The sequence below is a fragment of the Culex quinquefasciatus genome, chromosome 2 (genome assembly GCF_015732765.1).
Source record: "Culex quinquefasciatus strain JHB chromosome 2, VPISU_Cqui_1.0_pri_paternal, whole genome shotgun sequence".
NCBI lineage: Eukaryota > Metazoa > Arthropoda > Insecta > Diptera > Culicidae > Culex > Culex quinquefasciatus.
Window position 1 is genome coordinate 59,832,099 of NC_051862.1, and position 71,937 is coordinate 59,904,035.

A 71,937-nucleotide genomic window follows, 5' to 3' on the forward strand; every position below is an offset into this window, starting at 1 on the left:
ACAACGGCAGCCTGTCGATCACGACGTTCAACGACGCGTCGCACGTCATCTATCTGGCCAACATGCATACAAGTGAGTTTTATTCCGAGCAGCGATGCTATGATTTGGGCTAATTTTAACACGTGATTCTTGCTTATATTCCAGGAGAGCTTCTCAACCTGGCGCCGTTGGATCGGGACGGTCGTTTGAAGACGAAACGATTCTCGCTGCGTAACGAAGGCAGCCGTACCATCAGAGCGTAAGTCTGGGACTTTCGGCTTCCCTGAATTATCACTAATTAATTGCAATTTTACACAGTAGCACCGATCGCCGCTCGAAGCTGATCTCGGCTCCGACCAACTTCAACCACATTTCCCACATGGGCCCCGGAGACGGTATCCAGAAGCAGCGATTGCTCGACCTGCCGACCACGATCGAAACCGCCGACCAGACGAACCAGCACAGGGTAAGTTTAAAAAGCTTCTGGAGCAATTCACTGCGTTTAGAATTTTAGAATTTTAGAATTTTAGAATTTTAGAATTTTAGAATTTTAGAATTTTAGAATTTTAGAATTTTAGAATTTTAGAATTTTAGAATTTTAGAATTTTAGAATTTTAGAATTTTAGAATTTTAGAATTTTAGAATTTTAGAATTTTAGAATTTTAGAATTTTAGAATTTTAGAATTTTAGAATTTTAGAATTTTAGAATTTTAGATTTTAGAATTTTAGAATTTTAGAATTTTAGAATTTTAGAATTTTAGAATTTTAGAATTTTAAATTTTAGAATTTTAGAATTTTAGAATTTTAGAATTTTAGAATTTTAGAATTTTAGAATTTTAAATTTTAGAATTTTAGAATTTTAGAATTTTAGAATTTTAGAATTTTAATTTTAGAATTTTAATTTTAGAATTTTAGAATTTTAGAATTTTAGAATTTTAAATTTTAAATTTTAGAATTTTAGAATTTTAGAATTTTAGAATTTTAAATTTTAGAATTTTAGAATTTTAGAATTTTAGAATTTTAGAATTTTAGAATTTTAGAATTTCAGAATTTTAGAATTTTAGAATTTTAGAATTTTAGAATTTTAGAATTTTAGAATTTTAGAATTTTAGAATTTTAGAATTTTAGAATTTTAGAATTTTAGAATTTTAGAATTTTAGAATTTTAGAATTTTAGAATTTTAGAATTTTAGAATTTTAGAATTTTAGAATTTTAGAATTTTAGAATTTTAAAATTTTAGAATTTTAGAATTTTAGAATTTTAGAATTTTAGAATTTTAGAATTTTAGAATTTTAGAATTTTAGAATTTTAGAATTTTAGAATTTTAGAATTTTAGAATTTTAGAATTTTAGAATTTTAGAATTTTAGAATTTTAGAATTTTAGAATATGTTACGTCCGCGGAAAAGCCCTTTCGGAGGGGTCATTAATAAACACACAAACGAGTAACACGGAACATAATAAACTATTTATTTACAACAACAATACAACAGATTAAAATGTGTGTTCTCGCGGGAGAAGTCGTGAACCATCTAACAGCTGCATTGGCGTCGACGAGATGATACACCAATATCACTCGTGAGCCCAGCTGTAGTGGTGTTGTCTGTGGATAGGGATCCTCACAATCCCATATCCAACATCTCCCCCTCTGAATTGGTGTTAGCGGGCCGTACGACGATCTTCACTGAATGAAGGACGAAGAGGCGATGACAACGTTTGTCATCAGGAAACCAATTCCGGAGGATGAGCGAGAAGGTAACGGTGCCCTCTCGTGGGGCGACGATCACCGTCCGTGATCGTGCGGCACTTCCCAGTCCGACTCGGCCAGGTTAACGGATGCGGTACCCGTCCGGCTGCGCCTTCGATGTCGCGTACCTGGAGGTGCTTGGGACGCTGCTCCGTCCGGTTGTAGATGCGCCGTCGTATGTGGCCATCCACTGCGCTGCTGGCATAAACCGGACAGCATGTCGGCAGACATCGAGTCTGCTACGGTGTTGAGGTGCTGCCGTTTTGAACACCCTCGGCTGCGGGAGATCACTCGCTGCGGGTGGAGTTGATTCCCGGTGAGTGCTGCTGCTGAAGTGTCGTCGAGGGAAATACGGTCGACCTCGAGACGACTTGCTGACGACCCAGCCGGAATGGCCCACCCCAAACAGTTGTTGATGCTGCTGTTGATGGCGGCGGCGCCATTGCTGGTCGATGATGCAGCACGGTTGAGATGGTTGCTGCTGCTGCCCTGCCGGGTGGAATCGGCTCCACTGCGTCGGCACTTGTTGGCAGCGATGCTGAGGCGGTTGCTCCCCGGTGTGCGCACGGCCGGCAGCAGGTGCGCTCGGTGGACCTGGCGGCCGCTGGACCGGATCCTGGCTCGAATCCGCCATCTTCTCCCTCCTCCAACTTCTTGGCTTATCCTTCGCGCGGGTTACTGGAATTGGCCAACTACGGCGGCCAATTCTCCACTTCTCGTCGCCACTGTTACGTCCGCGGAAAAGCCCTTTCGGAGGGGTCATTAATAAACACACAAACGAGTAACACGGAACATAATAAACTATTTATTTACAACAACAATACAACAGATTAAAATGTGTGTTCTCGCGGGAGAAGTCGTGAACCATCTAACAGCTGCATTGGCGTCGACGAGATGATACACCAATATCACTCGTGAGCCCAGCTGTAGTGGTGTTGTCTGTGGATAGGGATCCTCACAATCCCATATCCAACAGAATATTAGATATTTTTTTTGAGAATTTGCGAGAAAAATTTGGGAAAAATCAAGAATTTTGAAAAATTTGAGTTTTAAAGATTTTTTGAGAATTGCAATTTTAATGTGTTTCTTTTCCAGGTTTCCACGATGCGTCACGCCCCTCCACCGCCACGTGCCCCGCCCCGCCCGATGATGCACCCGCACAACGGTAAGTTTTTTGTTTTCTTGCCAGAGCAGCTTTGCATGTCCCCCATTAAAAGAAGGTTCGAATAATTCCTTCCCAGGCGCCAAACGGACCGCTCCGGCCAGACCGCGCGATCAGCCGCCCTCGTTACCACGTTCTCCTAGTCCGTTGGGCAGCATGTCCTCGCTGCACGATGTACTCAAGGTAGGTCGAGCGCACCTGCTGAAGATCGTCCCTCTGATTAATCGTTTCATATTTGCTAGCAGGTCGCCGACATGCAGTCGGAATCGCGGCAGAGTGTGGCCAGCAACAACTCCAGTTCGGTGTCCACTCCGCCGTCCCCGACGAACGATCGGCTCAGCTCCAGCTACGACTCATAGTGGTAAGAGAAATGCTCACAGCGATTGTGAGCAACGTCCCAAAACCATTCGATCGCATCACGCTCTCACAGATAACGTTCAGTTTTTAGCTGATCCGCAATGATTCTAAATCACTTAAGTTACTTACGTGAGTCCTTTATCCCAGACTAGTTGGAAATTAAAACAGAAGAAAAAATACTCGTAACTAATATGAACTCCATTCTGCTTAGTTCTTTATTTATTTACTTTCCCCTACAAACATTTCCGACTAAATAATAAAGATTTTGTTAGTGCAAATGCGAGCTTCGAAACCCTATTGATCTCTCTGACATGATATGACAAACCTAACTGTACTGAACACTAAAGCGGTTGTGTTGTCCCGCCGCCCTAGAAGGCGGGCACAATCAGACGCGAGCCGCGAGTCTCTCGTCCTAAATTGCAATAATTTTTAAACCTCTACTGATATAAATTTAAAAAAGAAACATCCTATTACTGCTACGCCACTGTTCTAGAATTTTCAGCGGAGTGTTGTTGTGCAATATCAAATAGAATGGAATTAGGCAAAGGGGAGGTATCGTTGATGCCGGATCGATTAGTCGGCCGGCATTCAGGGGGAGGGATAGAACGACCTTCAATTTTCACTAGTAGGTAAACATAGAAACAATTATCACGTTAGCAAACATTTCCTGGTCGCAAGCCAACTTTTAACCATTTCAATTTAAAGCAAAGCAAATAAAAAAAAAACACATCAACTAACATCTTAATCCTAAACAACGAGTTCGTGAACAACGGATAAACTGAAGAAACCAGAAATGTCTTATCACTCCTTCTTTCCTATATCGTTCACAAATTGTACACGAATATCATGTAATAATAACCATGTTGATCGCAAATACCATAGTTGAAGTCCTGGCGTAGTTCTATCTGTCTATTCATCGGTTAAACCAACACATTACGGTAAGATAACACACACTTCCCGCGACTTTCCAGGGTGGTTTCAGTTTTCAACTAGCCATTCCCACAATTAACACCCCTTAAAAATAACAACAAAAAAGTTAGCATTGCTAAACACCCCTTCTGTGTGTAAACTCTCAAATTATGTGAGACAAATCACACGCCAATGGAGCGAGAAAAACAAAGTCAATAAAAAAGAAAATTTAATCAAATTTACTACTACCTACTCTCACGCAACACTACTCTCGTAAAAAAAGTCGTTCATCAACCATCCAGGTTCACCGGAACGTTCTTTAAGACGGAAAGAGCCAACATCGCTTAAAGGGAGAAATTAGAAAGAAGAAGAAGAAGAAGAAAAAACTGATGACAATATTTAGTATTTCCGATGCAGATTTACTGTATTTGTTGATAATATATACAAATAGTAAGGAAGTACGCATAGCAGAAAGGAAAAAAAACGGATAAAAACTCTCATGAACGCAAACTACAACAAAAAACTTGAACCATGTAAAATAACACAACTAATTTATATAAAAAAAACAACCTTGCGTTAGGTTTCTGTTGTAAAAAGAACTCATCGATGCTTCACACTGTATAAACATCAATTTACCAATCGGTTTAAGTAAACAAACACTCACACACACACACACTCACTCACTAAGCACGTAACTTAACATAAAATCATCGTACGCGAACAAAAACAACAACACAACTCAAATGACACACTTAGTAAAAGTATTTATTTACAAACTTTCTGCATAATTTATTTCTCCCACGAGTGGATTTTACCAACCATTCAGTTCGTATTTTACAAACGTTTTACTGATTTCAACACAAGCTCACCATTTTTTTCACGTTTCGTTTTTACCATTATTCGTTTTTAACAAAAAAAAAGTCTCTTAAACGTGCTGGTTTTAACTGCTGTGCCACCGCTTGTTGTGCGTTTGAGTTTAGTATATGAGTAAAACTGACAAATTACAATAAACAGGAGTAAAAAAAAAAAGAAAACAAACGTAACGAACGAAACTAAGCGAAATCATTTGCTGCTATGAAGACAAAAGTTGACGGAGAAAAAACAAAAACAAAAATCATGGAAAACATAATACTTCACTAAGTTTAAGTTAGCGGTATGTATAGTATATATATCGAAAGTCTAGTGTTTTATAAAATTATATTAATTGTAAAATTACCACGACAAAATATATTAATATACAAGCATTGAAACATGGAAAAAGCATCGCATGTTAGGGGTCTTTTGCTGGCAGATAGTGGATATCACACTGACCTTTAAAACTTCTACGTCAAATTTACAAATAAGTAGAATTTTTATTAATTAAAAACTATTTCCGAAAAAATATCTCTGTGAGAAAACAAACAAACAATCTCTCAAATTTAACCAGTTTAATTTTTCGCGTAAAATCCTATATTAAAATAATTAAAACATTACCTCAGAAGACGGATTGTAAAGTTTTTTTTTATGGTTAAATTATTCTATTAAAAAATAATTTTTACTTAAATCGATCAGGCAATTCCTTTAGATGACACAGATTTTCAATCATTTACATAGTTTTTTTAGGATTGCATGGATACTTACATGGATAACACCGACCTACAAAATTGACAAAAATGACTGCGCAGGCTTAATTCGAGGGGAAGCATGATGTTTTGGATCCCCAGAAACATGTTCACTTTGAAATTTTCGAAAATATTTAGACAGGGCCGAATGGTTTTTCTCCAAAGTTTGCATGGAAAATTAGTGCTTTTCGCTACTCCCACCTATTGTCTACAATTTTTGCTTGTATGCAAAAGCGACGAACCGCCCTAATTCTCCAAACAAACTTTGGAGGCCCTGTCTAAATATTTTTGAAAAATTCAAAGTGCACGTGTTTCTGGGGACCCCAAAATTCATACTGGGTCGAGTTGAGTCTGATTCATGAGGGGTCGAGTTGAGTCTGCGCAGAAATTTCGTTGATCGGTGTAATGAAATATGGCCTAGAAAATGGTTCCTTTGGTCATATATCAAAAGCGTATGTAAAGCCTAAAACCAAAGAAAAAAAAATATCACAAGGAATTTTCAGTTCAAAGATCAGATATCACTCTCTAATCGCAGAACGAATCTAAGCCGACTGAAGCGCGCAAAAATTTGTGAGTGAACACAACTCGCTTGAAATAAATACCTACTTTGTGAATTTCTTTGTCCGTCCGTCTCCCGAGTCACAAACGAATATGTTCAGAGAAGAGAGAATCTAACAAAATACCAGTGAGACGCTCACTTGGGCTGCACTACCACAATTTGCCGTCAATTTATATTTGCCATGGTGGAAATTGCTATCAATTGTGTATTTGATGATGTGTTCTGCCGTTCTACGCATAATTGTCCTATGTCATTTTTGGATGATTTTGACTTTTTGACATTTTTAAGTTTAGTTTATCGTGTACTTTTAGAAAAACAAATAAAATCTAGTACTTTGTTCGGAAACTCATCAAAAACAACACCAAGTCTGTTTGTCCCATCGTTGCACTTCTACGCATAATTGTCCCGCCAAGTATTTTCTCTCATAGAATCATTAGTTTAACGAAGCATTATGTCTTGTTTACCTATTGTATAGCAAGAGGATCATAAATAAGAATGATAAACTACTAACTGGGGCGATTAGGGACACATAGGGTGGATAGGAACCAACGGGACAATTATGCGTAGAAACGCAAAAATCGGTCGAAAAATTTCAATAGCGTTTTTCTCAGTTGCACTTTTTTGAACATGGGACAATTATGCGTAGAACGGCAGTGTTATCAACAGAATTGCAAAACATTTTTGATAACATTGATTTTAAGCAGTTGTGTATTTCGAAATTACCGAATTGATTTTAAGCAGTTGATGATCAAAACAAATCCGATCGACTATTCCGAGTCAGTTTTGAGCGACATAGCACAATCAGCCTCTCTGAGCCATTCGCTGTATGGAACGATTGGAGTGAGCGAGCAAAGAGAGAGTATTCAGTAGCGATTGATGTGGAAGTGACAAACGGTAGGGAACGGTCAGAGCAGTTTTTAGTCGCGTTCGATTTATAATCGCGAGTGAATGAGTCTTTTTGGAGCAATCAGGACCCTCGATTTATCATTTGCCGAAATATAAGAGTGTTTCCGTTGTTTTGTTTTATCTTTTTAAAATTTTCATATATTGCTAACAAAGTTCCTGTAAAATTTAATGAATACTAAATAAAAAAAAATCGAATATTTAATCTAATGTTAACCTAGCGCAGCCATTCTTCCGGAAGCATCCTAGAAAATGTCGGGGCGATTACTTCCAACATCCTTCTTTTCTGAACGGCCAGACCAACTGTTTGAAGTTATCCTCAAAGATGATTCGTTAACATTTACAGTCCAGACTCGATTATCCGAAGGCCTCGGAAAAATTTCACTCCAAATGATCGATTTTTTCATTCTCCTATTTTTGATGGTCGATGGACTATTCTAAAATGAGTTAGAATTTTTAAATCCAACATGGCGGCCGAATTGGCGCTAATAATATATTAAAAAATGCATATTTTATTAATTTAAAAAGCAATAAAATATTAAAATTTGACTAAAAAAGGGTCCCTGAACACGAATTTGATGTTAAAAGTAAGAAAACAAAAAACAAGATTTTTTTATCGTGACTCGATTATCCGAAGTCCCATACAAACCTTCAAATAATCGAGATAGACTACTCCCTCACTTTAATGCCCGTATTGGGTCCTAAAATGAAGCTTAGATTGCTGATATTATTGTTTACAGCGATAAAGCTTATTTTTCTGAGTACAATGACCCTACAACCACAAAAAGTTTAAAATGGATTTTTAAATCAATTTTGAAAAATTAACCTTGCGTTCCTTCTTGACAGAAAAGCTCCTACTTGACAGCTCGTTCCAAGGGGACCATAGTTGATCCATCGAAAAAATGTTGTCTTGTCAAAAAAAAATGTTGCATTAAAATGAAAAAAAAAAAACGTAACTTGATCCACCTTCAGGTGGTTGATGCCTTCCTCTCATTTATAGAGTGATTACAATCCCCTAAAGTGTCCACATGGTTTATGGTTCTCCCCTAACGTGATCGCAGCACCTAAGAGGTCCTAATAAAAATAAGTGACGAGTAAAAAAAAAAACAGACTTCCTACTTAACATAACTTTTTAAATACGTGAGAAAACTGCATGAATTTAAATAGCAACTTAGAGGACGTTAAGACGGATCGATTAAAACCATTCCGGCCAATATCGGTTGAGCCTGTGACAAGATATTCCAGTGACATTGATTTGGTACACATGTCTACATACAGCCAAACACACAGACATTTGCTCAGCTGGTGATTCTGAGTCGATATGTACAAATGAAGGTAGGTCTAGGAGGTCTAACTAAAAAGTTCGTTTTTCGAGTGATTTTATAGCCTTTCCTCAGTAAAGTGAGGAAGGCAAAAAGTGATCAGAAATGGGTTTTAATCGTGTTTTTTACCGTTGTACATAAAAATTGACATAGGGCTTTAGTACCCAATTGCACTGCTTCCCTTTTTTCGTAGAGGGCCCCTATTTGGCATGAGTTCATCTCACAAACAAACGCTGAAAGTTTCATCCAAATCGTGGCTCCTCGATACAACCTCTAGAACAAACCGAGCAAAATCTACAAAAACTGCCTCTTAATCATTGAATTTCTTGGTACCCCACATTGCGCACGCACATGCCAGCCGAGAAATGTCATCTCTGACATCACCTCCACTCACACAACTTCTCATCACGCACACACCAGCTTGTTTTCAAATCCAGGGATTGTAAACCCAAGTAAAATCATTCCAAATCGTAGCAATCCATAGAGTTATCTACGTGCGCATGTATTGCGTGTACGTACACGAAAAAGATTGAGGTTAAATTTTGTACCACCTAGCAAAACAAATGGTGTGCTAGTGTGCGTGAGCTCGGCCTTAGATAACTCTATACACAAGTTACGCTGCTCCCTAGTATGCGTGACTGAATGGAGGTGTGGATGCAAGTGTGTTCGCGAGGCACACCACATGCTCATTTATTGCATTTCACATGTGCTTGTAGTGCCCGCTACTTGGCGAGTTCTTTAGCTCTTTTCACAGTGTTCAGAGTTATTTCAACCAACGTGGTTTAGAGTGCGGCGACTGAATCACGATTAGCGGTCCGAATTTGTCAGTGCCCAGGAAGGAAAAAAACAACACCAAAAAAAGTGAGTTGTTCAGACAAGTTTTAGTCGTGGGAAGGACATCCAAGAATAAACAGTGCGTTGATCGTAGCAGGCCCACTCATCTTCTAAAATACGCATTCATTTTCGCGATTTTTTGCAGACTTTCAAAAGCTTCTTTTGGAATTCCATTCGTCGTCTGAAAGTCACCGCTATCTAAGATTGGAAAAACCGCAAAGCGAAAGCGATTTTTTCGACAAAAGTGTGACATTTGTGACTTTGCTTCCTGCTTCCTGGAACTGCCTTGTGACGCGAAGACTGGTTCCGGATGAAGATGACCAAGTTGTTGCGGGCGAAACGGTGCCTGGAGGCGGTGGCGGCGTTCGGTGGCGCCGGTAGAACGGCACTGATTACACAATACGCCCGGGCGTTGTCAACCCAGGCCGGCAAGATTATCCAGAATCCTCCGCAGTCGATTCCGCTCGACCCGGAGCTGGTTCACGCTGACCTTCACCGACGACTGGCCGGTCTGTACGAGGAAGAAGTGCAGAAGAAGCTGGTGGTTCCGCCGTTCAAGCGGGCTCTGCTGCACGGCCAGAAGTCGGCCATCCGGGACCAGACCGGAGATTACAGCTTCATCCAGCTGTACGAGGCCGTGAAGCGACTGGCGATCCAGATCTCCAGCTGCTGTGGTGAGTTATTTAAAGAACCATTTTCTTCCCAGCACATAGGTAGTCTAACATCCTCCCGCTGATGATGCAACTGCGTTGCAAGAGCATAAGAGCTTGCTAAAAGAGCGAAAATGATGGACATCTGGGTCCTTGGACGGGGCCAGTGACTGCAGAGCGATGCGTCGTTCTGCCATGTTTTTTTCAAAAATTGGCTTCTGGCTGAACCCAGATTATCGCCGTCTCGTCACCACTTGTTTTTCCGCAGATTCTATTTTCGCTAATTGTCTCCCCAAACAAGCGTCTATTTCAAGTCAGTGTACAAATTTGTGTATTATTTCTCCGATCGGTTTGTCTGTCCGCCTGACGACGATGACTACGCCGTAGGTTCGACAGGCGCCGTGCGGGGACAGTCACATTGTCGCATTGGTGCGGCGAATTTATTTTGTTTTCACCAAACGCCCGTACGTCACTGTATTTTGCGTTGTTGCAGATTGTGTGTTGATTCTAATTATAGGAGAAATCCGCGGCCGTTCGCCGTGAATGTGTTTACGGCTCTTGAGCCGGTTATCAGCGTACGGCTGTTTACAAACGAATTTTCCTCTCGCTCTATCACATTGCGCCCTCACTAATTTGAGCTTTAATCTTTGTCTTGTTACTTTGAAAACTGGCTAAAACATCTCATAGAATTAATGGATCATTTCATACAGATTTTCTTAATTTTTGGTCTATCTCTCCAATACCTCGGCGCACATCAACCAGAGCTTTCAGCACTTAGATTTTGTTACAAAAATTGTTAGTATCTTCATAACTAAAGGAGCTATCGATATATTTGTTGATTCAATCTCTGCAGTAGATACTGTCTACACAACACTTTACGAGCAATTCCAGCTCAAATCAGGAATATTTCTGTTACTTTTGTACCCGACCCTCTCCGATTTCAATGAAACTTTTTAGACATGTTATCCTAGGCCTATATAAGCAATTTTTGTGTACATGGAGCCAGTTGCACTCGAAAATGACATTTAAGAAGGGTGTAAATAATTTAAATATTTTGTATCTTGTAATTTAAAAATTACTGTAACTCAAAGCCGTTGCATCGTATCAAAAAGTGGTCAAAGACAAACTTGTAGGAAATTGGACGTGCTTCTGAAAAAATACACTGAAAGAAAAATACAAGCTTAAAAGTCAAATTTAAAGGTGATGTCACGATTTTTTTTCGTTCAGATTTTTTTGAGGAGATAGCCTGAAATGTAATAAAAATGTAAAAAAATTTAAAAAAACATTTACTAAAACTGTCTAAACGTCAACATTTTCAAAAACCGATCGTGGGAATCGATTCCTCAGACAATTTTACATAAAAGTCTCCATATTGACGATTGTTCTATGTCCAATCCAATACAGCGGTTTTATAAATAAGAATGTTGAAAAATTAGGATTTTTGATGGTTTTTTGCAATTTCTAAATGACAGACTTGATTTTTCTGTCTCGAAAATACTTTTACCGGAAAGCTCGTCCAATTTCCTATAAGTTTGCCTTTGACTCGTCTTAATATTTACGTAAGCTTATTTACTATCCAGGTTTCTACCACACTGAAAAAAATACTATTCTCAGTTATGAGCAATGTAATTAAGGTCATTTCTGTGAGCCCATACATCCAATTCAAATGCTGTTTAAGGCAAACTTATAGGAAATTGGAGTTTCATTGAAATCGGAGAGGGTTGGGTACAAAAGTACCAGAAAAATTACTGATTTGGGCTGGAATTGCTCTTACAACAATGTTGGACTATTTTTACAATCAGACTGTTGCAGGATTGGGTTCTTAAATTTGGGCGATGTTTAAATAAGACAACAACTTACTTGGTTGATGTGTACCCTGAAACATTGATTGTTTTGCAGTTTTCAAATTTGGAGATACTTTTCAGTCAAACCTGTTTCGATTCACAGCCTTCCTTTTTCCAGCTTCCCATGGGCAGGTTTCAACACTCTCTTCCTCTGCGGGTAGATTTCGCATAAACATGTCGTTTTGTGTTTTTTTCCTTCTTGCGAGCGACATCGCGACCGCCAGATGAAAATTATACCAATTTATTTCGCTCGGTTTGGATTTCATGGTCTGGTTGGTCGTCTTTTTTTTCGCTTGCATCGTTTTTGCATCAATTTTAACCCGACTTGTGATTGTCTTCCTAAACGGTGTGGCGACGTCGCCGCGCCGCAGGATTGAATGCTCCGCTGGGTTGTGCAGTTTCGCCAGGTTTAAGTTTCAGCGTGACCTTTGGATCACATTCGCACGAGGCTCAAGAGCGGTGATTTTTTTTTTATTTTTGGTTAGCGGTTTAGGACAGAAACTTTTAATTTGAGAGCATAAGGCAGTTTGAGGATTTGATGCATTTTTTATTATCAAAAGAAATTAATTTTATTTATCTATCTATTTGATATGTTGTGTGATTTGCTCACATGATATGTATCATTCTAATCTAATTTTATTTTGTTTATCTTGACAGGTAGCGCATCTCAGTCGCGCGTGGCGTTCATCTGTCCCAACGATGCAACTTACGTTATCAGCCAGTGGGCGTGCTGGTTCTCGGGACAAATTGGTAAAGCGCAATACCTACAATGCTTAAGTCTCACAATTTAACGATTGCATTCTTCCTATTCCCAGCTGTTCCGTTGAATCCAAAATACCCACAAAACCTTCTGGAATACTACATCAAGGACTCTGACGCATCGCTTCTCATTGCCACGCCGGAATTCCAGAACGTCGCCCAACCCTTGGCTACCAAACTTGACAAAAAGTTGCTCCTTGTGCACCATGATTTGCTAAAGGCAGAAAATAATGGAACCCAACCAGACGAAGAAACATCATATCTCGATCCGAAACGCGAAAACTTGCTCCAACTGAACGACACGCTTGTGGTTGAAGGTTGCTTGAACGGTGAATTCTACCGTGATGCAAATGCACTCATTCTTTACACTTCTGGCACAACCGGCAATCCCAAGGGCGTGGTGCTGAGCTATGCCAATTTGGATGCCCAATTCCATGCGTTGACGCAAGCTTGGAAGGTAACAAACGCCGATTCCGTACTGCACGCTCTTCCACTGAACCACGTCCACGGAACGATCAACGCTCTGAATCTGCCACTGACACTCGGTGCAAAGTGTGTCATGCTGCCCAAATTCGACAGCAGCATGGTATGGAGCTACCTGCTGAACGTCAATATGACCACAAAGGAGCGTGTCAACATGTTTATGGGAGTGCCGACGATGTACAGCTTGCTGATTAAGGAGTACGACAACGTGTTCGGCAAAAACGCCAGAATGTGCGACTACGTCAAGACACACTGCAAGAACAAGATTAGACTGATGATTTCCGGATCGGCTCCGTTGCCAGGCACGGTCTTCAAGAGATGGCACGACATTAGCGGTCACAACTTGCTGGAACGATACGGAATGACCGAAATCGGAATGGCCATTTCAAACCCACTCATTCAGGATGGAACTCGATCACGTAAACAGGGCTGTGTCGGAATGCCACTGCCGGGAGTTGACGCAAAAATTGTCGACAAAGAGAACAACAAGGAGCTGATTCTGCAAGGTGCAGCAAATGAAGGATACTGGAACGGCGCCCCCGATGCTTGCATTCCCGATCCGACAAACGGCCAGCCCATTACCGGACACCTTTACATCCGAGGTCGATCAGTTTTCCGCGAATACTGGCAGAAACCGGAGGAAACCAAGTCGGAATTCGAGGATGGCTGGTTCAAGACGGGCGACGCAGCTGAATATTCCAACGGCACGGTCAAACTGCTCGGCCGAACCTCGGTGGACATTATCAAGTGTGGCGGCTTCAAGCTGTCGGCGCTCGAGATTGAAACCGTACTGCACGAACATGCCGACACGACCGATGTCGCAGTGATTGGCATCCCCGACGAAACCTGGGGCTCCAAGCTGGTCGCCGTTGTCAGCGTGAAGGACGCCGAAACGTTCAGCATTCCACGGCTGCTGTTGTGGCTGGAACAGAAGCTGCCCAAGCACGCGATACCCAAGGAGGTCAAGCTGGTGAAGGACATCCCGCGCAACGCCATGGGTAAGATTAACAAGAAAGAACTGATCCACACTCTGTACGGCAATGGCGAGCACCAGCAAGAAAAGGTCGTGAAATAAGCCGCCGGTGGGCACAATTCTCATGAGTTACATTTGGATTATTCCCTTTCTATGTGTTCCACACATCGTTTATTTTATGTGTTACTATTACGATAATAATAACCAGCGCGCGGCACCAGTGAAGAAGTTGCAAAGAAGCGATCGCGACGACAGGCCTGGCGAGCCGATCAGAGATCATAACTTCTAGTCATTACCGTCAGACTGTGCTCAAAGCAGGACTAGAAAGTTATGTTTGGGAGAGAATGATTAGATAGGCTTACGCGCTAGTGTTAGTGCTTGCGCATATTCACACATATTTATACACGATCAGTAAGTAACTTCAACTAACGCAAACTCCCAAAATGTGGGATTTAATATAGGACGCGCTGTATGCATTGAACAACAAGCGGCGACAAATACATTATTAAAAATTATCATTTGCTTGGTATTGATAGACCACATCTTTAACATATTCGAAATCCTTACTGTTATTAAATAAATAGCAACATGCAATGTTCAGGCTTCAATCTTAAATGTTTTTTATGCGAAATTTTAGGAAATTTTCTGAACTATCCGAATTTTTTTTAAAGAATTGGTCGTTATTTAATAAGCGAAAAACTCAAAATTGGCATATTAAAATCAAATTGTAACTGATAATATTTCAAAAACGGTGCACCTTTTCTATTTTTTTTTTGTAAATTACTTTTCAATTTTATATTAAAACAAGCTCTTCCCGACAAACTTCGTCTTGTCTTTTTTTCTTGAAGTATAGGTAGCTTGTTTGTTTATTCAGCCTCCTGTGATCAAAATTTGATTCTACGTAAATTTTCCCATACAATCTGCAAATGCTCTGGAATCGGGCCCAGAGTGGCCAAAGTGGCAATTTTTTAGCATATAAACCTTCCTTGGGCTTATACGAACCCAACGCAACAAAGAGCACCTGAGCAGTTCTCTAGGATTTCGGTCATTCGATTTTTTTTGTATTTTTTAATCCGACTGAAACTTTTTTGGTGGCTTCGGTATGCCCAAAGAAGCCATTTTGCATCATTAGTTTGTCCATATAATTTTCCATACAAATTTGGCAGCTGTCCATACAAAAATGATGTTTGAAAATTCAAAAATCTGTATCTTTTGAAGGAATTTTTTGATCGATTTGGTGTCTTCGGCAAAGTTGTAGGTATGGATACGGACTACACTGGAAAAAAATGATACACGGTAAAAAAAATTTGGTGATTTTTTTATTTAACTTTTTATCACTAAAACTTGATTTGCAAAAAAACACTATTTTTAATTTTTTTTATTTTTTTATATGTTTTAGAGGACATAAAATGCCAACTTTTCAGAAATTTTCAGGTTGTGCAAAAAATCTTTGAGCGAGTTATGAATTTTTTAATCAATTCTGATTTTTTCAAAAAATCGAAATATTGGTCGCAAAATTTTTTCAACTTCATTTTTCGATGTAAAATCAAATTTGCAATCGAAAAGTATTTTAGTAAAATTTTGATAAAGTGCACCGTTTTCAAGATAAATCCATATTTAGGTGACTTTTTTGAAAATAGTCGCAGTTTTTCATTTTTTAGAATTAGTGCACATGTTTGCACACTTTTGAAAAAAATATTTTTGAAAAGCTGAGAAAATTCTCTATATTTTGCTTTTTCGGACTTTGTTGATACGATCTTTAGTTGCTGAGATATTGCAATGCAAAGGTTTAAAAACAGGAAAATTGATATTTTCTAAGTCTCACCCAAACAACCCACCATTTTTAAATGTCGATATGTCAGCAACTAATAGTCCGATTTTCAATGTTCATATATGAAACATTTGTGAAATTTTCCGATCTTTCCAAAAACAATATTTTCAAAAATTTTAAACCAAGACTAACATTTTAAAAGGGCGTAATATTGAATGTTTGGCCCTTTTGAAATGTTAGTCTTGATTTGAAATTTTTGAAAATATTGTTTTCGAAAAGATCGGAAAATTTTACAAATGTTTCATATATTAACATTGAAAATCGGACCATTAGCTGCTGAGATATCGACATTAGAAAATGGTGGGTTGTTTGAGTGACACTTAGAAAATATCAATTTTCCTGTTTTTAAACCTTTGCATTGCAATATCGCAGCAACTAAAGATCGTATCAGCAATGTCCGAAGAAGCAAAATATAGAGAATTTTCTCAGCTTTTCAAAAATATTTTTTTCAAAAGTGTGCAAACATGTGCACTAATTTAAAAAAAATGAAAAACTGCGATTATTTTCAAAAAAGTCACCTAAATATGGATTTATCTTGAAAACGGTGCACTTTATCAAAATTTTACTAAAATACTTTCCGATTGCAAATTTGATTTTACATCGAAAATGAAATTTTGCGACCAATATTTCGATTTTTTGAAAAATCAGTATTGATTAAAAAATTCATAACTCGCTCAAAGATTTTTTGCACAACCTGAAAATTTCTGAAAAGTTGGCATTTTATGTCCTCTAAAACATATCAAAAAATAAAAAAAATTAAAAATAGTGTTTTTTTGCAAATCAAGTTTTAGTTATAAAAAGTTAAATAAAAAAATCACCAAATTTTTTTTACCGTGTATCATTTTTTTCCAGTGTAGTCCGTATCCATACCTACAACTTTGCCGAAGACACCAAATCGATCAAAAAATTCCTTCAAAAGATACAGATTTTTGAATTTTCAAACATCATTTTTGTATGGACAGCTGCCAAATTTGTATGGAAAATTATATGGACAAACTAATGATGCAAAATGGCTTCTTTGGGCATACCGAAGCCACCAAAAAAGTTTCAGTCGGATTAAAAAATACAAAAATTAAAATTGAAGAAAAAAGACCGATTTCGTAGAGAATTGCTCACCTCGATCCGACGCTCCGTATTGAACTGATTCGCGTTCGAACAAAACCGTCGAAATTTTTTATATATAGCCTTACCCGACAAACTTCGTTCTGCCATTTTTCGTTTGTTGACGTTTTTAACTTTTTTGCTTATTCAGCCTCCTGTGATCAAAATTTGATTTTACGAAACTTTTCCCATACAATCTGCAGATTTTCCGGAATCGGTTCCAGAGTGGCCAAAGTTGTAACATTTTGGCGTAAGAACCTTCCTTGAACTTATACGAACCCAACGCAACAAAGAGCACCTCGATCCGACGAATTGATTCGCGTTCGAACAAAACCGTCGAAATTTTTTATATATATAGAAGATATATAAGAAGTGTAGCCAATTTTGTAATATAAGCAATCGTGTTTTTTTTACAAAGACACATTTTTTCATACTTCAAAAGTTGCGGATTTTTGTCCTCTTAAACATCAAAAACCTTTCAAAAAATTCAAAAATTAAAATACATATGGTTCATTGCAGGTCAACTGCGTACACTTTTGAAATCGACCTTCACCGAATTGGTCTATACTTGGAGAGAACGTTCATCTATCGATAGTTTACAGAAATCCCAAGTTTGGTGCCGATTGGACCATCGCTCATTCATTGGCACTGCCCTTTTTCGACGATATTCTTAAAAACGTTTTATTCTTTTATTCGTAACTTTCCAACTATTAGACCGAAAGACTTGCTTCTGGTTGCATCTTATAGGAAATTGTCCTAAAAAAATAGAATATCAACCCTCAAATGAGCAACGCTCTACGAAATCGGCCGATTTCGACCATTTTTATTTTTTGTATTTTTTAATTTGACTCAAACCTTGTGGGGGCCTTCCCTATGACCAAATAAGCTATTTTGCGTCATTGCTTCACCCATACAAGTCTCCATACAATTTTGGCTGCTCTCCATACAAAAATGGTATGTAAATATTCAAACAGCTGTAACTTTTGAGTGAATTTTCTGATCAATTTGGTGTCTTCGGCAAAGTTGTAGGTATTGTTGAGGACTTTTGAGAAAAAAATGGGTACACGGAAATTTTTTTTTATCAGCTTTTTTTTCACAAAAACTCAATTTCGCAAAATACGTATTTTTTGATTTTCGAGATTTTTTGATATGTTTTAGGGGACAACAATCCGCAACTTTTGAGCCATAGAGAAACATGGTCAAAAAATCTGCCGCCGAGTTATAAATTTTTGAAAAAATAGTGATTTTTGGAAAAAATCGAATTTTTATGCAAAAACAAGTTTGACATTATTTTTTAATGCAAAATTGAATTTGCAATCGAAAATTACTTTACAGATTTTTTGATAAAGGGCTCCGTTTTCAAGTTTGATTTCAGCGAAATATTTGCAGTTTTACAATTTTTAAAAATAGTGACCATGAGTGACCATTTCTGAAAATATTTTTTTTGAAAAGTTCAGAAAATTTGCTATAAAATTGTCTAAGAGACATTGAAGATTGGACCTCGGGTTGCTGAGATAGAGCCGCTTTAAGAGAAAAAAAAAACACGAAAATTGAAGTTTTCTTAATATCATTAAAAAACACACCATTTTCTAATGACGATATCTCAGCAACTAATGGTCCGATTTTCAATATTAATACATGAAACATTTGTGAAAATTTCCGATCTTTTCGAAAAAAAATATTTTGATTTTTTTTAAATCAAGACTAGCATTTTAAATGGGCGTAATATTCAATGTTTGGCCCTTTTAAAATGTTAGTCTTGATTCAAAAAATTTCAAAATATCTTTTTCGAAAAGATCGGAATTTCACGAATGTTTCATGTATTAACATTAAAAATCGGACCATTAATTGCTGAGATATCGTCATTAGAAAATGGTGGGCTGTTTGGGTAAGACTTAGAAAACTTCAATTTTCGTGTTTCTTTTTCTTAAAGCGGCTCTATCTCAGCAACCCGAGGTCCAATCTTCAATGTCTCTTAGACAATTTTATAGCAAATTTTCTGAACATTTCAAAAAATATATTTTCAGAAATGGTCACTCATGGTCACTATTTTTTATAATTGAAAAACTGCAAATATTTCGCTAAAATCAAACTTTCGGTGGCTATATCTTGAAAACGGAGCCCTTTATCAAAAAATCTGAAAAGTACTTTTCGATTGCAAATTCAATTTTGCATTAAAAAATAATGTCAAACTTGTTTTTGCATGAAACTTCGATTTTTTCCAGAAAATCACTATTTTTTCAAAAATTTATAACTCGGCGGCAGATTTTTTGACCATGTTTCTCTATGGCTCAAAAGTTGCGGATTGTTGTCCCCTAAAACATATCAAAAAATCTCGAAAATCAAAAAAATACGTATTTTGGGAAATTGAGTTTTTGTGAAAATAAAGTTGATAAAAAATCTGCAATTTTTTTTCCGTGTACCTATTTTTTTTTCTCAAAAGTCCTCAACATTACCTACAATTTTGCCGAAGACACCAAATTGATCAGAAAATTCACTAATAAGTCACGGTGTATTTTTTCGAGACCTCAATGATAAAAAATTCGGTATGTCTGATATTTGGCACCGTGAAAGTAGGGCTCTTCCCCGTCATTTTGCGGTATATACCGAAATATTTCGTCGGGGGGTCTGGTGCAACTTTTTTTTTTGAAGATTTTTTTTCGATTTTATGGGATATTTGTTCAAAAAAGTCACAGAAAATCGGTGCATTCATGTTGATATCATTCAAACTTCTTATGAATATGCCTTGGGATTCTAACCAACTATATTTGACCAATATTTGACCTCCAATAAAAAAAAATTCGAACCAAATTTACCAGATTTCTAGCTTTCTTTGAAATAACCCCAAAATCCAAGCTGGAAACCCCGATACGACCGAAAGTAAATCTTTTCTTTGTACAATTTGTCATGAAATAACAGTAACACATTTCCCGGATAGAGATTTGAGCATTAAACAATGCAAAACATAGATTATTTATTTAATAAGCTGTTTATTACCCAATAGGTTTCGAAATTTAGTTGTTCAATCCTCTACAACATCACACTATTACATTTTAAAACATTTTAGAATCAATCACATTGTAGAAAACAGTTTTCTGAACAAGTTCCATAAAAAATGAACACTTTTGGTTCAATATAAGCAGAGATATGCCCAATTTCCTGAAATAAATAGTGCCTTTCTCCAAAATTTCTCAATTTAATTACCTTTCACACGATGGGCTTTGCCTACTGAGATTTGTAATGAATGCTATATAATAATTTCATTAATTTCGTCAAAACTTGTTATAATTTTTACGTTTTAATAACATATTATCATCATAAAAAAAATCTTAGTAGGCAGTGCCCATCATGTGAAAGGTAATTAAATTAAGAAAATTTTGGAGAAAGGCACTATTTATTTCAGGAAATTGGGCATATCTCTGCTTATATTGAACCAAAAGTGATACTTTTTTATGGAACTTGTTCAGAAAACTGTTCTCTACAATGTGATTGATTCTAAAATGTTTTAAAATGTAATAGTGTTATGTGGCCGAGGATTGAAAAAATAATCTTCGGAACCTATTGGGTAATAAACAGCTTATTAAATAAATAATCTATGTTTTGCATTGTTTAATGCTCAAATTTGTATCCGGGCAGTGAGTTGCTGTTATTTCATGACAAATTGTACAAAGAAAAAATTTACTTTCGGTCGTATCGGGGTTTCCAGCTTGGATTTTGGGGTTATTTCAAAGAAAGCTAGAAATCTGGTAAATTTGGTTCGATTTTTTTTATTGGAGGTCAAATATTGGTCAAATATAGTTGGATAGAGTCCCCAAGGCATATTCATAAGAAGTTTGAGTGATATCAACATGAATGCACCGATTTCCTGTGACTTTTTTGAACAAATATCCGATAAAATCGAAAAAAAAATCTTCAAAAAAAAAAGTTGCACTGGACCCCCCGACGAAATATTTCGGTATATACCGCAAAATGTCGGAAAAGAGCCCTTCTTTCACGGTGCCAAATATCAGACATACCGATTTTTTTTATCATTAGTTTGTTCTAAAAAATACACCGTGAAGTTACAGCTGTTCAATTCAATTCAATTGTGTTTTTTTTTATTAGAATTTAACAGTTCTGCTCCAGGATGTTACATTTGCAATTCAGAGATTTGGAGAACCTTTCAACTGAGATCAATTCATAAGCCTTTGCAGGGAGGATACATATTTCTAAGTTTAGATTTTGCTAACTGGGTGTTCTTTTAGGGAAAATAAATTTTGAGAAAAAAAAAACCCTAGATCTATGTTTGGCTTAAGACTAATATCACAGTTGTTGACGGAGGAGTGCTGCGATGAGCAGATTCGTTGACATCCCACAAAGTTACAGCTGTTTGAATATATACATACCATTTTTGTATGGACAGCTGCCAAAATTGTATGGAGATTTCTATGGGTGAACCAATGACACAAAATAGATTATTTGGTCATAGGGAAAGCCCCCACAAAGTTTGAGCCAAATCAAAAAAATACAAATAAAATCCATTTCCGGTTTTGGTAGAGAATTGCTCAAATGCCTTCCAATATTATTTCTTTGCAGTATTATATAGACGGCTTAAAACGTGATTTTCACTCACTCCATAATTTTATATATTTTTCATTTGATCACCATCGTGTTCTCTGGACAATTTTACATAAGAATCAATGCATATCTCAAACTAAACCAAACCTCTGCCGAGAAACAGTCCTTCAAAAATAAAAACTCTAAATTTTCTATATGTACTAACAGTGAAACCTCTTTTCAAAATAAGCACGAGGCCTACGCTTGCGCTCAAGGCCTACTTTTAGGGGTTTGCAACTCAATGCACATGGGGCAAATAAGTTTTGCATAGGGAATACTGAGTGAAGGAACAGTTTCAATTGAGCAAAGGCAAGTTAGCTAAAGCTAGTTGTTTCTAATTTCAGTTCATATCGTAATTGATTGGACCCTTTTTCACTTGTTTAGAGTGTTTGTTAATAATAAATTATGCTATTTTCCAGACTACTGTATGATAAGAGGACTTAAATATAGCCTTCGTATAATCTAGCCTGAAGTTACGGTCACACTCCCCAAGCAATCGCTCGAGCAGCTAGATGGTGCTGTCCTCTTGACCAATTTGCTGATGAACCTGCTATGAAGCCGTACATGAAAAATAATCAATACGACCGTGCTTGAGCTCGCGTTTGCTCGCCGTAACTTTCTTGCCCAGCCCAGCTAAGACACACGACCCGCGAATGACAACCTGTCGCGAGCGGGACGCAACTACACCTGGGTCGCTGGTGCGCAAGCGGGACACACTGCTAGTAAGAACCTGCTGCTGCTGCTCGTCGTCGTCGTCGCCTACTGCTGGACTGACTCGCACGGGAGAAAATAATACTATTCATCCGATTGCAAAAATTCCTCCCTGTCTCTGTGCTCTTGCTCTGAGTCTCGTGAAGTCCAAGTCGTCGCAGGTTGGTCGGAAGAAAAATCGGATTTTCCGCCTGTTCGCGAGCTCCGAATTGCTGAACCGTGGTCGCGTTCGACGGTGTAAGGTACGGCCAAGTGTTTGCCACCGGGATTGGGTTCCGTCGGACCGTTCCTGGCGGGGTATTTCGGGGATCAATTTTCTTTCCCGACTGCTGCTGCTGCTGCTGTGAGTGCGGGTGTGTGTAAGGAAAAGGTAGTTCCAAAATCGGAGCGACCAATTTTTCCTCGCCTGGTGGCCGTGGCCGTGGGGCAGGTCACTCGGCGGGTCCCGTGGTGGATTGGGTCTAACCAGGTGAAAAGGGTTCCGGGTGGTTTTGGCCAGTGCGAGTCGTGTGAAAAGTGAAAAATAAGCCCCTAGAGAGGGTGTGTAATGTTCTCCTGTGGTAATGCTCCTGTCAATATTGGATGTAGTTTTTTTTCTTCTCTTCTCTGCGCGCTGACCCAAGATGAAAAAGCAAAATGAAGTTGAATTCGATCACCTAGACCGAGCATTTGACCTCCAGGAAAAAGAGGGTGGCTGTCCGGTGGATTAGCATGGTGCTTTGTGGGCAAATCTAGTGTTACACTGCAATCGGTCAACTATTGGAAGAAAGAACAGAAAAATGTGGAAGAAAATTGGGAAAATGGAAAATTCATAATATAGAGATATTGAAATATTAATACAAATACCTATGGATAAAGAGGTTCGCACCAATACATCGACACGCTGTGTGGCCACTAGACCACGCACACCACCCCAGGACAGGTTCTCCAATATCGAAGACGACGGCGACGGGCACAACAGCAGATCTCGAACCAGCGAGCAAGCAAGAGAGAAAAGGAGAGAACATTGAAAGTTTGGTCTCTCTGTGTGGTGGGCATATCGGCGGCACATATGGAAAACACGACGGCAGCTCAGCAGAACCAGCAGCGTCCGCCCCCACCCCCGCACACGGGGCTTAAACCTGGCGCTGACTTTGGAGTACGGTGATACGAGAAGTGTGATACACAATCGGTCTCGCCAAAAACTACACTCACACTATGGATAAGAGACCAGTGGTGCTCAGTCATCCTGGTTATGTAGGATAACTGGATAAGCTGGACATCGGTCTGTATGCTTTTTACTGAATTTCCAAAGAATCGGAAACCTCAAAAAGCGATTTTAGTTGTACTGCTGATTACTCCAAAACTCTATCTTACTTTCGTTCATTAGATAACACATAAGATAGTGGTCAACACAGATCCAACTAGAAATAAATCACAAAATCTATTTGCGAACATATGCTTATTTGATACACAATCCAATTGGAATCTCTAGAATCAGGCTAAATTTGATCGCAAACAAACTATGACTGTTACACAAAAGATTCTAACGAAGGCAAATTTGATAATTTTAATGGCTTTTTTGAGATGTTTTTAAGCAAACTGTCTCGCAAATCTAAAAATCTGTTTCAAACATGTTGTTGTTTCATATTCTCTGTGACGTTACAACGTTCAGAAAATATAACCTTTTTTAGTTGTATTTAGCTTCATAACGGTACCAAACATTATATGTATGTGATGTGATTGGGAATTTTGGTTTTATAAATGTCACAACATTACAATTCGTGATTCCGAATTTAAGAATATCGTATATTTCTGAAAAAACGCAATACAACGCAGCCTTAAAGAGCTCTGTTTATGCAAAAATTACTCTACTGTTTTCAACATTTTGAAAATAAGCATGAAATTTCTCCTTGACCTAAACCAGAGCCGAGGTATAAAAACTTGAAAAAATAGTTCAGCAACAATATGAATTTTAATTTTTACATAGTTTTAGGTTAGTCTATAAATCCAAAATCAACTCTAAATTATCCGTTGGTCAAACAATGCTTCTAAAATTTAGATTTGTTTCGAAAGAGTGATCAATTAGCATTCGAATTAAAGTATTTTTAAAAGTGTTTGGAATGATTTTTCAATTATTTCTCGTATTTGTTTCATTCCAGTTAAATTTTTTTTTGTATTTTACAGTTGGTAAATTTTTTTGTTATTGTTTTCAAATCCAGCCAATACTACCTAGTAGGGTAGGGTAGTCATCAATGAGACACTTTTGGTTTTTAACTTTCAACGATTTTTGTATTTTTTTTCATCAGCATGTTTTAATGAGCTTTTTGTTGCATTTTCTTTCTTTTAATGTGTTCTAACATTGACCAAAATATGAGATCGATCCGACCTCTACAACCAGAGATATCCAACTGTCTCATTGTAGACGCACTTGGCAGGAACAATGAGACAGGTGGGGAACAATGAGACACTCTACGAAAATCAGTACTTTTCTAGTAAAACATCATATTTTTGTATTGTTCCATTGCAGGTGACTTACTTTGAACATTTTAAAGCAATTTTGCCAACTTGAAACTTTCATTAACAAAAGTTATACTAAAAAGTATTTAATTTTTGTAAAATCCGTATATGTATACCAAATAACTTTGTATTTTTGGTTAAATATGCCAAAAATCACTTTTAATTCATGTTTTGAAAGATTTCCATAGATTTTGAAAAGTTTAATGAAGAAAAATCAAAGTGTCTCATTGTTACCCATTGGCTGAAAAAAGTGGGGAACAATGAGACAGCCCTGGATTCTGGGTATATTCTTAATTTTGGTCAATTCTAATGAAAGGTCATTGTAGCCCAACTCATGCCCTATGAAATGACGAAAGAACTTTGGAGAAATTTTAGTTTTTGTATTATTGGCAGCCTATAAGCAAAAATGTAATTTTCAGTCATAATTTAATGTTACACCCCAAAATCAAACATTTATGAATAACTTTGCAAGGGAGCGTCCATAACCAAAGCCACTATTATGGCAGACGTGTATCCAGTAGATACACCTTTCCCCAAAATATGAGCCTGATTGGTTGAAACTACGACTTGTGAGAGCCATTTTATCATTGTTCCCCGTGTCTCATTGATGACTACTCTACCCTACCTACGGCTTTTTATGCTACCAACGTTGTTTCTTCGTGACTTGATGTCTATTGGATGGTTAAGAGCGAGTCCTCGAGCAAAGCATACCCATTTCGCATCGACCTCACCAATCTGCCTGAAATTTTCAGGGGTTGTTTGTACATATAAAACTAGCATCTGGCCAAAATATGAGCACTGTAGGTCAAGGGGAAGTGGGGCAAATCGGGACACAAAGTTTGAAGGTTCAAAAACGTCAAAAATCTTAAAAAGGCTATAACTTAGGCAAAATTATTTTCAAAATTCAAAATGCATCTGAAAGGAGTTGAAAAATGCAACAAAATGCAGGATAGAGCATCTCAATTGGTTAAATCTAAAGGGAGTTATTGGCATTTTAGTGAAAAAATAGCATAATTTTCATACTCAAATAAAAAAGTGTTCCATCCAGATATCAACTCGGTTCGACCTGCAGCTTGTAGGGGACATCTGGGACTACCATCTGAGACTGAGAACGCATTGGGTAAGGTAATTTAACATATTAAATAGACACTTTTACTTTTAGTGAATTTTTTGGTTGTAAATTTTTGCTCGGGGGACCCCTTGGATCTAATTTTCTGGTGATAATTTTATCATATTCGTGTTCCTGAGTCAATTTTACAATAGAAACATGCATAAAAATGTTTATTTTCATCCATTCTAACCCTTTAAAATATAAAAGTTAAAAAAAATCTTCGATTCACATTTATTGAAAATCAAGCTCGTTTCCAAGGATACTAGATGACACCAGAAAAAAGAAGCTTTTTATTTTTTTTTAACTTTTATTTTTTAAAGGGTTAAAATGGATCAAAATAAACATTTTTATGCGTGATTCTATTGTGAAATTGTCTCAGGAACACGAAAATGATAAAATTATCACCAGAAAATGGGATCTAAGGGGTCCCCCGAGCAAAAATTTACAACCAAAAAATTCACTAAAAGTAAAAGTGTCTATTTAATATGTTAAACTGCATTACCCAAAGCGTTCTCAGTCTCAGATGGTAGTCCCAGATGTCCCCTACAAGCTGCAGGTCGAACCGAGTTGATATCTGGATGGAACACTTTTTTAGTTGAGTTTGAAAATTATGCTATTTTTTCACTAAAATGTCAATAACTCCCTTTAGATTTAACCAATTGAGATTGCATTTTGCATGCATTTTTTAAGCCATTTCAGATGCATTTTGAATTTTGAAAATAAATTGAATTTTGCCTAAGTTATAGCCTTTTTAAGATTTTTGACGTTTTTGAACCTTCAAACTTTGTGTCCCGATTTGCCCCGCTTCCCGTTGACCTACAGTGCTCATATTTTGGCCAGATGCTAGTTTTATATGTACAAACAACCCCTGAAAATTTCAGGCAGATTGGTGAGGTCCAAACGACGTCCCATACAAAGGGGTATGCCCTGTTCGTGGACTCGCTCTTAAGTAAATTTTGAATGAACTCCCGCACGGAAGGGATGCCGTTTGATGACCACTGCTAACGAGTGTTTTTTTTTCTATTTTGTTCCTGTGATATTTTTTTCCCCACACATGCTCTCGCTCTCTCCTGCTAACCCTCTCCCATGATCTCTGTCTCCTTTTCGCCGTGTTGCTGGTCCGTCGTAGTCGTACAATGGCCATCCATATTAAATGGAAATCTTTTAAAAATAGAGTTTGTCAAAAAACGTTTATCCATTCGTGTGTCCATTCGCAGTTCGTCGTCGCCCCATGAGCGCCCCTTCCTCTGCCTCATGTTCCTCCCGCGCGCAGTAACTGGGCATGACCTGTTTCAACTGCAGCTGACTGACTGACATGTCCAAGGTCTCACCGCCGAACGACCCGAAGTGCGTAAACCATGGATCTATGCTATCGCCGTATGGCTATAGGTTTAGAGAGTACGCGGGCTATCGCGGGTACAACAATATTGAAGCAAGTGTTCAAGAGCCCATGCACTGGGACAACCTTCGGAATGGGAGACCATGGCGCTCGCGTGGTGACCAGCTGCGCGTCTGCAGAGAGGACATCGTGTGAATAAAAGTATTATGCTATGTGTTGTGTGTTGCACACTAAAGCGGGAACCACCAGTTCCAATTTACGATTATCTATGCCAGACGTGCGCGCGGGTTGACCCCGGCCCTGTCAGCAGTTTGGCTCGTCAGCAGCAGCTTAGCTGTGTACCTCTAGGGCCTTGCCCTGCCACCGCAACACCCTTCACTTTTGATCGGAGGCTCACATGTACACAGCAAAAAATCCGATGGTAAAATCGCATGCAAAAGCATGCACATCACCTTCGTCAAAAAAGACACTTAATATTACACGTTGCATGTACAATTTTTGTAAACACAAAAAAAAAGTTGCAACCGACGGGATTCGAACCCAGCACCAACAGTAAGAACTGGCGCCTTAGCCCGCTCGGCTATCAGACCGATGAAGAATGGAAAGAATGAACGCATATATGAGCTTCACATTTCGGTCAAGTAGGTTTCCCATACTGATATGCTTCTTATTCCAGAGTGTAATATTACATAGAATTTCATAAAATAATGCAACATTTATTTTACACCCAGGCCTTTTACACGCAGCTGCATTACTACTTTTTTTGCTGTGTACGGTGGCCCATGAAATTTGGAACCTGTGTCAAGTTTGCTCCCGTTACCGAATTATGTTATTTTTGACGGATCAACTGAAGTTGTACATTTAACTCTCTACCGCCCAAATTTGTGTTCTGTTTTTCCCGTATTTAATTTTGAGAATTTTTATTGCCATTTATCATGTTAAATTTATTATTGGACCTATTCTACAACCTATATCATTGCTATACAATTACAATTTAGTTTAAACAGAGTGTGAAATATAACAAAAATTACTTGAAATCTATTTGCTACTAAAGGAGCTATTACACAATGGCAAACAAACAAACTCCCACTTTTTGACAGTTTGCCAGTTTGGCTGGATTTGTTTGTACAAACGTCAGCCTGCATACATTTTGCTTTGTTTGCGAGTTTAGCAAACTGTCAAACACGAAAAAGTGCGAGTTTGCGGTAGTGTAATGGCTACTTAATACAATCCAGACTCGATTATCCGAAGCCTCGGTTATCCGAAGTCTCGATTAGCTGAAGTTTGATTATCCGAAGTTTTTTATAAGACTTCAAATAATCGAATCACGAAAAAAAATATTTCTCGCTTTTTTATTTTTTTTTGTTTTAGCATCAAATTTGAGTTCTGCGACCCCTTTTTGGTTAAATTTGAATATATGATTGCCTTAATATTTTTTTTTCAATATGTCATGTGTGTGTGTGTGTGCAACCAACCAAACGGGACCACGCGGCCGCTTCTTACAAATTGAATTGTTTCCATGGATTTTTAGATCTACATTATTTTTATACATGCAAAAATAACTCGCATAGGCATTTGGAAGGTGTTAGCTCTGCCGAGCTTCGGTGACCCATTTCTACGCTGGCTAGCCGAGCGCGAGGTACTTCAGCTTTATCGACAAGCCCCGCCCTGAAAAACGTTTGCACCAATCGGATTCAAACGTTATTTAGAACTTCCGAACCCTTGTCAAATGGACAAGGACCCAGCGCGTATATAGTAGTAACAGTATTCCTAATTCCAGTTATAGATCACCAAGTTGCAATGGCCTAGTGGTTAGCATTTTTGCTTACCGATCCAAAGGACGGGGGATCGAACCCCGACTCGAGCGACTTTAATTTTTCGTTCATGTTCAGAGTTTTAAGATTTATATTTCCTGTACTTTCTCGTTGGAAGCAGATGGGAATCGAACCCAGGACCATTCGCTTACAAAGCGAACACCGTAACCAGTCAGCCACGGCCGCTCCTATTTTTTTTTCAATATGTCATCACCGCTATTTAAGGCGCCATCTTGGATTTCAAAATTCTAAATCATTTCTGAGTAGTTTATATTTAAGCTCGACAATCAAAAATAAGACAAATTTTTTACGTGATTCGATTATGTGAAGTGAAATTTTTCCGAGGTCTTCGGATAATCGAGTCTGGACTGTATTATAAAATAACATATTTTAAATAAAATCACAGCCAAAGTTGAGCTGTGAGAAAATGTTTTTTTTTTCAAAACATAAACAAATTAACATAAGACAAGTCAATTCATCAAACCACTATTATTTTCTAATGCTTTTCATAGATAAATAATTGGTTGAAGATTTGATTTTTGGCGAATTTTTAAATCGAAGTCCGTTTTGAGCCTATGAAATTCATTAAATTAATGAAGAAACTCCAAATTTTAATATAACAAGCCTTACCCGACAAACTTCTGCCTTTTTTTGCTTTTTTCCTTATTCAGCCTCCTGTGATCAAAATTTGATTTTACGTAACTTTCCCCATACAATTTGCCGATGCTCTGGAATCGGTTCCAGAGTGGCCAAAGTGTCAATTAGTTATCGTATAAACCTTCCTTGGGCTTATACGAACCCAACGCAACAAAGAGCACCTCGATCCGATGCTCCGTTCCGTGTTAAACTGATTCGCGTTCGAACAAAACCGTCGAAATTTTTTATTAGATAGAAGATAATCTGCTGGAAAATCTTTAAAATACACAAGTTCAAGCATCCAAACGAATTCATTTTTATGTGATCTGAATAATTAAAAGTTGTCTTGGTGGCAACAAAAGTTTCGGTCCTGAGAGAGTTTTTTTAAGAGTTTGGTAATTTATTATTGGCATGCAACATGCGGAGAAAATTTCATAGTTTTTTGTACTTATGTGATGGTTTTGAGTGTTTTAGAAGAGCTTTCTATATCACCGTTAATCTGAAGGCTCGTCGACTTTTTTGTTCTTTGAGTTGAATTTGCGCAGAATTCATACAGAATGTTTGGTGTGTGCGAGTGTTTTAATTTAGACCAGAAAGACCAGAAGAGATATTATTTAAGTCCTCCCCATAGCATTGCAGCTTGGAAGGCAGCGGTTAATCTGACGATCTAATTTTTTAAGGACATCATGGGCAGGAATGTGAAATGATCAAAACGATCAAATGGCTGCTCATCGTCGGAACTGGCATAACTGGAGTTCTCCAGTTATATTTTTCAGAGTTTGTGAAATCCCACAAGAATATCCTGGTTTGCTCACTAGTCATTGATTACTGATCGCTCCAAAAAGCAAACAAGATGAGTCGCTCAGATGATGATCCTTTGAGCGAAAAATATTATTCAATCTTTGTAACATTTAACCAGTCACTAGAATGTGCTCATCATCTTTAGATAACTCTCTGTCTCCTTGTTTAACAAAGAACAACAAGTTGAGAAAGTGCAATAAAGCGACATTTTCCCTCTCGAAGCCGGAATTATCACCAACCAACCCGGGGCTGAAAAACAACCGCAGCCCAATAGCAGAGCGCGCGCGTCAGCACCCCGGTCCGGTCGATGAGGATGAGTAACTTGTGTGGGGTGCCTCTGCTGCCTGCCCCCGTGAGTTACATTCATTGTTTATCAATTTCATAGCCTGGCCCGGAGCCACCTAAAACTTCCCATCATCGCGCGCGCAAACAACAAACACAACGCAGCCAACCAACGCGTGCCCGGTCCCAAGGGTGATTAAGATCGCATGTCTTATCTATTCGACAGCACGGGCTCCCCGCTCCCCTTCTGAGCTACCAGCAGCAGCTCTTCTACTGACTAGTTATTGCTGCTGCTAAAAATGTGTTTGGCTAATTTGGTTCGGGGAGGGGGGAGAGAACCCTTCTTCCGTTTACCAGCACGCACCGTGCGTCTCCATGTTTGTCGCCTCAGAGAGATTTATTAGGGCCTAGGGTTCCCGACTTACACGGCGTCCCCACTTCAGAACCTCGGTTATTGATTTGGTTTTGGTTTTAGATATTGCTAATCTAAAATACAATAGTTTTACTTTGTATCGAGAGATAATTCAAAGATAAGATTTTGTAAATAGCTCAAGTCTGGAGTTTTTTTTAAAAGTCCAATAAACCAAATTCACAGTTTTAGCTTTTTGGGTGTTTTTGAAACCGCATTGAGTCACGAGTATTAAAAATCACCCAAAAAGCTAAATCTGAAAATTTTGTTTATTGGACCTATTTTAAAAAAAAAACTCTAGAAGTTTTTTTTAATATCTGCATAATACAATGATGAGGCTTAATTTTAGCTTAATTTAATTTCAAACGTTTATTTAAACAAAGGTCGGACCCGACCTGAAATAGTTTGATGTTAAAGTAAGCAAGACTTTTTCGAACATAAATTGCCATATCTGCACAGATTTCACAGAAGTTCTTACCTCCTCTCCCTTAAATAGCCTTAATAAACATAACGTAAAATATAACTCGGGACTCCAGCAACCAACTTCAAACTTCAACCAAACTTCGGGACAATGCCGAACAAAACGTGTTTGTTATTGTTTACATTGCGTGCTCTAGTTTTTGTTTATTCTCGGAACGTCGAAATGGCGGGTGCGACAAGATAGCACGACAGCGTCGAATTGTCGAGTCACGTATTGAATCCATTTAGGCTATTTAAGAGGGAGGAGGTAAAAACTTCTGTAAAATATGTGCAATGTGTATTTTCATCACTTTTGAGTTATTGATCCAGTTTGAGTCAAAATCGTATGCTCCTTCAGAAAAAAAAAACACATCCAGTATTTTGTTCTTGAAATATGGAGGAAATCAATTTTTTTCGCGAAAACATAACAAAAAGCCTTATGCGCAGAAAAAAAAACTTTCTTTGCGTTTTTCTCAGCTTGCTGTTTTTGAATATGACTCAATTATGCGAACATGGGCAGTGCAGATATGGCAATTTTGCAGATTAATGTTGATGATTTTTGATCCTAAGTTACTACTTCTTACTTTGTTCTGAAATAATAATCAGGACCATGTGTTGAACCCTCAAGACAAGGCCCAAGAATTTGTTTAGGAATTGAAACATTTTTTGGTTTGACTTAACCCTCTAACGCCCATTGTAGCATCAGAGCACAGACTTTGATATAGTATTCCTCGTAGATGTGGTAACATTGAATTTGAAATTTGAATTTGTCCATTTTGGTCAATTTGGTAATTTTTGTAACTTTGGTTAATTTGGTCAATTTGGCCAATTTGATAATTTTGGTCAACTTTCTATAAGTTTTTTGAAAACTTTTTCTTACTCTTGTCTATTCCATAATTATAAGTAATAAAGTTTTAATTACGATGTAAAACACAGCTGAAAGGAACACCAAAACTCTGTTATGTACCTAAATGAACTCATTGTAACTTGATTATTCACAAATAAAACCGAATTAAAATTGAATAATTTTGGTCAATTTGATCATTTTGGTGAATAGAGGGTCCCTATGTCAATTTTTATGAATAACGGTAAAAACACGTTTTAAAATAATTTATGATCACTTTTTTCATTTTAATGCAAAAAAATAAATTGACAGGACAACATTTTTTTCGATGGATCAATTATGGTCCTCTTAGAACGAGCTGTCAAGTAGGACATTTTCTGTCATGAAGGACGTCGAAGTTATTTTTTTTAATTGATTTAAAAATCCATTTTGAATCCTTTGCGGTCGTACTAAGGGTCATTGCACTCAGAAAAATAAGCTTCATCGTTGTAAAAATAATATCAGCAATTTAAGTTTAATTGTACGACCAAATTTGGTCAATTTGGTCATTTTGATAAATTTGGCCAATTTGGTCACTTTGGTCAATTTGGTCATTTTGGTCAATTTGGTCATTTTGGTCAATTTGGTAATTTTGATCAATTTGGCCATTTTGGCCAATTTGGTAATTTTGGTCAATTTGGTCACTTTGGTCAATTTTGTCATTTTGGTCAATTTGGTCATTTTGGTCAATTTGGTAATTTTGGTCAATTTGGCCATTTTGGCCAATTTGGTCATTTTGGTCAATTTGGTATTTTTTGTCATTTTGGTCAATTTGTTCAATTTGGTCATTTTGGTCAATTTGGTAATTTGGTTATTTTGGTAAATTTGGCCATTTTGGTCATTTTAGTAATTTTGGTCAATTTGGTAATTTGGTTATTTTGGTAAATTTTGCCATTTTGGTCAATTTGGTCATTTTGGCCAATTTGGTAATTTTGGTCAATTTAATCAATTTGGCCATTTAGTTAATTTGGTCATTTTGACCAATTTGGTCATTTTGGTCAATTTGGCCGTTTTGGTCAATTTGGTAATTTTTGTCATTTTGGTCATTTTAGAAATGTTGGTAATTTTGGTCAATTTAATCAATTCGGCCATTTAGTTAATTTGGTCATTTTGGCCAATTTGGTAATTTTGGTCAATTTGACCAATTCGGTCATTTTGGTAAATTTGGTCAATTTGGCCGTTTTGGTCAATTTGGTCATTTCACGTCTTTTTTGAAGACGAACAACAATTCTTAAAGGCTGATTTTTCAAAGTACCTGCGTTAAAAACAATAGTTTTGCGACAAAGTGTTGCTGACAAAGGTGGTGTGCATGCTTTTGCATGCGATTTTACACAGTTTTTTTTGCTGTTTAGTTTTTATTTACATTACAAATCACAAATGTCTATATAACCCTGCTGTCTTTGGAGGGGAAGCTTTCTTTGATTCGTTTTGCTTCGCTTGTGTCGTCTTTTATTAATGCTTTTTTACGTCACAAGGTTCAGGTACCGTCATCAGGGGTGACATTGGGTCTGGGGGGTGAGATTGTGTCACACAAATTTCAGCATTTTTGCAATGTTGTTGTTAGCATTACAGCAATGTTTTTGGACCAAAGTAAAGGTATTCCAGAGTTTTTGGAGCAAAATTTACCCATTTACTTATTTTCAAAGAGTTGAAAGCATTGGGGTAAGAGAGTTAATTAAACAATGTTTTCTGTAAATTTCTGTAAATATTTTTTAAATTTTCCATGGAAGCCAGTAATGTTATGTACTTTAAGTAAAATAATGTTCAACATTGCAATGCGTTTAACTTTTATTAGAAATGTTGACGTCGATATGGAGGTTATTCATAAAGTAAGGTATATCGGACTTGTACTCAGGAGTCGTGAGCTCAAATGTTTAGCAAGGGTGATATTAAGGGCACTAGCGTGCCCTGGTCCTCAAGGAAGGTGGGGCAAAAATATTAGAGTTTTGAAAATTTCGTCGTGTATGGACACCCCCTGCCCAATTTTAGAACAAATTTCCGAGGATGGTGGGGCAACTGCCCCATGTTGCCCCACCCTGGGCACGCTAGTGATTAAAGGTGTTGGAAAAAGAAATGAAATCATGCGTAAGATTACAAAAATACCATGAAATACTACGTTTGTTGTTTTGTGTGTTAATATCTTAACAGTTTTCTTATTTAAGATTAGACAATTTTACCCATTCCACTTATCGAAGCGGAGTCAATGAACCATGCTTACGTAACATTCAGCACTAAACTGTAGTTGCCAAAGTGGAAAGTATCCTTTTGTCTGAGTTGCTTCCAAAAAACTTGAGCCGGATGTTCCCGGAAGTGACGACTTTGTCGTCCAGTCGTGGCGCGCATTCTGGAAAAAAGTGGAGAAAGTGTGACAATGTTATGGTCCCGGTGGAGTTACCGACGCACACATCCACACTGGCTGACGGGGTGTGAATGAGCAGAGTGTGACTGTCGTCAACGCGTGGTCTTCTAATTTCGGGGGAGCGGATCTTCCAAAGAAGAGTGTGAGAGCTCTTGTCTGAGAATCTGCTGTGTGTGAATGGGTGCGCACCGAGAGATCAAGAATGGGAGCAAACTGTTGGAGTGCGGTGCCTGTGTTGTTGTCGTCGTCGTAGTTCGACGACGAGTTTATTTGGCCAGAGTGTGGTGTGGGCCCCCACACGCGATGTGGATACCAGCAGCTCGATGGGAGCTGACCGTATCGACAAAGTTGTAGACGTCATTGAAGAGGATGTAGTGTGCTGCAATGGAGCGGACTGACGGAGAAGCAACAGAGTACACAAGGAGTTGCTGCGAAACTGCAGCTGTAGCGAGGGGCGGTGAGGGGCGAGACGAGTTGTGAAGGAAGAAAAGTGAAAATTTTGCTGTGAACGTCAAGAAGCACAAACGAGAGAGGTAGCTACAGCGGTGTAGAAGCTCAGAACCTCAGAACGACAATGTATCAATTAAGCACTCCGTGTCTTCGTCGTCAAGCGTTGTGTTTCAGCGGATGTGACAATCAAAAGAAGATAGATTCGAGCACGGGACGAAGCTCGCACAAAGTATGGGCGCAGCAACAATTACGGTGAAGAAGCGTAGTGGAAAATGTGAACCAAGAACAACGGGTACGACGGGATGTGTCCAGCTTGAAGGTCCGGGACGTGAGTCCTTGAGTGAGTGTGTGTGTGTAAACGCAACCGAAAGCAATAGTGACCATTCCTGGAGGCCGTGAAGACCCACCAAGAGTGTACACACAGCGAGAAAGGTAGCGAACAAAATGTCGTCGCCCACGCTAGCAATATACTATTACAGTACTTCCTCGGCGGTGGCGGCCTCCACCCCGACGACCACTTTTAGCACCTTCCGAGGAGGCTAATGGCTAACGGCATCCCACTACGTTGGTTTGTTCTAGAAGCAGATTCCGTCGTCGTCGTCGTAGCCGCAACATAGCCGTGCTGCGTTGGCGTTGGTGGACGTACACGCGTGTATCCTTTATTTTTTTCGGGGGGCGAAAATCAACCCCAACCTCCCACACTTAAAGTCGTTATGCTCTGAGAGTAGAGCGCTACTCTTTTTCCTGGAACTGTCAATATTTGGATGCGCTCAACCCCGCAGAAACAAGACCCTTTGATGATGGGACCGTTTTGGGGATACGTCCTGTAACTGTATGCGTGTGAGTGTGTGTTCTTCAATGTTTTTGTATGGGAGTGAAGCGCAGGATATTCTAGTGAGTACGGTTATTTTTTTATTTTCCTCGTTTTTGGAGAAACTGGGCAGCCAAACAAGCATTCTCTCCCTCACTTTTTCGGGGAGACTCTCTCTCTCTCGCTTTCATTCGTGTTCTCAGTTGCCTTGGAGAGCTCCCGGAGCAACAAGATTATCGGAGGGCACGGGGAGTCGGTCAGTATGCAGGCGTCCCGTGTTTGAACTAGGATATACTAGGGCGCTCTCGGATGGGGCAGGGTAATGAACCTGGGCTTTGAAATACTTGCGGGCTGTGTAATCTTCTGTGCAAAATGTTTTGCATTCAATGCGTTGGACGTTCTGGAAGACCTGTTGAGCGGGTTAGGTGGTTTTTTTATATCATTTTAAATATAAATAAATGTTCGTAGAAAGCTTAAGTTTTCCACAACATAATTTTTATTTGCAAAAAAATACATATGCTCGAGGATTTTTTTTTCAACATGTTTTCATTAGTTACATGCAAACCCGTTAAATTAAACTACTCTTGTTTAATACAGTGGACTCTCTGGCTGTCGATCTTCTCGATATCAATATTGCTCCAGCTGTCAATACATTTTTCAGTCCCTTCAAACAGATTGCTTTGATTTTCCGTTCTATAATTTGATAACTCCCGCTCTCGACGGTCCCTTCAATATCGACAACGAGAGAGTCCACTGTATTTACTTCGAAATTCAGCAAACGTCATAGAAAGTCAGTCAAAAAACAAATTAAGAAGTTATGTTGTTTGAAGAAAGCAAAACTCACAAAAAATATTGTTTGAAAATAAGGCTTGAAAAGATTAGAAAATAAAAAAACAGTGTAAATAAATAATGTTCTCAATTAATCGAAATGACACAAATCCTGACACGTTCTTTCAAATGTTGCTCGTGTTTAAAGTACAGTGCCATTCCGTTTTTGGCAGCTTGATTTTCTCTCGTCAAAAATGTCTGATGAATGAGACTAACTTCAATTTTGTTGTTGATTGAAAACAAAATCTGAAATTTCACGCAATAATGAATAATTTAAACATTGACGTTGGCTTTTGGCTTGAAGCAGAAATGTTTGAAAAAATCGTGTTGACAAAAACGTAATGGCACTGTATTCAAATTTAATTTATTTTTCAATGTTAAAAAATGAAACATTGGTGAAACTTGCCGATCTTTTAGAAACATTTTTTTTATTTTAAAGCAAGAATAAAAATTTAAAAGGGCCAAACATACGTCCTTTTGAAATGTTAGTCTTGATTTAAAAAAATCGTCTTCAGAAATGGTCAATGGAAAATGTTCAGAAAACTGTTCTCTACAATGTGATTGATTCGAAAATGTTTTAAAATGTCATAGTGTTATATGGCAGAGGATTAATATAATTATTAGGGTGGGTACATTTTTCAAAAAGTTCTCGGATCAAGTTTTAGTATGGTTCCCCTTGTAGGGCATGCCCATAGGGACTTTCATGCCAAATATCAGCTCATTTGGTTGTAAACTGGCTGCGCGCATCAGGGTTAAAGTTTACATGGGAATTACTATGGGAAATTGGAACTTTTTGTTCAAACGCTCCTACAGGTCTGGGAAAATCACGCGCCAACTTCTGGTATGGTCAGGCCTATGGGGAATGGTCTGGAAAACACTTTTCCCGAAGAAAGCATATGGATTCGATGTCCCTAGACCTGGCGCATCGGCAAACAATGCGATGTCTCCGGAATCAACGGTTTTCCCTCAAAGGGCGTCCAATTTTCCTTAGCATGCTATGAAAATTTGATGAACACCGCGACGCCATATGTCAGACAGCTACCACGTGGTTGAAATATTTGCAAAAAAATACAAATTTGCTATGCAAAGATTCTGAATTCGACTAAATATTATCAGGATTACTCGAAATGATAATTTTTTAGTTAAAAGAAGGTTGGAAACTTTTTATTTGAGGTCAAATATGTCAAAAAAATCAAATCAAATTATTCGCTTTACAGCACCTTGGCGTTCTCGATTGCGAGATTCCTACTCGAAACTAGGTGTTCGAAGGCTTGATTGTTGAGGCAATTGCAAACCTCTTTTTACACCTTAGCTTCCATCCACCCCGGGATTCGAACTGATGACCTTTGGATTGTTAGTCCAACTGCCTACCAGTGACTCCACCGAGACAGGACCCAGGGAGACGACTCCTACACCTGGACTGAGCTAACGACCTAACCTTTAGGTTAGTCCGGGGCCAACATTCACTTCCCTTCCGACGGAAGGCGTGATCAGACAAATCTCGTCTCGAAAAATGCCACCGGGACCGTCTGGGATCGAACCCAGGCCGACTGGGTGAGAGGCAATCACGCTTGCCCCTACACCACGGTCCCGGCTGGTCAAATATGTAATTGGTTGAAATTTGAGTTTTTGCCAGCCATTTAGGGACAACGAAAGGAGCAGCATTCAACGGCTTGCAGACCATATTTGGTCAATATTTTTGGCTTTTGAGGTAAAAAACGCATTAAAAGCACATTGCAATTATTGAATCATAATAAAAATGAACTATTTCATATAAAAAATCACATTATGGTGTAGCTTTGCTAAGAATCGGTCAAATTTACATACAAAATTAGGTAATTTTTTTTCCAGATTTCGTTTTTTTTAAATTACTATTTTTGCAAAAAAAATCATAACTCAGCTGCAAAATGTTTGACCTATTGCTCAAAAGTTGCGGGTTTTGGTTCCCTAAAACATAAAAAAAATCTCGAAAATAAAATAAATACGAATATTAGAAAATTAATTTTTGGTGATAAAAGTAAATTAAAAATCTATGTTCGAATATTTACGTACCATTTTTGTATGGACAGCTTCCAAAATTGTATGGAGACTTGTATGGGGGAACCAATGACATAAAATGGCTTTTTTGGTCATAGAGAAGGTCCCGACAAAGTTTGAGCCAAACACAAAAAATAAAATTAATCGAAATAAATCGATTTCGTAGAGAATTACTCAAAAGTCTTTGCAAATTTTCAGAAAATGCACAGAAAAAAAAAAATCATGGTAATATTACATCTGGGAAGGGGTACATCTTTTATGTCAGAAAAAAAGGTGTAATTTTACCTCTGGAAATGTGTAATTTTACCACTTTTCTGGTGTAATGTCACTTTTTCAGTCTAAATTGAGGTAAAATTACATCATAAAAGAAGTAATATTCAACCTTCCAAAATTACAGCTTCCAAATTTACATTATTTTTTTCTGTGTGCTCATGCTTGAAAGAACTTAAAAAATCATCATTAATTTTCAAAAAAAGAACTACTGCTCGCTTTGTAAAACTAGAGCACACCATTTAAAAATGAAATCTAAGGAAACAAATCTGTTGAAAAGTATCAAAGGAATTCACGAATTTCACAAGAAATTCAAAATAGTTGTATGTATGAGGCTTTCAAAAATAAAGAACCAGATAAGTATTGAAAGTGTTGGAAAAAACGATAAAAAATCATTTCCGTTGTATCCTCAAATTTGCCAAAATTACTCCTTAGGACAAGCTGTTACCCGCCATGATCGACATAGACTATCTTTTTTAAACTTTTTTTTTCTTCTTAAAATCGCAATAACTCGCCATGGTTACAAGCAAATGTTTTAATATCATTTTTTAACTGTCAGAAGCACTCTAAAAAAAACCCTGCAAAGTTGGAAAAAAACAAAATTTTAAAATGTTTTTTTTTTGTTCTGACTGAGAAAAAATTACCCTTCTGGGTTATTACAGATTTGAAAAGTACATTCAATCGTTAATGATTGTACTACCGTCATCTGGGGCAAAACGGAACACATGGGGCAAATTGGGACAGCTATTTTACCCTTGTTACTGCACAATATTTTGATGTTTTTGATTGTTTTCGTATAGATCAGACACAGATCAACAAAATTTCCAAATTTTAAGCTTTTATGTGCTCTAAAACCTGCTGTCCCTATTCAGACTGTAGTCCCGATTCACCCCAGATGACGGTACTCTTACCATTAAATGTTAATGCCTCTTAAAATGTTTACTCTGTTGTTAGAATTTTCAAAGGAGTTGTTCGTTATCTTTTAAAAGCTATATTTATGTGGTTTTTCTCTCCAAATTGATATCTTAAAGTTGTTTTTTTTGTGTTTATTTTCATGGTGGATATTGACGTTAAAATTGTGTATCAACAGATTCGATTATCCGGAGGCCTTGGAAACATTTTACTTCGGTTAATTAATTTGCAGTAAAAGCCGTGTAATTTTTGTTAAAAAAAACAGCATTAACTGCAGATCGAAGCGTCCATAATTTCACTATGACCTTTATATTGGGCTTAGTTTTGGAAACTGTCCCAAAGCCTGCGTAATCATCCGATCAAGGCTGTTGCTTTTCCTACTGCAATATTCACGAGAGCAAAAGTTGGCCTCGCCCTCCCCTCCCCTTCAGCTGTGGGTGGACACAATGTGCGCTGTGGTGTGTTGTAGTTGCCAGCATTTGGTCCATCCATCCGATCCATCGGATTCAAAGGCTTACACAGCGATAGAGAGAGAGAGAGGAGCCAGGACAATTCCAAATTCATACCTATACACTGAACAGCGGAAGGCTAGCGGAAGCCCGATCGATTATTCTAATCCCAGAACGGCGAAAACTATTAAAATATGTACACCGAAATGCGATTGCTATATATAGGTGCAGAAAGGGGGGGGGAGGAGGTTGGGGGCTGGAATCGTTCCGTTAACCTGATGGAAGGAAAAGTGTTTTCTTTCCGCCACCGGCCCCGGCCGCAGCACCGGCTATTGGCCAGCAGAACACGTCTACTTCCTGTTGGCTCCTGAAAGCTTTTTTTTTTATTCTCCGTTTACCCGTTTGACCATGTTCAAGCTCATGTAGCACTTCGTAAAGATATACACACTTCGGCGATAGAGCGAGTGAAGCTAGGCTTTCGATATTGATTGGACTGGTTGACGGTAAAAAGCGTGTTTCTGGGAAGAAGTGGAATGACTAAGCTTACGGAAATAAATAACCTTCTAAGTGCATCTCCAGCGCTGGGTGCAAACATCGAAGCAAAGCTAATTTGCACCCGACGTCAACCCCATCGCGGTACCTGTCGCGGTAGCAAATTTGCTCTCAGTTCTTCGGGATTTCACTTTGCTACCCGGTATTCAGCCTGTTTGCTACCGCATCAAATGGAATTATGCACGGAAAAATCGAATCAAGCAAGGAAAAAAATTTCAAAAATTTCAAAAATTTCAAAAATTTCAAAAATTTCAAAAATTTCAAAAATTTCAAAAATTTCAAAAATTTCAAAAATTTCAAAAATTTCAAAAATTTCAAAAATTTCAAAAATTTCAAAAATTTCAAAAATTTCAAAATTTCAAAATTTCAAAAAATTTCAAAATTTCAAAATTTCAAAATTTCAAAATTTCAAAATTTCAAAATTTCAAAATTTCAAAATTTCAAAATTTCAAAATTTCAAAATTTCAAAATTTCAAAATTTCAAAATTTCAAAATTTCAAAATTTCAAAATTTCAAAATTTCAAAATTTCAAAATTTCAAAATTTCAAAATTTCAAAATTTCAAAATTTCAAAATTTCAAAATTTCAAAATTTCAAAATTTCAAAATTTCAAAATTTCAAAATTTCAAAATTTCAAAATTTCAAAATTTCAAAATTTCAAAATTTCAAAATTTCAAAATTTCAAAATTTCAAAATTTCAAAATTTCAAAATTTCAAAATTTCAAAATTTCAAAATTTCAAAATTTCAAAATTTCAAAATTTCAAAATTTCAAAATTTCAAAATTTCAAAAATTTCAAAAATTTCAAAAATTTCAAAAATTTCAAAAATTTCAAAAATTTCAAAAATTTCAAAAATTTCAAAAATTTTAAAAATTTCAAAAATTTCAAAAATTTCAAAAATTTCAAAAATTTCAAAAATTTCAAAAATTTCAAAATTGAATTTTTGAATTTTTGAATTTTTGAATTTTTGAATTTTTGAATTTTTGAATTTTTGAATTTTTGAATTTTTGAATTTTTGAATTTTTGAATTTTTGAATCACCCACAAGAGCAGACATACAAAAATCTTCGAAACACGCATTCAAAACTTTGCCCCCGGCTTGCCGGTACTTGTCGGGTATCAGAAAATGAGTACCCGACAGGTACCGACACATATTTTTCTTCTACAGATGAACTTGAGATCAAATTTGATACCTGCTTTGCTACGCGCGGTGGGAGACTCGGGGGCAAACTCGAGAGCAAATTTGGTGGGAATCAAATCGGGTAGCAAATGGTTGAAATTTCGACATTTTCGAAAAATGAAATTCTTTGAAATATTTAAAAGGATTAAAAAGTTTAATAAACTTTTAGCATTTCTAGGCATGAATCAACACATAATTATTGATTTTGAAGGTAAACGAGAGCAAAAAATGATAAAAACCCATATTTGCCCCCCGCGGTGGGCTTGTTTCGGTGGCAAATTTGCTACCCTAGCGGTGGGGATGACGGAGTTTTTTCAAGGTGGCAAATTTGATCTCGGTATTCATGAGCCGGGTGCAAATTTGATTTGCACCCCAGCGCTGGAGATGCCCTAATCAGAGTTTATGTCTTAATTGATGGTAGCTTGTTGAAACTTTGTTTTAATAAAATAGTTTTTAAACAAATTTGTTTCCTTACTGCAGTCTGAATAAATATGGTCCCTCTCTAGCAAAAAATAATGTATCGGATAGAAATACTTTTTTATAAAAGGGCTGAAAATTTGTACTTTTCAGCACTGCAATGGGTGATGAAAAGGGTTACAACTTTGTATCCCATATATATCAATAGTGTATTAATACCATTAAAAAAAATGCGCTTTTTCTTGAGACCTTCTCGTGTACCTCCCGGGACCGGCCAAATCGACTACTTCAATAAATATCCGCAACTGTCGTCTGATGTGGAAAGCAGCAGCCAGCAGACTGCACATTGTCACACCGCCACGACTTGATCCGGTGTATTTTATAAGTCATAATTAACATTCAGCAAGCATAGCAATTCTTCGTTGGATTGATACTTCGAATGTACTTGTACCTGTTTCAGCGTGTACTGTACGTGCATGTGTCCGCGGGACTACGCCAGCCATGGTCACCGTTCATATACGCGTGGACGGTGGACATTCCTCCGCCACGGCAGAGGAACGCGCTGAGCTGCAGCAACTGACCGGCCGAAAGTATCGCGTGCTTTCTAATTGAAATTTATAGAAAAAGTCAAAAGTGCGCTACACGGGCAAGCTGGACGCGGACGATTGCCGTCGTTGTCATTGTGTAGATCGTACGATAAAGATTGTCAATTATAGCCGGTGACACCTCCTACTGGAGCACCCGAGCTCCGTTTTGGTTTGCATTTTGCCTGTTTGGCGAGTCAGCAGCACATGAAACAGAACAGATCTGATTGAGTCTGGTTCAGAGTATGGAAAAATATAAATGTAAAATCGCTGCATAAAAACAGGGTTACTATCAGCCAGGGATGGAATAATCGCAAAAAAATCATTTTCGCTTGCGAACTTTTTTCGCACGCGAAAGAGAGAGGAGGCAAATCACGCAAAAGAATATCGCTCCCGAACTTCTCCAAAAAAATCAATCTGTTGATGATTTTTTGTTGATTTCCTTGTGCTAACTACTTAAAATTAATTATTTCGCTTTGTTTACACACATTGCTCATCTACAAAAAGTGACAGGTGATTTTTCGACTTGTGACGTTACACTTGCAAGTATTGTAGTGAAAAAGATGTTCCGCAGAATAATCAAGATGATGATTTTTTTAGATTCCTTTTACCGATCTTTCGTACACGAGAGAGTTCAACTTTTCAGCACCCATTTCAGTGCTGAAAAGTAGAATTTTTCAGCATTTATTTTGAAAAGTGTTGCTATTCGATTCTGTTATTTTTTTTACAGAAAAGTAGGCTATTTCGTCGTTCAAGAATGACAGGAAAAGTAAGTAGTTTCACAACGGAATTGCAAAAAGTAACTTTTTCAAAACTTTTTTTTCGTAAAATCGCGATAACTCGTGATGTTTATAAGCAAACCTCTTATGTTTATACATCAAAATTTTTGTAATTAGATATGGTAATTAAATTTATTGGCCAAGATGCTAAATATGTATTTTTAAACCACACTAAATTCATAATGTTGTCCATAGTTTGGCTTTCATAAATATGATTATCCCTATTTTTTAGGCTGAACGGATTTTGACCGTGTTGGTCTTATTCGATCACTAGCGTGATCTGCCCCACCATCCTCAGAAATTTGTTCTAAATTTGGTCAGGGGGTGTCCATAAATTACGTTATTTTCAAAACGGCCATATCATTGCCCCACCTTCCTCGATGAGCTGGGCACGCTAGTGTTTTCGATCCTTCTTGGTTTCTCATAAGTCTCTATAAAGAATCTGCATGTTTAGTTAACTACTTAAAAAGTTATGCTAACAAAACATATTACTAAGTTCCGAAAGATTGTAAAAATTGTGGTTTTGTAAGAAAATCCGTCATGTTATACATTTTTATTGAAGGTATTGAAAAGACCTTTCCAACAAGTCCAATAGATTGAAGATCTGACAACCCTATCGATAGTTATGATCATATGAATTTTTTAAAGAACAATTGCATGTTGGAAATTTTTATTTACCAAAAAAAAAAAACTATAAATGTGAGGAAGACATCAACCACCTTACACTGGATCAAGTAATGTTTTCATTTATGTTTTTTAATAATCATGTTTTTTTGTTTGATTTTCTTTTACTAGCTTTATTTATTTTGTCTAGTTTGGCAGACAAAAATTATCTGCTCAAAAATCATATCATTGTCAGTGCGCAATATTGACCATTGCTAACAAATTAAGTTGCATTAGCTTATTGCTTTACAGTTACATCCGAACCAGAACTGTTAAGTTAATTTTAAAATCAACCCTCTTTTGCATCCACCAAAACGATGAATTGAAAAATTAAATATTACAGTTTTCATTACCAAACTATGGGACCCGAAACGGAACCGAATGGAACAAATTTGGACAAAATTCTTTATGGAAAAGTCAAGAAAATCAAGTGCATATTTTTGTTTAACCATCCCACGAACATGCATTTGCTCAGAATTTGATTCTGGGATTCTTGGAGGAATATTGAAAAAGTTCATTTAGCCTTTGGTCAATGAAACCAAACTATTATTAATTTAATAATTTAATTTAATTTAAGGATTTTGATGTTGAGTGTGTAACTTGTCTAATGGAGCCGCATCATACCTCTACCTAATTCAGAGGAGACTACTAGTAAATTCTCGTTACTTTAAACCCCAAAATGTTGAACATGTTTCAATCATTTCGAATTAAATGCAAAGTATCAAGCAAACTTCCCAGTTAGTGTGTGTGTGTACTCAAACACACATGTCCGTATCGACCAACAACAACAACAACCAGCCCAGCTGCACGCGATTTTCTCAGGCCGAAACGCGCGCTCGGCCAAATCGCGCTCAGTCAGTGGTTCAGTTCAACTCTGTGAATGTCGATGGATCGGTATTCGAATTCATTATGGTTTGTTAGAGTACGCGGGATATGTAAGAGGTCGATATAATTAGTCAGTCTAGTCACATAGGCGTTCCGATTTCGGGGGTAGCAGTAGCAACAGAGCTCGAAAGTTGCAGTTTTTGTTTGTTTGTTGTGCAAAGCCGGACCTTTGCTGGTGCTGGTGTTGGATATCCCAAAGAATTACCTCAACGGTGAAAAAAAGAAGTCACGTCTGTGGTTGTTGTATGTGTGCAACCGACTCTCTTAACCCTCGGCAATTGTTGAAGGTGTGAACGAGTAGAGCAGACAGCGTCAAGCTACAACTTGTGGGAGGAAAATGTGATTATACCTAATCGAACGAGAAAGAAATAAATAAATAAAATATGCGAAGAGACAGTGAAACAAAATCGCTCTCGCTGAATGATGTTAATCAAGGGAAGTGAGCTGGTATTGTGGTGGAATCACGAGCAGCAGCACCTCCACGACCACCGCCGATATTGAGGTGGACGAATTTAGGGGTGGTGATGTTGCTGGAAAAGTGAACGAAATTCAAAGGAATGGAGCCGAAACTTGTCACGATTAGCTTCGTGCTTCTCATACACGAATAGCTTTGCACCTCAACTCTATAGCTAGAAGAAGAACTCGATTCTTGTGAAACAATTAATCGCCACTAACGTCGTTAACTTGTGGACATAAGTAAAAATAATATATCGTTTTGAGGTGAATCAATAAACACGAGAAAACGCGTTCCCCACCCTGCTAGGGCAATACATCAAGCATTCTTATTTTCTATTTGCTCGCCCAGTAATTACAAACAATTAGATAAATAGCCGAGTTGCTACGGGGTTGAACAAAAGTAAGAACAGATGAAGAAGAACTGGAAAAAACTGCTGTTAATGTTTCTATGGAAAGTGCCTTACTACCCGCGAGTTGAGAAAAATTACAATAGAAAGTCGTCCCGGTAATGGCTAGTGCTTTCAGACAATACTTTGAGTTTTGCTGTTGGCTAAAAATAAACTGAACAAAAAAAATGCTCAGAATGCGATTTTATCACTTTCAATCAAAACAATTTGTCTTAGTATACGACTTATTCAACATTCTATTGAAGCAATGATCTACAGACGAATGCAATGCTCAGTTCCGGAACTATTCATCGGAAAAAAACACACGATTGCGATTGATAATTACATATTTGCTGGAACATCAGCCGTCTCATTACCTCGCGTTGCAGTAGGGTATGCTTTGGCAATGTAGAGCTTTTTCCTCTCATTAACGGTCATATCATAAAACACAATTAAAAATACTTGATAAACTGGAATGTTTATTACTTGTGTCTTTTTGTACAAACTATTTGTTTTATGTTACATTTTTTATACATCTGTACTACATGTGATATACCAAATTTTACGAAGTAGAAATTTTGTATTTAAATTTTTTATTGATTTCTGTTGACTACAATTGAAATTAGTATTGAAAAAACTTGTAAAACCGACGGATAACTTTTCGAAATCGAGTTCGGAATGCAATGTTTGAAGTTTATTTATACATTTTATACCAAATAAATACTTCTCAATCGTTTTTACAAATTTAGAATTTCTGGTATCACAGATCACAGATCTGGATTCTGGTATCACAGATTTTTCTCACAATTTTTTTCGTAAATTCATTGACATTTTGCAATCTTTTAATTACTATTTAACTGTAATGATGTATAAAGCATTTTGCGATACTTTTTTGTTTCGATTTTGAAAATCAGGCCTCAAATTTGAATAAATAAATTTGTACTAGCCGAAACAAAATAAATTTATTTTGACTGCGATTGAATTATTTCCCGTTAACCCTCTAATGCCCAAATTTTCTTTTATTTTTTTCCGTGTTAAGGAGGTCGTTTAAGGCAACTTTTGTTTTACGAAATACTTGATTCCTCTTGTTTTATGTCTTTCTTATTTTATCTTTAGTATTTCAAATTTGCATTGATCTTGTATAGTTTATTTTTGTTTTTGTTAGTATTTGGCCTATTCTACCACCTCTTATAATTTCATTTCGCCTTTCTCATTTTGTCATGTTTTTAAATCACTTTTTATTTGTTTAGCTTAATGTTTTTCACATTTTCTGCCATAGAATGGCACCATTATTATTTAAATTGTAACAATGCTTAGATGCGTAGTCTGGGGCACTACACAAATTACTGTATGCTTCATTTTACTTAAAATACCTATACGAAATGTTAGTAAAAACACAGACAAAGTTGAAACTCAAAAAATAAATTTTAAAATAAGTCAAACGAAAAAACTTTTTTTTAATTCGATTCTACGAGCTGAAATTTCTGTGCGGACTTCGGATAATCGAGTCGAGGATTGTATATTTGTATGAGTAACATAAAATAATCTAATTTAAGTTTACAATTCAACACAAACCAAACAATGTTTGTTGTTTTTTGAATTTGATTGAAAATTTGGTAGTAAAATCCTACAGTTGAAGATTTTTATTTGTTTTTGTTTTCTTTATTAGTATATCTATAGTTTTTTTTTGAAAAGGTCCAATAAACCAAATTTTCAGTTTTTGCTTTTTGGGTGTTTTTTAATACCCCTGACTCAAGGCGATTTCAAAAACATCCAAAAAGCAAAAACTGGAAATTTGGTTTATTGGACCCTTAAAAAAAACTCCAGATTTGGTAATTATTACAGTCGACTCTCTGGCTGTCGATCTTCTCGATATCAATAATTCTCCATCTATCGATGAATTCTTCAGTCCCTTCAATCTGCATACTTCAATTATCTTCATTCCTCGATATTTTCCCTTGCTTGAAGGATCTCTTCCTCGACGGTCCCTTGGATTCTGTTTGCTTTAAAAATCTCTTCCGGTTGTCAATAATTTCACTTTCTCATGGCTTGCATAGACATTTTTCTTGGCGAAACGAAGCTTTAAAGGGTGTTTGACATTAGTTTGTTTTTGTTTGATGGACATTGCCATGATTCTCTCCCATAGCTGGGTATCAAGAAAAAAATATTTTAATCGAGTCTTCTTGCATCGTTCTGTAAACTGATGATTCTCTTCCTCGACGGTCCCTTGGATATTGACAACCAGAGAGTCGACTGTAGTAAGAATTAAAATTAATATTTTATTTAAAATGGATTGTTCCGACTTGTTTAACTACACCGTGTGACTGAAATTACCGCTTAAAATGCATCGTGTTTAACGGTGCACATCAACCAGAGTTCATGATTTTTGTTACAGACATTTAAAGATACGAGAACGATGCATTTTTTTACTGATCCCCTGTCAGCAAAAAGATTTACAACCAAGTTAGACTGTTTTTGCAATCATGTAAATGTAACAATTTTATATTTTTGTTTTCGTTATGTCTTAACCCCAAATTTCAGCTGATTTGGTTAATCCAATCTCGGGATATCATGAAGAAATTTTCATAAGGGATAGAAAGTTAATTTAGGAGTGGCCATTCTCAGCTATTCATATTTTTTTCTAAGCCCCTTGCAATAGCCACGAAATTGTGTATCTTTGGTATGGAAAGCCCCGTGAAAACTCAAATTTCATCTGCCTTCTGTAATTTATCGACTTTGGGATAACAACCAGGAGCCTCCATAAAAATAAACAGACAAACAAATTTCTAATGGAGACACATGGTACCTAACCCTGATCGTAACCAAATTCAACATAATATCAACAATGAAAATATGCTTCACACAGTTTTCAGAAAATCCACCTGTTTCCACCGCCTCACTCCTGCTAGTGTTGCGCTCCTGCTGAGAGCTCCCGCACAACACTAGCACTGTGTGATGTTGCTATTATAGTAATTGATATCTTTGTTTGTTGTAACAACTCACGATTGAGCACTAACCACAGTGGCAGCCAGCAGCAGCAGCCGACAACGTGAGAATGAGAGAAAATGTGTGCAGTGTGTGTGTGTGTGCGTTTTGACCAGCATGCAGTGACTGCGAGAGAGAGAGTTTCGCGAGGGATGAAGAGGGTGCACTATTTAGGCTACTACCCCCCTTTGCTGGGGTGGGTGGGGTTGGTGGAAAACTCCACCAATTTTCTCACATTGCATAATGGAGAGCAGTGCTGGTTCGGCTGAATTTTGATGTGTACTTACAGTTAGTACAGTGTGTCGGGGTGTTGCATTTGGGGTGGTTTGGGGTAGTAGGGATGGTGTTGCTTTACAGAAGGGGGGTAGTTTAAGCAGAAAACACACATACAGAGCACGTCGTGCGGGGTGGGAAGGAAGAACAAACACATGCTCGTACTTGGCCAAAACCACCACCACAACCACTACTACTAGTGCAGTGTTCCGAAGATAGATGCTAAAAATAGTTTAGAAACGTGTGCAGCAGCAGCATTCTAGGGTGGTGGTGTGATTGAATTGTTAAACATGTGTAATTAGACCGATTAGATTTTAGTGCATCGCTCTCCAGCTGAGAGGGTGGAAAGGGGGGAAGTGGGGATGATATTAATTAAGAGAAAATGTCTGAACCAATTATACTAATTTTCGCTTGTTTTTGTGTGTTTCGCAGATATTTCGAACGGCTACGGAGAAGGAGAAAACAGCAATCACCCGAGAGCACAACCTTTTGCGACAACGACTGACTACGGGCAAAAACAAACGGCAATCAACAGCAGCAGAGGAGCAGCACTGCTCTGAAGGCAGCACACCGCGTGTGTGTTTGCGTGCGTGCGTGAGAGCGTGTGAGTGTGCAGAGAGTGCGCGCGCTCTTGGTGGAGACGCCTCATGCGTCACGCTGCTCGTGCTGGTGGTCGTTGTCACTCACTCAACAAAAAAAACCGGAGAACCAACAGCAACAACAGAGAAGCAAAGTGTGAACAGTGATAAGTGTATGTGTGTCGTCCGTTGAAAGTGTTTGTGTGACCGTGAAAGAGAATATCGAAGAGAAGAGAGAGGGAAAGAGAGTTAGCACGAAGAGAGTGCTCGTACTAGTAGTTAGTACTACCACCATTACTACCTAGTGTTAGTAGACACACATTCTAGTGTTTCGTCGTACAAAAAACCCCACAACTCACCTGGAATAGAAACAACAACAATAATAATTAGACGGTGCGCCTGTGAGAATCACGTTCGTGGAAACAACAACACAAAGAGCTCGGAACGAAATCGACGACGACGACGCTGAACCGGACACAGGAAGTCGCAGCGGAAGCCACGAAGACGAACACGACGGCGGCGGCGGATTCGGTCAAACAATCGCACCTCAGCTAGACTGGCTCGGAACGGTGAAGCACGGGGGGCAGAGTCTCCCGATACGTCACCGGAAGGCGGAGCCACCTGCTGGTGGGCGCCCTGGTCAGCGATGGGTTGCTTCGGATCGGCCGGATCGAAACAGTCGGACTCGAACAGCTCCGAGGACACCAAGAGCCAGAAGCGGCGGAGCGATGCCATCACGCGGCAGCTGCAGAAAGATAAACAGGTGAGGCAGGCAGTGTGTAGAACTATACGGTGAAGGAGGGGAACGCGATCGATTGGGTTTGAGGGTTGAGCTCTATCGTGCACGCCTGGGTGCTGAATTGTGGTTCGCAAAACGGCCTCAATTTTGAACTGTCAAAGTGGAACCAATTTACTGTTCGCCAAAAGTAGAGAGTATTGTTATCGATCATTAAACATTGTTTTTTTTTTGTTTGCAAGAGTAAAAAATATGAGGCTTTTGGAACCTGGAGTTGTCAAGAAATCTTAAGAAAGTTGAAGTTGTTTGTGGAGTCGATGTGGTTGTATTCATCCAGAAGCTGTCTTTATTGTTTCATTCTATTGAAAACCTACTCACTAAAATGTTTTCTGTTTGTTGGATCAGCTTCGCTAGAATTAGCGATGTTTTTTCGCTGGACCAGGAAGAGCGGCAGGATTCCAAAACCAGCCAGCGAATTTATTTGCGACATCGCAGAATAACACTCTCGCCGCAGTTCTTCGTCATTCGTAAAAAAGAAAAACCTCTTCTAACCAATCGAAACTTGCAAATATACACAATTTTCCAGTAAAAAATGTCAAAAACTAGACAAAAAAACACATACTACTTATTATAAAACAGCTCATTTACCAATGAGAAAAAAGTCATGCTTGTGCTTGAACAGCCTGCTACTTTGTAGATGTAAACAAGGTGGGATCATTCGAAAATCACGTTACGCATTCTCTCTATTCATCACCCAGGTGCACGCATTGGCAGATTGGGATTGTTGCTAAAATTGAAGATCTAGCCCAAATATAAGCCGGTATGGCCAACAAAGTAGTGGAGAGTAGACTTGAACCTCTTTACTAGAAAAAAAGCAACCAATGCATAATTTGGAAGCACAATTATTTAAGTTATTCCAGCTGCTATGGATTTATAATAAAAATTACACCAAATTTTTATACAAGATTTATCGTTTCAAAAGAATGCTGATAAGTTGGGCTTCTAATGAAAAATACTAAGACATTTTAAAACATAGCTGAATGCACTTACAGATTAAATGAAAACTTTGTTTGCAGCTTGAAAAATATGTTTCTATGATTTTTATGGTTTTTTAAGGATGTAACATATCCATAAATAATACATATCCATTAACAGGATTCTGAGATATGATTTTTGAAAAAATAAATAAATGGCGGATTACGGTAGTTGTTCGGTAACTGGGTTGAGAACATAGCCCAGTCACCGAATGTTGCTCGTTAACTGGGCTGAACAAAAAATAACGAGGTGACCACCGATGCATAATATTTTCCAGATGAAATATAAAAATAAAAGTTACTCAAATTTATTTACAATGCTTACTTTTCATTTTTCTTTAATTGTAACTTGAAATTAAACAAAAATTTGATTTTTTTTTATTGAATATGATTTTTGCATCCATTAACCCCTCGGTATTTTTGGTTTGTTTTGGTTTTTTGACGTTTGTCTGCTTTTTAACTGGACTACGGCCCAGTTATCGAGCACCCAGTTAAAAAGCAGCTCAGTTAAACAACGCCCAGTTAGCGAACAACTACTGTATATCAATCGAACTCAAAGTACCGTGCTTCTCCATCGAAATGATTTTCCAGCACATTTTGACAATTAATGTACCGAATACTGATAATTTTTTTGGTCATGTCTTAGAATTCTATTAATAGATCTTTGCCATTTTTTGGATATGTTGCGTAGATCATAAAATCATAGAAAAATATTTTCAGCGGTGAGCTTTTTGGTCACGAGACCTTCACAGCAAATCGATGCCGGTGTGCTCTCTTGTTCTATCTAAACACTTTTTTTTAACGAATTCGGTAGTTTCCAGATTACCAAACTGTTCAGCAGTTGATTCGATAAAAAAATATAAGAGTGTAGATAGGAATCCCAACAAGCTTTTTACAATACATCGAAAAAAGGTTTATGTTTTTTTTTTAATTTCTTAGTATTTTTCATTAAAATCCCAACTTATCCTTTGAAACGATAAATCTTTTTTACAAATTTGTAATGTAATTTTAACCCAAAGTATCACATTTCATTTGAAACGTGGCGTGCTAAAATTGGATTAGCCGCTCCGGAGATATGTTTTTTAATTCTAGATTCAATTTTTAAAGTGTTCTATCTACATAGGAAAACCATGACTTTTAGGTTGTTTTGAAAATTTAATCTAGAATTAGGTTTTTTACGAAGATCAAAAAACGAAATAATTGGAACACCCTATTTCAGATAGGATGACCCTAATATAGGGTGCTTATATGATAGGAGGCAGATCGGAGCTATTTTAATCTGGATCCTGTTGGTTTGACCTGGAATCGCTGTACATTCAACCCCCGGTGGTTGGGCACTTTTTCGTTTGACACTTTTTAATATGTACCCCGTTGGTTTGACAAAGTCAAACTAAAGAGTGACAAAATGTCACTATAGAGTTATCTAAGCCCGATCTCACTCACACTAGCACGCCATTTGTTTTGCTGGCCGGTACAAAATTTAACCTCAATCTTTTTCGTGTACGTATACGCAATACATGCGCACGTAGATAACTCTATTTACACGGCGCTCACGCACACTAGCAAAACAAACGTTTTGGTAGTGAGTGTGTGAACTCCGTGTAAAAGGGGTGTCAAACTAAAAAGGGACCCTGTTCGTTTGACAACATTTGATGTACAACCGTTTTGGTTGTTTTGTTTTTATCATGTAGAGCTTAACTTCCGAACTATTTTCAAAATTTTAAAAATTTATTTTCTTATGTTTTTGGCTACATAAGATACGTTTCTATATTTTTTTCAACGAAAATGTTTCAACAAAAAATGTATTGTAAGTATAAATATTAGGTTAGAATAAAGTCCTTTAACCATCAATCATGATTTAAAATTAATTACTCAGTAAATTTGAAATCATTTTAACGACTTTGTGAAATATAGGAATAAAGATGTACAGCACCGCCAAAAAATGCGTTTTGTAAAAAATAATCCAAACTAAGTTTCTATAAAACTTATTATTGGAAAACAACAGCAATCATGCCTTATTGAAATTTGGAATTATTTTGTAGTTGTGTAAGCGGAACTTAAAACCTTAAAACATTTGCAGCGACCAAAGAAGTTTTAATCTTACAATTCAAAATTAAAATAAATCAAAAAATATGTTTTAAAGTTTTATTAATTGTTTTCTCATAACCAAAATATATTAATCATATTTGCAATATTTTTTTTATTTCTTTCTGATTTTTTTTTCTATTTTATCAAGCATAATTTAAAACGAGAAAAAGGGCATTTTAAAAAATCTAAAAAAAAGTCAGACTTCGATTAAACTGCCCGCACGTGCTCCGTCTATTGTGTTCGACCCGAGCATCTAAATACCCCCGTCGTTTTACATAAAGAGGGAGGGAAAACAAAAGGAGTTGACTAATTTCCTTATTTACGCTTGTCGTTCTTCTTCTTCTTCTTTCTCAACCATTCGTTTTTTTCTATCCACAGGTTTACAGAGCCACCCATAGACTGCTACTGTTGGGCGCCGGTGAATCCGGCAAATCAACAATCGTAAAACAAATGAGAATATTGCATGTCAACGGATTTTCCGACACCGAGAGGAAACAGAAAATAGAGGACATCAAAAAGAATATCCGAGATGCCATACTGGTGAGTGGTGCTAGTTGCTTCAACATTATGCTGCTCTAGTTTAAAGTTATAAATTGATTGTTGAACTGCCATGCGTCTCCATCGACATGATATTGATTTAGTGGAGACGCATGGTAATTAATCGTTTGACAGAACTTAGTAGATTTATAAAACTAACACTTTAAAAAAAATCCTTTTCAGACAATTACTGGTGCAATGAGCACACTAACACCCCCTATTCCATTGGAGAAGCCAGATAACCAGGCCAGAGTGGACTACATTCAAGATTACGCATCCGGTACGTGATACACCTTGTTTAGTAGGGAAAATAATTGAGTTACTCTCTAACCTTGGCGTTCTTCTCCACCAGGTCCTGACTTCAATTATCCACCGGAGTTCTACGAGAACACCGAAGAGTTGTGGAAAGATCGCGGCGTGCAGCAGACCTACGAGCGATCAAACGAATATCAATTAATTGATTGTGCTAAATAGTAAGCGATGCTCTTAGTCACGGCATTTCCGCGTTCACATTTGTAACCCCCGTTTGTTTGTATCAATTTCCAGTTTTCTGGATCGTGTTAGTGAAATCAAGCAGCCTAATTATACTCCAACCGAGCAGGATATACTGAGATGTCGTGTCCTCACGTCGGGTATATTCGAAACTAGGTTTCAAGTTGATAAGGTTAACTTTCAGTAAGTATTCGGACGCCGACGACCCACACTCACGGGGGAGAGGGCAATTATTCAATCGATGCTCCTTGCCTTTGCAATTACAGCATGTTCGACGTCGGTGGGCAGCGGGACGAGCGGCGCAAGTGGATCCAGTGTTTCAATGATGTCACCGCAATCATTTTCGTAACAGCGTGTTCCAGCTACAACATGGTCCTGCGGGAGGACCCCACACAGAACCGGCTGCGGGAGTCGCTGGAGCTGTTCAAAAGTATTTGGAACAATAGGTAGGACCGGTTGCGGTGAATCTTCCAGTTGAGTTGAATTTAATGCCCTTTTTGCAAACTCTCCCAACAGATGGTTACGAACAATATCCGTAATATTGTTCCTCAATAAGCAAGATTTGCTAGCAGAGAAAGTCAAGGCTGCCAAAAGCAAACTTTCCGACTACTTTAGTGAGTTCAACCGTTACCAGACGCCGGGTAAGTTTAAAGTAGATTTCGATTGTAAATGAGATAAAAATACTAACATTTATTTTTGTAATTTTAGCGGATGCCGTTTGCGAAATGGGAGAAGATCCCGAGGTGATTAGAGCAAAATATTTCATCAGAGATGAATTTTTGGTAAGTTTTGTATGCAAATTATCTCCTTGCTTCCCCAATGAGACTTTGTTTTATAACTGTTTATTGCAAATTTATTTGTGTTGAATTCAAGATAGCACAAACACGACGATATACGATATAACTTATTGTAATCGAAACTTTTATAATCCGATATGCATAATGAAAAAAAAAGTTTGACTTATGGGAAAGGTTCTTTAAATGAAGAGCAAATTCCATTTCAGACTTTATAGGAGAGACTTTTAGAAGAGACTTTATTTATTTATCACTTAAATTGCTTTATCTCAAGATATGGTAGCCAAATCTTATAACTCACTGAAAATTACTTTCAAAAAACCAGCGCTAGGTTGTTTCATGGATTCAGACAAAGTGTTCAAAAAAAGTTGGATTGGTTTTTATTATCATTGCAGTGATATCACAGACAACAGACGTTTTGGCTCGATCACCACCTTGTGTAAAAGCTTGCAACGGTTTTATTAAAAATGGCAAGCCGTTTGTGGCGCTGCCGTCGCAGAAGAGATTTGACATCTCTCCCGCGCTGCTCTCAAGTGTAAACAACAACATTGAAAAGCACGTGGTTGGGCGCATTCTCATTCTCATCAAAATTTTCATGCCACTTTTTCGTCGAGAAAATTGATTTGTAGACTACAAATAGTTTTGAAATGTCGGAGGTAATTATTTTGATAATCGCTTCAGATAACTTTAAGTTAAATTCAGAACAAAAAAGTCTATTTACAGTATGTAAAAAAAGTATTTACACCCCTTGGGCACTATGCACATTTTGTGATGAAACATGTAAAAAATTTAAAGTTTGACAGGAACCTAGTACTACGTTTTGTTCAGAAACTCATGCCAAACATTTTGCTACAAAAGCTCATGAAAGATGATTTCTATAAAAGTTTTATAACAAATACTATTACGAAAATAAAAAGGTGCAAAAAGTTTGTACACCTTTCGAAAAATTAACATAAATAATGTTATTTGTTGACAAATCACCATGAATCCAGTCTCCCAACTCCAAATAGGCATCCTTGACTGATTAAAAGAATTTGATTGAATATAAAGTTTACTAACTACTTAGTATAAAAGTTTATATAACTCTGGAAATTCTATATAAAACTTATCTAAACTTAATTTTGCAAACTTTTAATTCAACTAAATGTCAATATATTACCATATAATTGCTAAATAAACATTTTGGAGTGGGTATAACACCGTTTTGGGGGTATTTGTATCGATAGAATAGATTTTTCGTTGAAATTTCGTACCAACCCGGAATTACGTCGTAGGAAAATCCGCCGGCATCCGAACCGGTCCACGATTCACAAGTCAACCTATGTGGAATCGGAAAGGGCATAAAATTTCCGATCTTTGATACCCAAACATCTAGGTTTTCTTTAAAACCTACGTTTTTAAATACCTAAGCAAAAACGTTGTTATGGTTTCGTTTGAGCAACCTGCCAAAAATGTATGGAATTTTGTAATTTTTGTTCTCGTGGATCAAACTTACTTTTTGCCCAGGTATTTAAAATCGTAGGTTTTAAGGAAAACTTAGATGTTTGGGTATCAAAAGATCGGAAATTTTATGCCCTTTCCGATTCCACATAGGTTGACTTGTGAATCGTGGACCGGTTCGGATGCAAGCGGATATTCCTACGACGTAATTCCGGGTTGGTACGAAATTCCAACGAAAAATCTATTCTATCGATACAAATACCCCCCAAAACGGTGTTATACCCACTCCAAAATGTTTATTTAGCAATTATATGGTAATATATTGACATTTAGTTGAATTAAAAGTTTGCAAAATTAAGTTTAGATAAGTTTTATATAGAATTTCCAGAGTTATATAAACTTTTATACTAAGTAGTTAGTAAACTTTATATTCAATCCAAATTCTTTTTTTTGAATCAGTCAAGGATGCCTATTTGGAGTTGGGAGACTGGATTTATGGTGAATTGTCAACAAATAACATTATTTATGTTAATTTTACGAAAGGTGTACATACTTTTTTTGCACCTTTTTTATTTTCGTAATAGTATTCGTTATATAACTTTTTATAGAAATCATCTTTTCATGAGCTTTTTGTAGCAAAATGTTTGGCATGAGTTTCTGAACAAAACGTAGTACTAGGTTCCTGTCAAACTTTAATTTTTTTACATGTTTCATCACAAAATGTGCATAGTGCCCAAGGGGTGTAAATACTTTTTTTACATACTGTATAAAAAAAAAACTTAGCATCATAAAAATCATGTTGATGAGAATCATAATGCGGCTCCTGCAAAAGCTGCGGTGTACTGCAGTCTACATTCAGGCTTATTCTTGCATGTGGCAATAGACTACGAGATGGCGTTAGTTTATCATCCGCCATGTTTTTACACACGATATTCAAATTATTTTGTTCTAGCTGCTACGTCTGTTGTCTGTGGTGATATTAACATAAGATTAATAACATTCTAACAAACATATGCGTTTTAATTAATAAAACACCTTATTTGCCAACTTCTGGAATTTAAGCTAACTCTTTTTAAGCAAAACTATAGATTTACTTTATTATTTACCTTGCAGGAAAAATGGCATGGTAATAGCACATTTTTTTCGATGTTTACTCCCGCGAAAAGTTTTTTTTCGCTAAAATTTTTGTTATCGTCAAATCTTACATTTTTTGAAAACTAATGATTGCAAAACAACTGAACTAGTGTAAAATGCTTTTCAAAATACTTTTTTCATGCAAATGTTGAAACTATGGCTTGTTATTTCAATATATATATTTATATGGCATCAAAATTCAATTATTTTTTAATTAAAGCACTGGCATTTTTTATAAGGTTAAGGAAAGCCTACTGGTACCTATTCTATGCTACTGGTCATACACAGTTCAGTTTTCCTTGTAACTGTAAATATTCCTTTACTGTAAATTAACAGTTGGTAACAAAAAACAACTTTGAAATGTTGCTTAGGATTTTTATTTGTCTTAAAGCAAAAATCCCGATCTTGCAAATTAATATTGAAACTATTGTTTAAGCTTTGTAAAAAAATCAAATAACAAGTTGATGTCTACTACTACCAACTACGACACAGACATTTTTTTTAAACTAAGGCAAAATCATTCAGTGAGAATTTAAAATCGAAACAAAAATCGTTACAGTTGTGAGTCCCAACATACCATTGAAATGAAATTGTACCAGAAGATTTGGAAAGATTTTTCAACAAGTAGTATTCCACAAAGTAATTGAAATTTCGATATCAAACTTAAATTGTGTTGAATAACTGTCATTAAATCATCATCATATCAAATTTCAAATGATATCCTGCCGCTCTAATCGAGTCCATCCCATATTTAAAAACAGCAAACCGAGATAAACGCAAGTCAAATCAGTCTCGCCCATAAGATGACGTGTTAGAATTTATCAAAAAATTGAATTTTCGACGGGTTTCTGGAACAAAGTACTAAATTTTATTGGTTTTTCTGATAGTTAACATTATTTCAAACCAAACTGCATCATTACCTCAAAATTGACGAAATTACATATGGAACGGACTTGCTTTGAGCAGCAGTATTAATTTTGTTACAATTCTTTTAAATTTATGTGAACAAATCAATTACTTTGAAAAAAAAAAAAAACTCCCGGGTCCGGCTGTTACATTCAACTCTCGATTCCCGGGAAATTCAAAATCTCGAGAATCGTCACCCTCTAGCTATGAGTACCGTCAACTGGGGTGAATCGGGACTACAGTCTGAATAGGGACGGTATGTTTTAGAGCATTTTCTGACACTAAATTAAATATTGGACGACACCTAGGGGAGCGTCCACAAAAAAAAACTTGGAAAGATCTCAATTCTTTTTTGACCCCAAAGTTTTAAAAATCGCCGAATTCAGTTTTTGACCAAATCTAGTTCTCTTTGTCTCGAATGAAAGATTAGGTTGTCCCTTTTCTGAAACCGACCTGGAAAACCGGATTTAGTCATAGTGGCCATCGAGAATCTGCTACAACCGATAAAAAATCATTTTGAGAACCCAACTTTGACGATTCATGTCTCCGGCAGAATTGAAATTAAAAATAATAAATAATCTTTTAAAATGTTTTGTTTTAAATAAATTTAATTACAATTTCTTAAAAAGAAGCCACAATTTGTTGAAAAAATCAATCTATTTTCCTTCTTCTAGCGTATATCGACGGCGAGCGGCGATGGCAAACACTACTGCTATCCGCACTTTACCTGTGCGGTAGACACGGAAAACATCAAAAGAGTTTTCAACGATTGTCGAGACATCATTCAAAGAATGCATCTGCGGCAATACGAGCTGTTATAGGTATGAGACTCATGTAACATGTTAGTTTTGAGTGTAAACAGCCATGCGTCTCCACCGCTTGCTTCGATGGTGACGCATGGTATCATTGTATATGTTCTGATCTCATAGATGAAACATTATCGTTCCAGATATACTTAACAATTTCGATGCAACCTGGTCGTCTCATTTTAGTTGTGTCTACCGTAAAAATATCAAATCTAGCCAAACTTTACTAATTTTATAATAAAAACAAATATTGATTAATTATTAATCAAAACAAAAAAAAAACGGAAAACCTATACAGACTAAATTAACCGGAGCGGCAAGACGCGAGACAGAGAGACAAGAGAAGAGAGAAAAGAAAGAAAACAAAAACGATCTACCAACCAACCAACCAAAAGTGATTTGCACCCGGGAGTCACACCGTTCATACACAATCGTTTGCTGGGGATCGTCACCGCGATGATGGCAAAAGAAACTATAGGCGTATCAGTGTTGTAGTAGAATCACTAGCGTGCCCAGGGTGGGGCAACATGGGGCAGTTGCTCCACCATCCTCGGAAATTTGTTCTAAAATTGGGCAGGGGGTGTCCATAAACGACGAAATTTTCAAAACTCTAATATTTTTGCCCCACCTTCCTTGAGAACCTGGGCACGCTAGTGAGTAGAATCCATCCGGGCGCGCTGATAAACAAAACAAAACAAAAAACAAACAAAGTACGATATGCACTATCGAGGTGCACAAAAGCTGCTGTTTGCTACATCGCGCACGCAAGCACACACACAGACAAAGAAACCCAATGTTTATATCATCATCACAACAAAAGAAGTAAAAAGTGGGGTTTGAGAAGAAACAAAGTATATCTTTTTTCGTACAAATTACAAAAGTTGCCGTACATTTCCGCGTACGCACACAGATGCGTATCGATTGTGCGACAAGAAGCAAAAAAAGAAGCGCATGTAAAGATGATAACAACAACAGAACGAAAAGTAAAACAAAAGTAGTGTTGTCGTCGTTACCTATTGTATGCTAGCAGGAAAATATGATAACAGAAAACAAAAGCAAACTGACGTTCGAAGGATGATTAGGAAACACACACACACAGAGTAGAACAGATCGATGGATTTATATTTTGAACGCTACCGAAGAAGGGAGAGTATGAAAGAGAGAGAGAAAGGTATAACACGTAATGATACACCGCCATATAATGAGGTAAACACATGCAAAACAAACAAAAACAATGGAAATCGCTTATAGCCCTGTCAGTGAAACAAACAAAAGAAAAAACAAATTGAAGTGAACTAAAAGAAAAAAACATATGTGTGTTGTGTAAGAATAAGCATAAATAGTGAAGACGTCACGTCGTTGTCAAGCTAGTGAAGATCAAGGAACTAAGTCTTAGAAGTCTGTGAACTGTTTAAATTTTTATTAATTTTAGTTTTTTGATGGAAGGGTAGTGAGTAACAACAACAACAAACTTAACAATCGACACACACACAAACGCATGCAATTTACATACACACACACACACACACTTACACGTGCACAAGGTTCAGAACCTTGGCAGAAAACACACACACACACACACACACACACACACACACACACACACACACACACACAAAGAGCATGTGAATACACACACATACACCCGTAGGCACACTAACATCGTAAAAATAATAGAAGACAAAGAAAGTTAGTTTAACTAAAGCCGTGTTTTGTTTTGTTTGTTTAGGGCAAATATGCTTCTAAATTCGTCCAAAAAATCATTATTCACTATATCGTTGTAGAACTATTTTCCAGTATTTTTAATTATTGTAATATATACACACATTTTATTTAAAATAATATATATTATATACATATTTTTGTTTTAGAAAATTTTATCCTTCTTGTTGAATTCGCTTTAGAGAGAATATGAGAAACAAATGTTTAATTTTTATTTACGTATTTAATAATTTATGACGTAGTTGTTTTATGTTACTTCTTGTGACATAAATAGAAAAGTATGGAAATGTGGAAATGGCAAGAATTAAAACAAAACAAAAAAACAATAGAGAGAGAGAGAGAAAAAAAAGCGTAGGGTAAATTTCAAATTAACTGCTTCTTTACGAAAACAAAACAAAAAAAAAATCTTGTAATTGAGAACAATCAGATTGGGCTTTAGGATGTTTGTTTCTTTGGGAATGTCTCGTGTAGCGCCTGTAGAAGACTACTTCTTTTCACACGGAATACACGCGGATCTGAATCTCGGAACCGGAAGTTGATAGACACACACACATACACATATACACACAAACACACACACACAAATCAACTGCGAATTCGACGCAAAAACGCATTTCATTTTTTATATAATGTGTATAGATTTTACGTAATAATTTGCAGTGCATATTCCTTACCGATGGCGACTCTGGGTGAAAGATTGAATTAGAACTCGAGTGACGTTAGGTTATCACACAAACTTCATCATTGGCAGACTAGGAGCTTTGCGGCGTAGGCGAGAATTCGAGATTGGCAGAGAATGGAAAGTTAAATTCTAAAAGTCTACAATCTTGAATATCAGCCATACTTTCCGGAATCTGTAACCGTAGAAGCACTAACTGATCGAAATTCTGTTAGATTATTATTTTAGAATTTAAATACACTCGAAACGAGAACATCACACAACTACGCGTGCGACATTCAGCTCGTCGTTCATATTATTTTTTCTGTTAAGAAAGAGCAAATCACAAAACCACTAATTCTGTGTCATATCATTTTTCAGTTGTTAATGCTTAAGAGATTTTGTTGCAATATTTTTATATAAAAAAAAACCTTTTATTTAAATATTTCTAGTTATCCAAGTTATTAGTCTCGCAAAAGAACACCACCCCAAGAGAAGAATCATGTATCACAATCAAATGTTAAACAATACCACAAACACGTACTAACAGAAACCGAAAACACACACAATTACATAAACACAAGCACACATCCACACAAACACCTGATTAGACTAAAACGACGGAGTCTTAGATAAGTAGAGAAAAACAAAAAAAAATGAATGGAAAGAAAAACAGAGATTGTACATTGTTATTTTTTTAGTCTGCCTATGCTATACCATGTTGAAATTGTCATCATAACCTGCGCTATACTACCTATCTTAGTCCTTCCTACCCCCCCTCTCCCCCCCTCTTCCCCCTCCCAAATTGTTAACACGTTCATGTCATCATGTTTTAGTCGAATGTGAAACCGTAGAAAAGTGAGAAAGCGAGAGAGGAAACGCAAATTTTCTTGACGCAGCAAAAAAGGAAAAACAAACCAACACAACACATCTACACAAAATAGGAAACATAAAAAAAAAACAGATGAATGGATACAAGAAAGTGAAATTAGAGGTAAACGTGTATAACTCTTTTATATAGTTGTATAGAATATATATGAGGAAAAATATAAAGAAAAAAAAATCATACAAAAATAAAAAGAGAAAATAGTCATACCTTTAGAGAATGGAAAGTACTAAGTCGCACAACTAGAAGAAAAATTCTACCCAAAAATGTTTAAAATAAAGCAAGCAGAAATGTAAACACCTCTTTTTCAGTTCCGTTTTCCTTGTCTCATGTTTTTTTTTTTCTCAGTTGGACTATTTTCAGTGGCCATCAACCATCGAAGATAGTGTGGTTGGGGATGCAACGAAAGGCGTGCTTGAAAGAAATTATTTTTTTCATCGGGGTAACCCATGTTGTTAATTTTGACAGTTTGTGACCGTGGCTCGAAGCTTGCTATTGAGCTGCTTGGTTCAATGCAAAGCTAAGGTTATTCAACATTGAGGTAACGTAATGTAGGGTAAACTGTCAAAATTAACCACATGAGTTACCTCGATAAAAAATCAATCGTAGCAATTTGTTGCATCTCAAAGTGAAAGAAAAGTCCACCTTTGACGTGTTTCGTTTGAGTTTCCATTGTCGCAACCTTCTTTTATTCATCATCATTGATAAACAGCAAACAACCGAGTCTAAGAAAGGAGGTATAAAGTGGAAATATATTCGCATGGTACAATAAATACTAAACTCGAGTGTCAGTTGTACTACGTGAAAACTTTCTAACTTTACGTCAACTGATGTGCATTCCTTTGTGTTCGATTCCACGTGCACAAACATTTTGTGTGAATATAAGCAAAACAGTAACTTTTTGAAAAAAAGACAAACTCCCATCATCGCAGAAACACCATCAATATTTACCCGAAAATTGTAATTTCTACAGAGTCATGAAACACACTCGCTTGTAATCAAACCCTTTGTCAACCCCCCCAAATAAAAACTTATCGAAAAACAGTGAAACAGCATTACAATGTAACACATTTTTTGCAAACAAGCAATAATAAAACCTAATAAAAAAAAAATGACAATGGGTGAAAAGTATTGAACGTGTATTGTGTATGCCATTAACAAAAACAAAACATGATCTAAGTCTAATGTGCTAGCGAAGTGAACGGTTAAAAGAGAGTAAAATGTGATTACTTTTTGTGCAATATGATGGTATATTGATAAAGTTTTATATCGATGAATGTGAATGTATCTGATATCCAAAACCGAGCAACAACCCGTGCTAACGAGTAGTTGTTCGGAGAAAGTCCTTCCTGGCCACACGTAACTTAGCAAGAAAGTGCACATTGTACACCTAGTTATGGTACAATAACTGCGCTGAATGGTAACTTTGTACGTTTTTCAGAAATGTTGAATAATTATTTTGATCTCAACATTTTTGATTCACACCTATTTTGTCTTTTTGTTTGCAATAAATCCTTTAACCTTCATTCATCTGATTGGAATGCGATTCTTCAAACGAAGCGAACGGTTCCAATCGCTTGAAGCATAACTTTTGCTGTTTTGAGCTGTTGTTTTCCCCAATCTTAAGCCTATCCTTTTCGTGAGCAAATTGCACAAATAATGTGTAAGAAGGATGGAATACTTTAGGTCGTAACATGGTTAGACTAAACAGTACTACGGTAGACACGTGTGTGTACATGTGCGAAACAACCAAGCATTTTTATTTTATTCTTTTCATAGCGCAAAGCCCATTGCTAACGAGTCTACAAACACATGAGGTAAATATATAACATATTAACTAAAAACCACAAAACACAAATAAAGATAAAACAATTATAAATGTTTAGAGAAAAAAAACTGAAAATCTGTTTAGAGTCGTACTAAATGAAACATACACATTGTCTGACAAAAAAACTGCAGTACTAAGGAACTAAGATTGAAGAATAAGTTCAGCTTAACAATGGACTAACAAAAAAAAACAAGAAACCATAAACCAACACTAAATCAAACATATTTAGGTATTGAAGTAATTGAAATAATAATAAACAGCCCATAAACACAAAGATAAAAAAAGAAAAAAAAATAGCAAGGTTATAAGTGTTTGTAAATACATGAAAAAAAAAAGAATCCATAGATAAGACCGTAGTATTAACAAAAAAATAAAAGGAAATCCATAGAACAACTCAAATGACTTGAATGCTGCACACGAGAAGAAGAAAAAGAAGAGAGCCATAGCGGCAAACTGGGTTCTCGATGAGTTCGTCTCTGGCCAAGACGGGTACCTAAAGACGGGCGAAAAGCAAAAGCAAAAAATAAAAACAAAAAGAAATCCAAGTCACACACTAGTCGCTGCTGTAATGGAAAAAACATGAAAAACATTAAACTTACCAAAACAAAACCAGAGGAATAAAACAAACAACAATGATTAGAAAAATCAATTACTGGAAGACGTGAAAATCAGAATCTTAATAAACTAAAGGTGAAAGTGCAGAAACAACAACAACAAAACACTTTGAAAAAATGTTGATTTGACTTATTACCAAAATGGAAGCTGTATTTTTGGTTGTTTATAACAAAGAAAAAGAAAAATTAGTTTTTATTAATTATATGTAAATGAAATCATGAGAAAATAAAATAAGAAAATAATAAAACTGGATTTTTCATTCTGTGAGAAAAAGCTAACTCCTGAATCAACTGATGACCAATTATTAATAACAATTATCGAGGTATTCGTGAGTATATTGTCTGCATTTTGTGTTTGCTTATTAACCCTCTAACGCCCATGTTTACTCCAGAGCACCACTAACTGTTGTCTTAAATAAATAAAATTTCTCTGAAACCATGCATTTTTTTAACCTTGTCCAAACTGCGTTAGTTTATATAGAATGTTAACTTATAGCCATGAAAATTTTATCCGATTTGGTTGATCCAGTTACGAGCAGAGACGCATCGAGCTCTACAGGCTCAATAAAAACTCCTTACCTGCTCTGTATGGTAGAACAGAGCTAAGCTCTGTATGCAGCGAACAGAGCCAGCTCTGTATGGGGAAAAATAATATTGATTTGCATATATCTCAAAAACGATAAGTTTTAGAAAGTTGACATGTTCTAGAAAGTTGCTAGTACCAAAGGTTCTATATTATTGTCTCAGACGTCATTACAATTTGGTTGATTTTAGTTGTGCAAAACAAGAAAAACTATTTATTTTCTAAGATACAAGGTATAGAATATTTTTGTTTTCGACAAAGTTGCTCAACTACAAAAATGAACAACTCTCTCGAAGATACCAAAGCTCTATCTTCAATAGATACCGAAATAAAAATAAAAACTATTTTTATAATAAATACTGCTTGCGACAAACACAAAGCGACCGCGTCGTAGGCACAGGTAATATGAGGCATGTTTGGTAGAGATCGTCTGAAGTGAAAACTAGTATAGCAGAGTGTTCATAGAGAGTTTTTATGTTAAATGCTCTCGTCTGGATGGTTGAAACAAATTTCAGATAAAATTATACAAATTTATAAAATTATATTCTTTTATTGTACTGGTAAGTAATTAAGATTAGAAACAACAAAATTATTGCACAGCTATTTTTATGTTTGTCTTGACAAAACAAATGTTTAACAAAATTACAAGTTTTGTACAACAAATTAAGATAAAAACAATTTCAAATACGCTAGTTAAAAAATAAAAACTAAATCTTCTAACAATTATTTTAATTTTATAAAAAGAAAATCAGTTAACATAAGTTTAACCTTATAAAGATTTCAGGAAACTTTTCTATTTTATTTAATTCAACAGAAAAAACTATAGTTTTCAAGCAAGAAAACCATAAGAAAGTTTTAAGCTCTAAATAATCTATATGATATTTTTTTACATTTTGTCACCTTTTTAAATACACTCAAACCCCGGTGGTTTGACACCAATTGTTGTCAAACGAACGGGGTCACTTTTTAGTTTGACACCCCTTTTACACGGAGTTCACACACACTACTGAACGTTTGTTTTGATAGTGTGCGTGAGCGCCTTATAAAAATTGACAGTTCGTCACTTTTTAGTTTGACTTTGACCAACCAACGGGGTACAAACTAAAAAAGTGTCAAACGAAAAAGTGACCAACCACCGGGGGTTGAGTGTAAAATAAGAAAATGAAATTAAATAGCAAAAACCATTTTTTCTTTATTTCTCAAGCCAGGAAATCAGTGAAGAGTTTCATGCTCTAAATGCTCTCTATGGAAATTTGCCATTTTATTACCTATATTCTAAATATTTTTTTTTATTTTTCAAATAAAGCAGTGAAGAGTTTTTAGCTCTAAATGCTCTCTATGGAAATTTGCCATTTTATTATCTGTATTCTAAATATTTTTTTTATTTTTCAAATAAAGGAAAGCAGTGAAGAGTTTTTAGCTCTAAATGCTCTCTATGGAAATTTAGTAAAACATAATCGACAATAAAATATATTATCGATTTATTTTGTCCAACTTAAATTTAATTACATTATTCAACTCAATTGATGTTAAAATCTTGTAGTGAGAAAAAAATAGCAAAATTTCCATAAAGAGCATTTAGAACAAAAAACTCTTCACTGATTTCATGAAAAAAATAGAATACATGTAATAAAATAGAAAATTTCCATAGAGAGCATTTAGAGCTAGAAACTCTTCACTGCTTTCCTTTGTTTGAAAAATAAAAAAAATATTTAGAATACAAGTAATAAAATGGCAAATTTCCATAGAGTGCATTTAGAGCTAAAAACTCTTCACTGCTTTCCTTTATTTGAAAAATAAAAAAAAAATTTAGAATACAGATAATAAAATGGCAAATTTCCATAGAGAGCGTTTAGAGCTAAAAACTCTTCACTGCTTTCTTTTATTTGAAAAATAAAAAAATATATTTAGAATACAGGTAATAAAATGGCAAATTTCCATAGAGAGCATTTAGAGCATGAAACTCTTCACTGATTTCCTGGCTTGAGAAATAAAGAAAAAATGGTTTTTGCTATTTAATTTCATTTTCTTATTTTATTTAAAAAGGTGACAAAATGTAAAAAAATATCATATAGATTATTTAGAGCTTAAAACTTTCTTATGGTTTTCTTGCTTGAAAACTATAGTTTTTTCTGTTGAATTAAATAAAATAGAAAAGTTTCCAGAAATCTTTATAAGGTTAAACTTATGTTAACTGATTTTCTTTTTATAAAATTAAATTAATTGTTAGAAGATTTAGTTTTTATTTTTTTAACTAGCGTATTTGAAATTGTTTTTTATCTTAATTTGTTGTACAAAACTTGTAATTTTGTTAAACATTTGTTTTGTCAAGACAAACATAAAAATAGCTGTGCAATAATTTTGTTGTTTCTAATCTTAATTACTTACCAGTACAATAAAAAGAATATAATTTTATAAATTTGTATAATTTTATCTGAAATTTGTTTCAACCATCCAGACGAGAGCATTTAACATAAAACTCTATGAACACTCTGCTATACTAGTTTTCACTTCAGACGATCTCTACCAAACATGCCTCATATTACCTGTGCCTACGACGCGGTCGCTTTGTGTTTGTCGCAAGCAGTATTTATTATAAAAATAGTTTTTATTTTTATTTCGGTATCTATTGAAGATAGAGCTTTGGTATCTTCGAGAGAGTTGTTCATTTTTGGTAGTTGAGCAACTTTGTCGAAAACAAAATATTCTATACCTTGTATCTTAGAAAATAAATAGTTTTTTCTTGTTTTGCACAACTAAAATCAACCAAATTGTAATGACGTCTGAGACAATAATATAGAACCTTTGGTACTAGCAACTTTCTAGAACATGTCAACTTTCTAAAACTTATCGTTTTTGAGATATATGCAAATCAATATTATTTTTCCCCATACAGAGCTGGCTCTGTTCGCTGCATACAGAGCTTAGCTCTGTTCTACCATACAGAGCAGGTAAGGAGTTTTTATTGAGCCTGTAGAGCTCGATGCGTCTCTGGTTACGAGTAATAGCGAAAACGTAAAAAATCGTGATTTTGCTCTGGGCGGGAAGAGGTTATACATATAGGCCCACTTTGGGCAACCCCAATTCTAAAAAAGGAATTTTAAATCATGTTTTCTGCAAACTTGTTTACATCGTGTTATGCTCAGGAAGATCTCAATTTAAAAAAAAAGCATTGCATGGTAAACCAAGACCAGCTATTTAAAACATAAATTCATAGGATTGAAACTTTATTTTCAAATAATAAAAAGCTTATCAAAATTAGGGTTTTCTATATTTTTGCTGCGATTGTTAAAAAATACAAATCCAGCTAAATCTTTGTATTCTGACTAAAAGTTTTCCTTAGCAGCACTATAGTTGGCATAAGGAATGTTGTGCCATAACACTTCGACATTGTTATCGATAATTTATCGTAAACAAAGATAAGTATTTCAATCATATTTTTTAAAATATAATAATTCAAGGGTTAAAAATCATTAACAACTTCAAATTCACCGTGAAAGTTTTCCATGTCGTTCCTAAATCGAAGATTTTTTGAAGTTTTATCAAATTGCTTTAGATTGCAACGTTGGATCAGATAAGTTAGCAGAAAACAGAGCGGATTCGTTAATTAGAATTTCGCTACTTCGAATGTCTGCTCGCTAATCCGAACGTATTCAAATTAAAAAGTCTAAACTGAGTTGTCGAATTTACATTTCGACCCCTTTTTTATCGTCAATTTCTGAGAACGTGGTTTTGTGCTTTTGACCGCAGTCGGTCGTTCCCAATAGCAAATTCGGATTCGCTAATTTGAACAAATCCGCTCCGTAATTAATTTTAAAATTCTTTTTTAGAAAAGTTGCAAAAGTCTTGATGAATACGTCCCTGTTTTTTGTCATTAATTTGTGAGCGTGAAGTTAGCCCTTTCCCATATCATTGACGTTTCACGGTGTTTGTTTTGATTCGAAGCGAGAAAGTTATGAAACTTTCGAATCTTTAGCATTCTTCTTAAAAAAAAGTAAATTTCCATAATGTGGTTTATTAAAATACTTAAAGTTCGTCCAGCCTTCCCCCTGCTGGCGGTGAAGCCGCGGTTCCTGACCAGCCAGGCCAACATCAGTGAAAAATCGATTGACCTGTACCAGCAGCAGTACGAACGGGACGCGTGGACCAACCTGACACCGAAGATCGTTTCTCACCTGGACCGGAATCTGCACCTGCGCCACAACCATCCGCTGTGTACGATTCGCAAAAAGATTGTTAAGTACTTTTACGGTGCCTACCTAAGTCCGCGCGGCAATCCACTCTTTAGTGTGTACGATAATCTGCCTCCGGTGGTCACGACGGAACAGAACTTTGATAACCTGCTGATTCCCAAAGACCATCCGAGCAGGGCGAAGAGCGATTGCTATTATATCAATAAGGACCATCTGTTGAGGGCGCACACCACGGCTCATCAGGTTGAGTTGATTCAAGCTGGGCTGGACAACTTCCTCGTGGTCGGAGACGTGTACCGGAGGGATGAAATCGACGGCACTCACTATCCGGTGTTTCACCAGATGGATGGAGTACGGATTATCCATCAGGACAAGCTGTTTGAGCGAACGCCCGAGCTAAAGGTGTTTGAGACTTCGTACAAAACCCACCTCAGCCAGGATACGAGTGCAATCTCGGCCTGCATTGACCAGCAAAAGCAGCCCTGTCACACGCTGGAGGCGGTCAAGCTGTGCGAGCACGAAATGAAGCGAACGCTGGTGGGAATGGTGAAGGAACTGTTTGGCGACAAGATCCAGTACCGGTGGGTCGAGACGTACTTCCCGTTTACGCAACCTTCGTGGGAGCTGGAAATCTACTTCAACAACAACTGGCTTGAGATTCTCGGCTGTGGCATCACGCGGAACGAGATTCTTGAGCGGTCCGGAGTGGACAATTCGATTGCGTACGCTTTTGGCGTGGGGTTGGAGCGATTGGCGATGGTTCTGTTCGACATCCCGGACATTAGGCTGTTCTGGAGCACGGACAGTGGCTTTTTGAACCAGTTTAAGGACGACAAGATTGTCAAGTATAAACCGATTTCGGTTTACCCGCAGTGCGTGAACGACTTGTCCTTCTGGCTGCCGGAGGATCTGTCCATCGAGACGTTTTCCGTGAACGACTTTTACGACATGGTGCGCAACGTGGGAGGGGAGGTTGTGGAGCAGGTGAGAACGAAATTTGGGGTCTTCGTTGGAACTCGAACTAGCAAATTATGTTTTTTTACAGGTAACGCTGATCGACAAGTTCAAGCATCCAAAAAGTG

General features: G+C 36.8%; 4 protein-coding genes across 13 annotated transcripts in view; all 4 read left to right on the plus strand.

Moving 5' to 3' along the window:
• The window catches only part of LOC6038550 (serine/threonine-protein kinase Genghis Khan), a 140,342-nt gene extending 134,922 nt beyond the window's left edge, over positions 1-5,420 (plus strand). For 3 of the 8 annotated variants that reach the window (XM_038252850.1, XM_038252849.1, XM_038252852.1), the window contains 6 exons: positions 1-72; positions 145-238; positions 298-445; positions 2,820-2,889; positions 2,942-3,069; positions 3,129-5,420. The exon at positions 1-72 is cut by the window's left edge and continues 114 nt beyond it. In XM_038252850.1, the coding sequence (XP_038108778.1) occupies positions 1-72; positions 145-238; positions 298-445; positions 2,820-2,889; positions 2,942-3,069; positions 3,129-3,245 (629 nt within the window). In that variant the 3' untranslated portion in view covers positions 3,246-5,420. The remainder of the gene's footprint in view (positions 73-144; positions 239-297; positions 446-2,819; positions 2,890-2,941; positions 3,070-3,128) is intronic. The other 5 variants (XM_038252851.1, XM_038252856.1, XM_038252854.1 and 2 more) reach the window with 4 other exon arrangements.
• A 3,820-nt stretch (positions 5,421-9,240) lies between these two features.
• On the plus strand, positions 9,241-14,598 carry LOC6031908 (malonate--CoA ligase ACSF3, mitochondrial). Of its 2 annotated transcripts, none has more exons than XM_038252857.1 (4): positions 9,241-9,398; positions 9,517-10,045; positions 12,523-12,615; positions 12,681-14,598. In XM_038252857.1, exons 2-4 carry the CDS (start codon positions 9,682-9,684, stop codon positions 14,180-14,182), a joined length of 1,959 nt encoding a protein of 652 aa, XP_038108785.1. In that variant the 5' UTR covers positions 9,241-9,398; positions 9,517-9,681; the 3' UTR covers positions 14,183-14,598. The 2 variants fall into 2 exon arrangements, with proteins under 2 accessions (XP_038108785.1, XP_038108786.1); XM_038252858.1 differs by lacking the exon at positions 9,241-9,398 and adding an exon at positions 9,436-9,450.
• Positions 14,599-22,426: 7,828 nt separating this feature from the next.
• Positions 22,427-60,642, plus strand: LOC6038544 (guanine nucleotide-binding protein G(s) subunit alpha). Of its 2 annotated transcripts, none has more exons than XM_038252024.1 (11): positions 22,427-22,561; positions 50,259-51,167; positions 54,641-54,802; positions 54,983-55,079; positions 55,152-55,272; positions 55,346-55,474; positions 55,558-55,737; positions 55,808-55,932; positions 56,000-56,073; positions 60,240-60,386; positions 60,515-60,642. In XM_038252024.1, exons 2-10 carry the CDS (start codon positions 51,051-51,053, stop codon positions 60,384-60,386), a joined length of 1,152 nt encoding a protein of 383 aa, XP_038107952.1. In that variant the 5' UTR covers positions 22,427-22,561; positions 50,259-51,050; the 3' UTR covers positions 60,515-60,642. The 2 variants fall into 2 exon arrangements, with proteins under 2 accessions (XP_038107952.1, XP_038107953.1); XM_038252025.1 differs by lacking the exon at positions 22,427-22,561 and adding an exon at positions 35,664-35,793.
• A 9,923-nt stretch (positions 60,643-70,565) lies between these two features.
• LOC6038543 (probable phenylalanine--tRNA ligase, mitochondrial) overlaps positions 70,566-71,937 on the plus strand; it is a 1,547-nt gene continuing 175 nt past the window's right edge. The window contains exons 1-2 of the mRNA XM_001848278.2: positions 70,566-71,839; positions 71,901-71,937. The exon at positions 71,901-71,937 is cut by the window's right edge and continues 175 nt beyond it. Of these exons, the coding sequence (XP_001848330.1) occupies positions 70,670-71,839; positions 71,901-71,937 (1,207 nt within the window). The 5' untranslated portion in view covers positions 70,566-70,669. The remainder of the gene's footprint in view (positions 71,840-71,900) is intronic.

Excerpts from the sequence above, each read along its gene's own strand:
- LOC6031908 (XM_038252857.1), top strand. The coding sequence starts at position 9,682 with ATGAAGATGACCAAGTTGTTGCGGGCGAAACGGTGCCTGGAGGCGGTG. Across the intron at positions 10,046-12,522 it reads CCAGATCTCCAGCTGCTGTG|GTAGCGCATCTCAGTCGCGC; the intron begins GTGAGTTATTTA and ends TTATCTTGACAG. Across the intron at positions 12,616-12,680 it reads CTGGTTCTCGGGACAAATTG|CTGTTCCGTTGAATCCAAAA; the intron begins GTAAAGCGCAAT and ends TCCTATTCCCAG.
- LOC6038544 (XM_038252024.1), top strand. The coding sequence starts at position 51,051 with ATGGGTTGCTTCGGATCGGCCGGATCGAAACAGTCGGACTCGAACAGC. Across the intron at positions 51,168-54,640 it reads AGCTGCAGAAAGATAAACAG|GTTTACAGAGCCACCCATAG; the intron begins GTGAGGCAGGCA and ends TTCTATCCACAG. Across the intron at positions 54,803-54,982 it reads ATATCCGAGATGCCATACTG|ACAATTACTGGTGCAATGAG; the intron begins GTGAGTGGTGCT and ends AATCCTTTTCAG.